We start from the raw sequence: 72,089 nt of genomic DNA, 5'->3' as shown, positions 1-72,089 counted from the left end.
TCCAGCCCCTACACCCCTCCCTATCTCTGTAACCTCCTTCAGCCCCTACACCCATCGCTATCTCTGTAACCTCCTCCAGCCCCTACACTCCCTCTCTCTGTAACCTCCTCCAGACCCTACACCCCTCCCTATCTCTGTAACCTCCTCCAGCCCCTACACCCCTCCCTACCTCTGTAACCCCCTCCAGCCCCTACACCCCTCCCTATCTCTGTAACCTCCTCCAGCCCCTACACTCCCTCTCTCTGTAACCTCCTCCAGCCCCTACACCCCTCCCTATCTCTGTAACCTCCTCCAGCCCCTACACCCCTCCCAGATCTCAGTAACCTCCACCAGCCCCTACACCCCTCCCTATCTCTGTAACCTCCTCCAGCCCCTACACCCCTCGCTATCTCTGTAACCTCCTCCAGCCCCTACACTCCTCCCTATCTCTGTAACCTCCTCCAGCCCCTACAACCCTCCCTATCTCTGTAACCTCCTCCAGCCCCACACCCTCCCTATCTCTGTAACCTCCTCCAGCCCCTACACCCCCTCCCAGATCTCTGTAACCTCCTCCAGCCCCTACACCCCTCCCAGATCTCTGTAACCTCCTCCAGCCCCTACACCCCTCGCTATCTCTGTAACCTCCTCCAGCCCCAACACCCTCCCTATCTCTGTAATCTCCTCCAGCCCCTACAACCCTCCCTATCTCTGTAACCTCCTCCAGCCCCACACCCTCCCTATCTCTGTAACCTCCTCCAGTCCCTACACCCCCTCCCTATCTCTGTAACCTCCTCCAGCCCCCTACACCCCTCGCTATCTCTGTAACCTCCTCCAGCCAGTACACCCCTCCCTATCTCTGTAACCTCCTCCAGCCCTAACACCCTCCCTATCTCAGTAACCTCCTCCAGCCCCAACACCCTCCCTATCTCTGTAACCTCCTCCAGCCCCTACACCCCTCCCTATCTCTGTAACCTCCTCCAGCCCCTACACCCCTCCCTATCTCTGTAACCTCCTTCAGCCCCTACACCCATCGCTATCTCTGTAACCTCCTCCAGCCTCTACACTCCCTCTCTCTGTAACCTCCTCCAGACCCTACACCCCTCCCTATCTCTGTAACCTCCTCCAGCCCCTACACCCCTCCCTACCTCTGTAACCCCCTCCAGCCCCTACACCCCTCCCTATCTCTGTAACCTCCTCCAACCCCTACACTCCCTCTCTCTGTAACCTCCTCCAGCCCCTACACCCCTCCCTATCTCTGTAACCTCCTCCAGCCCCTACACCCCTCCCAGATCTCAGTAACCTACACCAGCCCCTACACCCCTCGCTATCTCTGTAACCTCCTCCAGCCCCTACACCCCTCCCTATCTCTGTAACCTCCTCCAGCCCCTACAACCCTCCCTATCTCTGTAACCTCCTCCAGCCCCACACCCTCCCTATCTCTGTAACCTCCTCCAGCCCCTACACCCACTCCCAGATCTCTGTAACCTCCTCCAGCCCCTACACCCCTCCCAGATCTCTGTAACCTCCTCCAGCCCCTACACCCCTCGCTATCTCTGTAACCTCCTCCAGCCCCTACACCCTTCCCTATCTCTGTAACCTCCTCCAGCCCCTACAACCCTCCCTATCTCTGTAACCTCCTCCAGCCTCTACACCCCTCCCTATCTCTGTAACCTCGTCCAGCCACTACACCCCTCCCTATCTCAGTAACCTCCTCCAGCCCCAACACCCTCCCTATCTCTGTAAGCTCCTCCAGCCTCACACCCCTCCCTATCTTAGTAACCTCCTCTAGCCCCACACCCCTCCCTATCTCAGTAACCTCCTCCAGCCCCAACACCCTCCCTATCTCTGTAACCACCTCCAGCCCCACACCCCTCCCTATCTCAGTAACCTCCTCCAGCCCCAACACCCTCCCTATCTCTGTAACCTCCTCCAGCCCCAACACCCTCCCTATCTCAGTAACCTCCTCCAGCCCCAACACCCTCCCTATCTCTGTAACCTCCTCCAGCCCCAACACCCTCCCTATCTCTGTAACCTCCTCCAGCCCCACACCCTCCCTATATTTGTTTCCTCCTCCAGCCCCACACCCTCCCTATCTCTGTAACCTCCTCCAGCCCCTACAACCCTCCCTATCTCTGTAACCTCCTCCAGCCCCAACACCCTCCCTATCTCTGTTACCTCCTCCAGCCCCAACACCCTCCCTATCTCTGTAACCTCCTCCAGCCCCTACAACCCTCCCTATCTCTGTAACCTCCTCCAGCCCCAACACCCTCCCTATCTCTGTTACCTCCTCCAGCCCCAACACCCTCCCTATCTCTGTAACCTCCTCCAGCCCCAACATCATCCCTATCTCTGTAACCTCCTTCAGCCCCAACACCTTCCCTATCTCTGTAACCTCCTCCAGCCTCAACACCCTCCCTATCTCTGTAACCTCCTCCAGCCCCAACACCCTCCCTATTTCTGTAACCGCCTCCAGCCCCACACCTTCCCTATCTCTGTAACCTCCTCCAGCCCCAACACCCTCCCTATTTCTGTAACCTCCTCCAGTCTCAACACCCTCCCTATCTCTGTAACCTCCTCCAGCCCCAACACCCTCCCTATCTCTGTAACCTCCTCCAGCCCCACACCTTCCCTATCTCTGTAACCTCCTCCAGCCCCTACACCCCTCCCTATCTCTGTAACCTCCTCTAGCCCCACACCCTCCCTATCTCTGTAACCTCCTCCAGCCCCTACACCCCTCGCTATCTCTGTAACCTCCTCCAGCCCCAACACCCTCCCTATTTCTGTAACCTCCTCCAGCCCCAACACCCTCCCTATTTCTGTAACCTCCTCCAGCCTCAACACCCTCCCTATCTCTGTAACCTCCTCCAGCCCCAACACCCTCCCTATCTCTGTAACCTCCTCCAGCCCCACATCCTCCCTATCTCTGTAACCTCCTCCAGCCCCTACACCCCTCCCTATCTCTGTAACCTCCTCCAGCCCCACACCCTCCCTATCTCTGTAACCTCCTCCAGCCCCTACACCCCTCCCTATCTCTGTAACCTCCTCCAGCCCCACACCCTCCCTATCTCTGTAACCTCCTCCAGCCCCTACACCCCTCCCTATCTCTGTAACCTCCTCCAGCCCCACACCCTCCCTATCTCTGTAACCTCCTCCAGCCCCACACCCTCCCTATCTCTGTAACCTCCTCCAGCCCCACACCCTCCCTATCTCTGTAACCTCCTCCCGCCCCACACCCTCCCTATCTCTGTAACCTCCTCCAGCCCCTACACCCCTCCCTATCTCTGTAACCTCCTCCAGCCCCACACTCTCCCTATCTCTGTAACCTCCTCCAGCCCCACACCCTCCCTATCTCTGTAACCTCCTCCAGCCCCACACCCTCCCTATCTCTGTAACCTCCTCCAGCCCCACACCCTCCCTATCTCTGTAACCTCCTCCCGCCCCAACACCATCCAAGTCATCTAGACTATCCCAGTCTTGGTCTTTTGTCCATAACTGATTGGAATCACACCACCATTGACTGCCTGGATCCCAACCTGTGGAACTCCCTCCGCAAACCTCTCCACGTGCATTAAACCTGTGCTGATGGCCAAGCTTCAGTTACCTGTCCTTGTATCTCCTTAAGTGGTTAGGTGCCAAGTTTCGATGTTAAAACTCCCGTGAAGTTCGTCGAAAGCATTGTATAAATGTAAGCGGTTCTTGTTTTTGGTCACCTGCCAATTTGTTTTGTGTCTAACACGTCTAGCAGGCAAACCACACTGTGGTTGTGTGCATGGCCCTCTGTTGACATTTCAGTTGAATAGACTTGCATTCGAGGCATTATAAACAGACCCATCCCTCCACGAGGAAGCAACATGAAGAGTTAATTGCAGAAGGCCAAAGATGAACCCTAACCTGCACCGTGTAGCAGACGGACTGTGCGCAGAGGTAAGATTGATAACCCTGTCCAATCACACCACCAGCAACTTTAACTAAATGTGAAACCCAGCACGTGTCCAGCAGAGGGAGCTAAATGATGGAGTAAAACTGTTGTATAAACTGGAAAGGATCACTTTCAACTGGAGCTAAATAAATTTTGGGGTCAACGCTAATCGAGCGAAGAATATTGACCAAGCCAACTTGTGCTTTTCGAGGAACATCAGGGGCTCATTAGCAAGCACCAGGGCAGGTATTGCCCCAGCACAAGGAGGGAAAGAGGCTTTGCTGACAGGGGAAGCATTGAGCGCCGAATCAGCAGTGACAGCAACTGGTCAAGCAGAATGGTCTGTTCCTGAAATAAAAACAGAAAACGCTGGACAAACTCCAGAAGTCATAAGACCATAAGACATAGGAGCGGAAGTAAGGCCATTCAGCCCATCGAGTCCACCCCCCCCCCATTCAATCATGGCTGATTTCAACTCCATTTACCCGCTCTCTCTCCATAGCCCTTAATTCCTCGAGAAATCAAGAATTAATCAACTTCTGTCTTAAAGACGCTCAACGTCCCGGCCTCCACCGCCCTCTGTGGCAATGAATTCCACAGACCCATCACTCTCTGGCTGAAGAAATTTCTCCTCATCTCTGTTCTAAAGTGACTCCCTTTTATTCTAAGGCTGTGCCCCCGGGTTCTAGTCTCCCCTGCTAATGGAAACAACTTCCCTACATCCACCCTATCTAAGCCATTCATTATCTTGTAAGTTTCTATTAGATCTCCCCTCAACCTCCTAAACTCCAATGAATATAATCCCAGGATCCTCAGACGTTCATCGTATGTTAGGCCTACCATTCCTGGGATCATCCGTGTGAATCTCCGCTGGACCCGCTCCAGTGCCAGTATGTCCTTCCTGAGGTGTGGGGCCCAAAATTGCTCACAGTATTCTAAATGGGGCCTAACTAATGCTGTATAAAGCTTCAGAAGTACATCCCTGCTTTTATATTCCAAGCCTCTTGAGATAAATGACAACATTGCATTTGCTTTCTTAATTATGGACTCAACCTGCAAGTTTATCTTTAGAGAATCCTGGACTAGGACTCCCAAGTCCCTTTGCACTTCAGCATTCTGAATTTTGTCACCGTTTAGAAAATAGTCCATGCCTCTATTCTTTTTTCCAAAGTGCAAGACCTCGCACTTGCCCACGTTGAATTTCATCAGCCATTTCTTGGACCACTCTCCTAAACTGTCTAAATCTTTCTGCAGCCTCCCCACCTCCTCCACACTACCTGTCCCTCCACCTATCTTTGTATCATCGGCAAACTTAGCCAGAATGCCCCCAGTCCCGTCATCTAGATAGTTAATATATAAAGAGAACAGCTGTGGCCCCAACACTGAACCCTGCGGGACACCACTCGTCACCGGTTGCCATTCCGAAAAAGAACCTTTTATCCCAACTCTCTGCCTTCTGCCTGACAGCCAATCGTCAATCCATGTTAGTACCTTGCCTCGAATACCATGGGCCCTTATTTTACTCAGCAGTCTCCCGTGAGGCACCTTATCAAAGGCCTTTTGGAAGTCAAGATAGATAACATCCATTGGCTCTCCTTGGTCTAACCTATTTGTTATCTCTTCAAAGAACTCTAACAGGTTTGTCAGGCACGACCTCCCCTTACTAAATCCATGTTGACTTGTCATAATCCGACCCTGCACTTCCAAGAATTTAGAAATCTCATCCTAAACAATGGATTCTAGAATCTTGCCAACAACCGAGGTTAGGCTAATTGGCCTATAATTTTCCATCTTTTTCCTTGTTCCCTTCTTGAACAGGGGGGTTACAACAGCGATTTTCCAATCCTCTGGGACGTTCCCTGACTCCAGTGACTTTTGAAAGATCATAACTAACGCCTCCACTATTTCTTCAGCTATCTCCTTTAGAACTCTAGGATGTAGCCCATCTGGGCCCGGAGATTTATCAATTTTTAGAGCTCTTAGTTTCTCTAGCACTTTCTCCTTTGTGATGGCTACCATATTCAACTCTGCCCCCTGACTCTCCGGAATTGGTGGGATATTACTCATGTCTTCTACGGTGAAGACTGACACAAAGTACTTATTTAGTTCCTCAGCTATTTCCTTGTCTCCCATCACTAGATTACCAGCGTCATTTTGGAGCGGCCCAATGTCTACTTTTGCCTCCCGTTTGTTTTTAATGTATTTAAAGAAACTTTTACTATCATTCCTAATCTTACTGGCTAGCCTACCTTCATAATTGATCCTCTCTTTTCTTATTTCTCTCTTTGTTATCCTCTGTTTGTTCTTGTAGCCTTCCCAATCTTCTGACTTCCCACTACTCTTTGCCACATTATAGGCTTTCTCTTTTGCTTTGATGCATTCCCTAACTTCCTTTGTCAGCCATGGCTGCCTAATCCCCCCTCTGATAACCTTTCTTTTCTTTGGGATGAACCTCTGTACTGTGTCCTCAATTACTCCCAGAAACTCCTGCCATTGCTGTTCTACTGTCTTTCCCACTAGGCTCTGCTCCCAGTCGATTTTCGTCAGTTCCTCCCTCATGCCCCTGTAGTTACCTTTATTTAACTGTAACACCTTTACATCTGATTCTACCTTCTTTCTTTCAAATTGGAGATTGAATTCTACCATATTATGATCACTGCCTCCTAAGTGTTCCTTTCCTTTAAGATCTTTAATCAAGTCTGGCTCATTACATAACACTAAGTCCAGAATGGCCTGTTCCCTCGTGGGCTCCATCACATGCTGTTCCAAAAAGCCCTCCTGTAAACATTCAATGAATTCCCTTTCCTTGGGTCCACTGGCAGCATTATTTACCCAGTCCACCTGCATATTGAAGTCCCCCATGATCACTGTGACCTTGCCTTTCTGACACGCACTTTCTATTTCGTGGTGCATTTTGTGCCCCTGGTCCTGACCACTGTTCGGAGGCCTGTACATAACTCCCATTATGGTTTTTTATGCCTTTGTGGTTCCTCAACTCTACCCACACAGACTCCACATCATCTGACCCTATGTCGTTTAGTGCTATTGATTTAATTTCATTCCTAATTAACAAGGCAACCCCGCCCCCTCTGCCCATCTCTCTGTCTTTTCGATAGGTTGTGAATCCCTGCATGTTTAAATGCCAGTCCTGAACCCCCTGCAACCACGTCTCTGTGATGCCTACCACATCATACCTGCCAGTCACAATCTGGGCCACAAGCTCATCTACCTTGTTCCGTACACTGCGCGCATTTAAATATAGCACCTTTAATTCTCTATTGACCGTCCCTTTTTGTTTTCTTAGTGTGGTGGACCTTGGTTTACTGAGCCTTTCCATACACTGTGTCATATTTTGTGGGATGGGGACTATCGTAACCTCTCCTGAGTTCTGTCTTTTCGTGCTTTTTTGTATTCCTAAGCAGCTACGCTTCCCACTGATTACTTCACCTCTTGGTTCCCTGACTTTCCCTTCCCCCCCCAATCTCTAGTTTAAAGTCCTATTGACCACCCTATTTACTCTTTTCGCCAGAACACTGGTCCCAGCTCGGTTCAGGTGGAGACCATCCCAACGGTATAGGTCCCCCCTGTCCCATGACAAGGAACCCCTCTTTCCCCCACCAGGAAGTCTCTGTGGAGAGGAGCACGTTTCGAGCCCAATTAACTCTTATTCAGAATTGACCTGATTCTGCATCCTATAATCCACAGTTACAGAGAAAAAGCCACAAGGAAATAGAAAATCATTTTATTTCGAGCCTTTTCTTTATTAGTGAGGAATATGAGGGGTGGGAAATTAGTGGATAAAACTTGCTGGATAAACTCTAGACAGAGTTGGCAAGTCCACATTCAAATGACATCATCCCCAACAATGCGGCACTCCCTCAGTACTGACCCTCTGACAGTGCGGCGCACCCTCAGTACTGACCCTCTGACAGTGCAGCACTCCCTCAGTACTGACCCTCTGACAGTGCAGCACTCCCTCAGTCCTGACCTTCTGACAGTGCAGCACTCCCTCAGTACTGACCCTCTGACAGTGCGGCGCACCCTCAGTACTGGCCCTCTGACAGTGGAGCACTCCCTCAGTCCTGACCTTCTGACAGCGCAGCACTCCCTCAGTACTGACCCTCTGACAGTGCGGCACTCCCTCAGTACTGACCCTCTGACAGTGCGGCACTCCCTCAATACTGACCCTCTGACAGTGCGGCACTCCCTCAGTACTGACCCTCTGACAGTGCGGCACTCCCTCAGTATTGACCCTCTGACAGTGCGGCACTCCCTCAGTACTGACCCTCTGACAGTGCAGCACTCCCTCAGCACTGGCCCTCTGACAGTGCAGCACTCCCTCAGTCCTGACCTTCTGACAGTGCGGCTCTCCCTCAGCACTGACCCTCTGACAGTGCAGCACTCCCTCAGTCCTGACCTTCTGACAGTGCGGCACTCCCTCAGTACTGACCCTCTGACAGTGCAGCACTCCCTCAATCCTGACCTTCTGACAGTGCAGCACTCCCTCATTACTGACCCTCTGACAATGCGGCACTCCCTCAGTCCTGACCCTCTGACAGTGCGGCACGCCCTCTGTACTGACCCTCTGACAGTGCAGCACTCCCTCAGTCCTGACCTTCTGACAGTTCAGCACTCCCTCAGTCCTGACCCTCTGACAGTGCGGCACTCCCTCATTCCTGACCCTCTGACAGTGCGGCACTCCCTCAGTCCTGACCCTCTGACAGCGCGGCACTCCCTCAATCCTGACCCTCTGACAGTGCGGCACTCCCTCAGTACTGACCCTCTGACAGTGCGGCACTCCCTCAGTACTGACCCTCTGACAGTGCGGCACTCCCTCAGAACTGACCCTCTGACAGTGTGGCACTCCCTCAGAACTGACAATCTGACGGTGTGGCACTCCCTCAGAACTGACCCTCTGACAGTGCGGCACTCCCTCAGTATTGACCCTCTGACAGTGCGGCACTCCCTCAGTACTGACCCTCTGACAGTGCAGCACTCCCTCAGCACTGGCCCTCTGACAGTGCAGCACTCCCTCAGTCCTGACCTTCTGACAGTGCGGCTCTCCCTCAGCACTGACCCTCTGACAGTGCAGCACTCCCTCAGTCCTGACCTTCTGACAGTGCGGCACTCCCTCAGTACTGACCCTCTGACAGTGCAGCACTCCCTCAATCCTGACCTTCTGACAGTGCAGCACTCCCTCATTACTGACCCTCTGACAATGCGGCACTCCCTCAGTCCTGACCCTCTGACAGTGCGGCACGCCCTCTGTACTGACCCTCTGACAGTGCAGCACTCCCTCAGTCCTGACCTTCTGACAGTTCAGCACTCCCTCAGTCCTGACCCTCTGACAGTGCGGCACTCCCTCATTCCTGACCCTCTGACAGTGCGGCACTCCCTCAGTCCTGACCCTCTGACAGCGCGGCACTCCCTCAATCCTGACCCTCTGACAGTGCGGCACTCCCTCAGTACTGACCCTCTGACAGTGCGGCACTCCCTCAGTACTGACCCTCTGACAGTGTGGCACTCCCTCAGTACTGACCCTCTGACAGTGCGGCACTCCCTCAGAACTGACAATCTGACGGTGTGGCACTCCCTCAGAACTGACCCTCTGACAGTGCGGCACTCCCTCAGTCCTGACCCTCTGACAGTGCGGCACTCCCTCAGTACTGACCCTCTGACAGTGTGGCACTCCCTCAGTACTGACCCTCTGACAGTGCAGCACTCCCTCAGTACTGACCCTCTGACAGTGCAGCACTCCCTCAGTACTGACCCTCTGACAGTGCGGCACTCCCTCAGTACTGACCCTCTGACAGTGCGGCACTCCCTCAGAACTGACCCTCTGACAGTGTGGCACTCCCTCAGTACTGACACTCTGACAGTGCAGCACTCCCTCAGTACTGACCCTCTGACAGTGCAGCACTCCCTCAGTACTGACCCTCTGACAGTGCAGCACTCCCTCAGTACTGACCCTCTGACAGTGCAGCACTCCCTCAGTACTGACCCTCTGACAGTGCAGCACTCCCTCAGTACTGACCCTCTGACAGTGCGGCACTCCCTCAGTACTGACCCTCTGACAGTGCAGCACTCCCTCTGTACTGACCCTCTGACAGTGCGGCACTCCCTCAGTCCTGTCTCTGCAGTGTTGTTTTGGATTTTCTGCTCAAGGTTCTGGGGTTTGCTCAGTGGGTGCTAAATTACATCACTTCCTGTCTCCATCACCCCGCCTCCGTGCTGCTTCCATTGGCCGCCTCACTGGCAGTTATCGCCCTCTCCATATGAAAAAGTGATTGGACTCTTTGTTACCCGAGTGGTTGATTCTTGATTGTTGAACAGACCTTTAACTCCACAGCTGGTATCTAATAAATAAAAATGTTCAAAGAAAATTGAAACTTTTAGCCCTCCAATAACTTTTCTCCAGGTTGCAATTTGGCGAAAGGGAATTTGATCATTTTCGGTGAAGGAAATGGTGAAAAATAACGGGGCATGGCACCAGGTGAATTGCTCCTTTAGGGGGCTAGACTCAGCATGAAGGGCCAAATTGCATCTTTCTGTGTTGTCACTTGTAGTATGATTCTTTCTACGCTTCAACTGTTTCCTAGGGATGAACGTGTGAACCCCTGAGGGCTCCTGGACAATCCCCTATTGGTCATGTTCCTGGCTGAGTTGCAGAGAATAGGTTCTCCTGGGTCTGTACTCGTTGGAGTTTAGAAGGATGAGGGGGGATCTTATTGAAACTTGCAGGATACTGCGAGGCCTGGATAGGGTGGACGTGGAGAGGATGTTTCCACTTGTAGGAAAAACTAGAACCAGAGGACACAACCTCAGACTAAAGGAACGATCCTTTAAGACAGAGATGAGGAGGAATTTCTTCAGCCAGAGGGAGGTGAATCTGTGGAATTCTTTGCCGCAGAAGGCTGTGGAGGCCAAATCACTGAGTGTCTTCAAGGCAGAGATAGATAGGTTCTTGATTAATAAGGGGATCAGGGGTTATCATAGAATCATAGAATTTACAGTGCAGAAGGAGGCCTTCTGGCCCATTGAGTCTGCACCGGCCCTTGGAGAAAGCACGCTATTTCAGACCACACCTCCATCCTATCCCCGTAGCCCAGTAACCCCACCTAACCATTTTGGACACTAAGGGGCAATTTAGCATCGCCAATGCACCTAACCTGCACACCTTTGGACAGTGGGAGGAAACCGGAACACCCGGAGGAAACCCATGCAGACACGGGGAGAACGTGCAGACTCCGCACAGACAGTCACCCGAGGCCGGAATCGAACCTGGGACCCTGGCGCTGTGAAGCAACAGTGCTAACCACTGTGCCACCGTGCCGCCCGGTTATGGGGAGAAGGCTGGAGAATGGGGATGAGAAACACATCAGCCACCATTGAATGGCGGAGCAGACTCGATGGGCCGAGTGGCCGAACTCTGCTCCTATGTCTTATGGTCTTAAGGAAGGAAGGATTGTGATTGGGTGGAAAGGCCTTGCCACCATCTCCCCCTGACTCCGGTACTCCGCTCAAAACCTGTTGATCGGGAATGTGATTCCGGAGGCCCTTCGAGCAGATCCTCAGCATGGATAATACCTGCCCTTTAAGCCTGCCTGTGGGGTCGGATTAGTACAACATCTGAGGCTCGGACAGCGTCATCAGCAATTTAGAATTTTAGAGCCAATTGTCAAATATTTGATCCTGAAAACTTCAGATTGTATCTGAAAGGTTGAAAAGGCCCGAGCAGTGACATCACAGCCCCTTCTATTCATCTCCCTGCTCCCTATTAAGACAGGAGTTTACATTCCATGTATATAAAGGCGAGTTGCCATGGTTACCGTTCGCTTGTGACTGCCAAAAACTGCAGTCATTTAAGTTGGAGCCTGAGGTAGAGCGAACATCAAGGCCAATATATCACATTTCTCACAAAGCACAATGAGGTTTCATCGCATCACGCGTTGCTGCTGCATCGGCAGAGTTTTATTGTTGTGAGGGGGGGGGGGGGGGGATGCGGGAGGGGAGTCAAGCTCCCATTGAAACAAAAATGTGATTTGCCTGTCTCCTCGCCGCCCCGAAGGTGCCGCCTCGATCGCCGTGCTCCGATCTGTCTCCGCAGCCTCGGGTGCCTCACCCCTCTGCGACCCCAGCAAGTGATTGTCAGCAGACATCACGACCGGCCCAATCATGTCTCTGTCATGGGCCTATCTGTCTCTCTCAGAGACAGGCTTAGCTCGGATGAACCAACTCAGGACAGCGCCTGTCACGGCCAAGGGGCGAATCTCTGTGATCCCCGGGGGTACTGACCATTTTCCAAAGAACGTTATCCTCACGTCGCCAATGAGAGGAAAGCCGCTGGATAGGCTGTCATTTAAAAAACATCTCTTACTGTAACAAAACAATTAAAATCAACATTAGTCAAACATGAATTTTTCAAATAAATTCAAAGTATGCAATTATTTTTTTTCCCAATGATAATACGATAACAATCTTTATTGTCTTAAGTGGGCTTGGATTAACACTGCAATGAAGTTAGTGTGAAATGCCCAGGGGCCAGTCCACCTAACCTGCCTATCTTTGAATTTTGGGGGCGAGACCCATGCAGACGGGGAAAATGTGTAAACTCCGCCTGGACAGTGACCCGGGGCCGGGATCGAACCCGGGTCCTCAGTGCTGTAGGCAGCAGTGCTAGCCACTGCGCCATCGTGCCACCCAATTCAAATGTTAATTTTCAGCTGAAGAAATTCCTCCTCATCTCGGTTCCAAATAAGCAACCGTTTAGTCTGAGGTATATCAGAAGGAAAATTTGCTTCAATAGTTCAAAGATACGTTCCGGTGTAGTTCGAAGCACATGCATTACGTCCCACACAAATATGATACCCTGTGTGACCTCACATTCTTTCTACTCAACCTCCGTTCTGAAGGAACTCTTGCTTCCTGTATCGTTGCTTCGGTTCTTGAGTCGCATTCTGGGCACTGCAACTTTAGGAGCAATGCAGACGCATTGCAGAGGGTGCAGAAAAGAGTCACCAAAATGGTTCCAGGGATGAAGGAACTCCAGCTATGCGGACAGTTCGGAAATGTTGGGATTGTTTTCATTGGAAGCGAAGCCCGAGAGGAGATTTGATGGCGGTGTTCAAAGCCACGAGGGGCCTGGGCAGAGTAGATAGGGAGAGACTGTTCCCAATGGCGGAAGGATTGACAATGAGAGGGGCAAAGATTTAAGGTGATTGGTGGAAGAAGCGGGGGGGGGGGGGGAAGTGAGGGAAGAAAAGTCTGTCCTCGCAGCGAGTGGTTAAGGTCTGGAATGCACTGCCCGGGAATATGGTGGAGGCAGGGTCAACGGAAGCTTTCAAAAGGGGACAGAATCGTTATTCGAAAAGGAAAAATGAGCAGGGCTGCGGGGAGAGGGGATTAGCACGGACACATTGGGCAGAATGGCCTCATTCTTCACTGTAATCAATTCGAAGAGTTGCGAACAGCCCAGGACACTGTTAATTCTGATTCAGTCACTTTAACCTGGGGTGAGGCCAAGACAGGCTGCATATTGTGCCAATTTTAATTCTGACGTTAGTGTGATCTTCCTCATCTCTGCCTGGCATTGCCTGAGGATTCAAATGAAAATCAGTGTCTACACTTCACTGATAGGAGCATCAGAAGTGAATTATAATCTTTGCCATTGTTTCAGATGCTGTCAGGTCATCGAGGCTAATCACTTATTTTTTCCATCATGTGCAGTATCCGGCCTTCATCACATTCCTGTAGGACAAGCTTTCATATTTGTTACTAATCAGTCCCACTCTGATCAGTCAGCTCTGGAGACGGCAGTAAAAGCTCAGGTTGCTCATGAAGGCTGAGGGCAGAGAGGAAAGCAGATTGCCACTTTCGATTTCTTGTTACGACCCTGCTGTTCGGGGGCGGGGGTGGATTCGGGAGGGGGAGGGGGGTCAGTGTGCTAGATTGACAATTCCCCGACAGAAAGATAAGACTCCACCCTCTCTCTCAGCTCACCTATTGCTGAACCCCCCCCCATCCCGCGTTCCCACCCACTGACTCTTCTAACGCATTCCCGGGGGTTCATTCCCCTCCAACTATGGGAAGTTATTGTTAAATCTGCTCCCACTCCCTTTCAGGCAGCACCTTTGTAAGGTTCTTTCCTTTCTTTATTTTTGCCGTCATCATTTTTGATCCACGGACGCTTAATGGACACGTGTCTTCAAATCAAGCAGCAGAGAGAACGAGGAATTGAAAATGTACAGCGGAGAACACTGCTAGCTCTGGACAGAAAAACTCTGACTTTTCAGCACCCGCGGGGTTGGGGTGGGACTCGGTTCAATTGGTTTTCTGGTGGCAAATGAATTGGCCAAACGGCCGTGTTCTGCCTGGTAACAGGCGGCGATTGGCTCCTGCCTCAGTGCGATGGTTTCCTGAGACTTAACACAAGTAGCGTTTTGACCTGGGCACTCAGAGTCTCTCTGTCTCTCTCCCTCTCTCCGTGAATCTACAGTGAAAACCATTACAGAATGGAAACAGAACCTCGACTTGAAAGCCTGGTTTGAAGGACAGTGTTCAAGACACAGTCAGCTGAAACAAAAATTTTATCCCTTTCATTATCCCTCTTCTCCCCTCCGTGATTCTCTGTCCTGTGATGTGTGTGCGTGTGTAGAAGGTGGGCAAGTTAAAGTGGGGGAGATTAGGAATTGGATTTTAAATTTACAAAGCATTATTTGTTAATTCAATTGTGTCGTGATTCCGTGTCGAGTGGGGCTGGAAGTGACGGCGGCCTCGCCCAGGGGCTAACGCCTTCCAAATTATAACCAATCACCACGTTAAAAAAACAATTCTCTAAATTCCCTCAGTGGCTCGTTCAACAATTGCTTTAAATCTTTGTCCCTATGGTTACCGATCTTGCTGCCAGCTGAAAACGGTTTCTTCCAGTTTACTCTATAGAGACCTTTATGATTTTGAACACTTCGATTAAACAGCCTCTTAGCCTTCACCACCATAAATACAAAACCTCCACATGAGCAAAAAGGTTTGGCCAAAGATTCTTCTCCAGAAGACCAGCAATGGGCATTGAGTGAAATATGTCGCAAATCGACCTCCATTAACTGGAGTCAACTGAATATCAATCACCATCGTTGTAGTTACAATATATTCTCCTTCTTATAGTAATCACCCAACCTCGGTTTGAAAGCTGCCATTGATTTCTTTATGCATCCCTGAGCTGTGGGTATCTTTAGCAAGGCCAGCATTTATTGCCCATCCCTAATTGCCCTTGAGAAGGTGGTGGTGAGCTGCCTTCTTGAACCGCTGCAGTCTCTGTGGTGTAGGTACACCCGCAGTGCCGTTAGAGAGGGAGTTCCAAGATGTTGCCCCAGCAACAGTGAAGGAACTCTGGGAGCCACAGTATTAATATGGCTAGTCCCGTTCAGTTTCTGGTCAATGGTAACCTCCTGGATGTTGATAGTGGGGGATTCAGTGTTGGTAATGCCATTGAATGTCAAGAGGTGATGGTTAGTCACTCTTGTTGGAGATGGTTATTGCCTGACACTTAAGTGCTGCCGTCTCTGAGGGGTTATGAATGTTACACGATTATGAGCGAACATCCACACTCCTGACATTATGATGGAGGGAAGATCATTGATGAAGCAATTGAAGGCATTTGGGCTCAGGACACTACCCTGAGACATAGTCGCAACGTCTGGCCACAAGTCCACACTCCCACCATTCCCAATCATTTTCTTCGATTTCGCCTTTCGTGGCCGAGTTCCTTATCTTAAGACCATGGTTATTGGTGGATGTGAATGGCCTAATTTCTTCAGCCTTGTTTATTAATTTCATCATTTTGAATACCTTTTTCAAATCCCCTTCAGGACGTCAGTCTGCTCACTGGAGCCATTTTGTCACCTCCATCCTTGGCTACTCCAGGGCTCTTGTGGACAATGTCTAATCATCACCCTCAGAACAATTAGTGGCATCCAAATCCCGGCTGCCTGTTTTCTAATTTGCACCAAGTCCTCTTCAGCCATCACCCTTCCTATTGTAATATAAAAGCAAATTATAAAAAAACAGATGGAATGCTCTCCTTCATTGGCAGAGGTCTCAAATATAAAAGTAAGGATATAATGTTGGAATTGTATAAAACACTGGTGAGGCCACAACTGGAGTATTGTGTGCAGTTCTGGTCACCACATTACAGGAAGGACATTATTGCGCTGGGGAGAGAGCAGAGGAGGTTTACAAGGATGTTACCAGGCCTATGAGGAGAGATTGGATAGGTTGGGGTTATTTTCCTTGGATCAAAGAAGGCTGAGGGGTGACTTAATTGAGGTGCATAAAATTATGAGGACAAGAGATAGAGTGGACAGAATAAAATAGTTTCCCTTGGTGGAGAATTCTAGAACCAGGGGACAGAGATGCAGGATAAGTGGCAGAAGGTGTAGAGGGGACGTGAGGAAGAACGTTTTTACCCAGAGGGCAGCGGGAGTCTGGAATTCGCTGCCCGAGTGGGTGGTGGAGGCAGAGACCCTAAACTCTTTTAAAAAGTACCTGGATCGCCACCTTCAGTGCTGTAAATGCAGGGCTGTGGAGCGGGTGCAGGAAGGTGGGGTTAGAAAGGGCTCCTGGTGTTATATTACTCTGGTAATATATCGTTACTCTTTGCTTCATTATCCAGAATGGGCTGATGGTGTGATCATAAAGAAACCACCAATGTCTAACTTAAAGCAAAACTGATTAATTGAATAACGATTGATTAATATTGAGTTTGCACATTCCACAGAACTATAACTAGTAATCAAGTAATCTATCTAATAATCTATCTAATCTTAACTATACTGTGATCTCTCTCTCTGCTTACACTCTACTGACTAGTACCCAAGATTCCCTGAGTTCTTGGCCGGGATTCACCGATATTGTGGGCAAGAGTTGACGCCGGCGTCAACGGGTCTCCAGGCCCAGTAATTCTCCTCTTCTTCCGGGGCTAGAACGGCGGCGGAGTGCTGTGCGCTGCTCCGGCACCGAAACCCGGCCCTACACGGCCAGCGCGGGTCCGCGCATGCGCACCTCGGTCATCTCCGCGCCGGTACATGCGCGCGGTTGCCGTCTCCGCGCCGGCGCAGAGCAACAGGTCGCCGGCTGAATGGTGGGCCCGCGCAGCAGGAAGTAGGCCCCCTCCAGAACACGGCCGCCCGCCAATCGGAAGCTCCCGATCGCGGGCCTGGGCCCCGTGGAGCCCCCCACCCACCCCCCCCCCCCCCCGGAGTCAGATCCCCCCCGCCCTCCTCACCAGGACATCCACATCAGCCGTGGGTCTGGGCTCCCGCCGGGTGGTACCAGCTCTGAACCATGGCAGCGGGACTCGCTGGGGATTCGGCCCGTCGAGCGCGGAGAATCGGCGCGGGGCCTGTTTCAGCGGCCCCCGACCGGCGCCATGGCGACCACGCAGGCGCGATTGGTGCCGATTCTCCGATCACCGGAGAGAATCAGCAGCCCGGCACCGGAGAGGTGTGACGGGATTCTTGCGCGCCCCCCCCCCCCCCCCCCCCCCCCCAGCGATTCACCAACCCGGCGCGGGCTCGGAGAATCCCAGCCCTTATATTTATACTGGGAACTAGTGGTGCCCTCTAGTGGTTGTGTTACACACGGAGATGTAATACTTAACCCTTTAATTGTCTTGCATAAAAACATACCATTCCACCTGGGTGTCCTCGGGCTGGCATGGACAAGATGGGCCGAAGAGCCTCCCTGTGCTGTAATTTCTCTCTGGCTGTGTGGATGCAGGAATCTGAAACAACGCCAGAGTATTCTGGGTAAACCCGGCAGATCGGGCAGCATCTGTGGAGATGACTGTGGATGGCTCGGACTTGGAACGTCAGCTCGTTCTCTCTCCACAGAAGCTGCCCGACCTGCTGAGTTTATCCAGCATTTCCTGCTTGTACTGTACAAACGCAGTGGGTTGTTCCCTCAAGAAAGAGGTGGTCATTTCACAGTACGAAGTCTTACTACACCAGGTTAAAGTCCAACAGGTTTGTTTTGAATCACTAGCTTTCGGAGCGCTGCTCCTTCCTCAGGTGAATGAAGAGGTCTGTTCCAGAAACATATATATAGACAGATTCAAAGATGCCAAACAATGCTTGGAATGCGACCATTAGCAGGTGATTAAATCTTTACAGATCCAGAGATGGGGTAACCCCCGGTTAAAGAGGTGTGAATTGTGTCAAGCCAGGACAGTTGGTAGGATTTCGCAGGCCAGATGGTGGGGGATGAATGTAATGCGACATGAATCCCAGGTCCCGTTTCAGGCCGCACTCAAGTGTGCGGAACAGACAATTCACACCTCTTTAACCTGGGGTTACCCCATCTCTGGATCTGTAAAGATTTAATCACCTGCTAATGCTCGCATTCCAAGCATTGTCTGGCATCTTTGAATCTGTCTATATATATGTTTCTGGAACAGACCTCTTCATTCACCTGAGGAAGGAGCAGCGCTCCGAAAGCTAGTGACATCGAAACAAACCTGTTGGACTTTAACCTGGTATTGTAAGATTTTGTACTGTGCTCACCCCAGTCCAACGCCGGCATCTCCACATCATTTCACACACTGTGCTGTGGGATATATTTATTCATTCTGTGCTCGCCCATCACGGAACCTCCCGGATACAACCAAAAGGTCTCACCCTGCATTTGAAGTTTCTCTCTCAGACGTGATGCGGTGTGCACCTCAGACTGATCTCCATTTGATTTTCCTCGCTGGGATGTGGTCTTAAAAAAACCCACAGCAAATGCAGCAGCGATTTTGTTGTCTCTCCTCAAGTTTCTTTTAAAGAATTTATTTAAAATAAATCAGAACCTTGCCAAAGTAATCGCTGTAAAACGTTGAGTCGCTGACATTAATGGACCACTGCCTCATTCTTTACACAAAGTCACCGAGGAATTCTTTCTCCTTCATACATTCTTGATGTGATAATGCAAGTGGTACCGTGCCACATCATTGGGTGATTTGCTGATGACATTATCCCATCGCCCCTGTTCCGGGTATTTGAAAGCACTTTCCAATTAATTACCCGCCTGCTGCTCTTTCCCCATAGCTCCGCAAACGTTCCCACTTCCCAAATTTATTCAGTTCCCCGCCCCCCCTCCCCTCACCGCCACCCCCCCCCCCCCCCCCCCCCCCCACCTCCGAAAGGTAGGTTCGAGTCTGTCACCACCGTCTTTCCAGATCACCAAATCTCGCTGCAGAAAAATAATGGCCGTAATTCTACGACCATTCTCTGGCGGTGGGATTCACCGTCCTCGCTACCGTGGGCAGCGGGGCGGACTCGCAACGGAGAATCCGGGCTAATTTATCCTCATCTACCATCTCCCCCCCCCAACCCCTGTTTTTTTTTCTGACAATCACTTCAATCTGAGTCCTCCAGTTTCTGACCCTCCTGTCAATGGATCCAGCTTCTCCTCAGGATTTTCTCCATCCTCATTAAACCGTCCCTTCATCGCCATAAGACAATAAGACCATAAGACTCAAGAGCAGAATTAGGCCACTCGGCCCATCGAGTCTGCTCCGCCATTCGATCATGGCTGATATTTTCTCATCCCCATTCTCCTGCCTTCTCCACATAACCCCTGATCCCCTCATTAATCAAGAACCTATCTATCTCTGTCTTAAAGACACTCAGTGAATTGGCCTCCACAGCCTCGCGGCAAAGAGTTCCACAGATTCACCACCCTCTGGCTGAAAAAATTCCTCCTCCTCCCTGTTTTAAAGGATCATCCCTTTCGTCTGAAATTCTGTCCTCTGCTTCTAGTTTTTCCTACAAGTGGAAACATCCTCTCCACGCCCACTCTATCCAGGCCTCACAGTATCCTGTAAGTTTCGATAAGATCCCCCCTCATCCTTCTAAACTCCAGAGAGTACAGACCCAGAGTCCTCAACCGTTCCTCAGACGAGAAGCCCTTCGTCACCATGAGGTGAAGCCCGCCTCGCCCAAAGATGGTCAAAGTCATTACCCCCGGAGGCAATCAGACATTGAGCGAAACACATTGAAAATCAATCATTTGCTTTGTTCCTTAACTGCCGTCAGCTGAATACTGATGATTATTTCTGTAATTACAATATACAAACTATGGGGGCGATTCTCCAAAATGGAGACCAAGTGTTCGTGCCGTCGTGAATGCCGTTGTGTTTCACGGCGGCACGAAATGGGCCCGGGTCCGACCGATTCTGTCCCCCACAGGGGGCCAGCACGGCGCTGGAGTGGTTCACGCCGCTCCAGCCTCCCTTCCCGGTGGCAAATGGGCTCCGCGCCAACCTGCGCATGCGCGGGGGACTCCTTCAGCGCGCCGGCCCCGACTCAACATGGCGTCGGTGTTCAGGGGCCGGCCGCGCAACAAAGTAGGCCCGGGGGGCCCCGATTGCGGGCCAGACCCCATCGGAGGCCACCCCCCCCCACCCCCCCCCCCCCCCCCGGTGAAGGATCGCTTTTCCCCACCCCACAGGTTGCCCTCTCCGACTGTTCGCGCAGAGTTCCCACCGGCAGCGACCAGGGGCGAACGGCGCCGGCGGGACCCTGTCGTGTCCGCGTGGCCGCTCGGCCCATCCGGGCTGGCGAACCGCCGGCCCCGCCGATTCCAGCGGCCGGTGCTACGTCAAACGCGCCGGCGCAAATGCCGCCGATTCTCCGCACCTCGGAGAATCACGCGCTGGGGTCGGGGCGTCGGGGCGCGGTCGCGGCGATTCTCCGGCACGGGGCTCGGTGAATCGCCCCCTACTAAGGAGGTAATTTTAAAGGAAAACTGAAGTGTGGAAATTTTAACCCAAAACCAGGTGTGCTTGGATATGGGGGGGGGTAAAAATATTCGGAATATCAAACGCAAAGCAAACCAGCCCATTTTGTTTTGGGAATAGAGGGAAGTTGATCTATTTCGAATAGAAGGTGGGTGGCTCATTTCATTATTAGAATCAGGCTGTGTGCCTCACACTCTTTCTCCATTTTAGCTTCAGCTGGGCTGAATTGCCGGATCCTGCAGCGTGGCTTGTGGGGCAGGAGCAGCAGGGGCACATCCACCTGCCCCCTCAAGCTTATTTGTGAAACACCCCCACTATCAGCCTTCAGACATCGTCAGGAGCCTTCCCCAGAACCACAATGGCCCCAATTGCTTCTGATCTCCCCCGATCCTCCCCATTTGTGCCCCTGCCCCTCCCCTCAGTTGTATCTGTCTCCAGCCTTTCCAGTCTCACCCTCAAATTTTCCAATCTCCCCCGCCCACCCCCTCTCTTCCTCCCAGACTCTGATCTCTGTAGTCTCTATAGCCCCACTATACTGGCCTCGAATCCTTCACCCTGGACACTTGTTAAATCTGTCCAATAATCTTCCGGTTGCGGCGATAACCAGCTAAGCCGCACATTTCGGCGGCTCCAGCTCGAACGGACCTTCGGGATCTTTTAAGAGCCCCAACGGGGAATTTTTTTATGACGAAACCCGGTGTGGGGTGAGACAACAGGGAGCCCCCCCCACCTCCCGCCAACGAAAAAGAAAAATATCGGCGGCGGCGGCCAGATCGCGAAGAATCCTCGAGGACAGGGGCAGAAGGAAAAAGGAGCAAGATGGCGGCGGAGGGAGCCCAGGCGACATGGGGGCCGGACCAAGACGAATTTTTGAGACGGTGTGTGGAGCTGCTTAAGAAGGAGGTGCTGGCCCCGATGCTACAAGCAATTGAGGGACTTAAGGAGACACAAAAGACCCAGGAGATGGAGCTCCGCGTGGTGGAGCAGAAGGTGACGGACAACGAGGACGAGATCCTGGGCCTGGCGGTCAAAATGCAGACGCACGAGGCGCTCCACAAAAAGTGCATCGAAAGGATTGAAGTCCTAGAAAACAGATCACGGAGGAAGAACCTTCGGATCCTGGGTCTCCCCGAGGGAGTGGAAGGAGCTGACGAAGGGGCCCACCGGGTCCCTGCGAGGAGACCAAAGGCGGGAGAACCACCTAGGGCGACGATCGTGCGATTTCATCGCTTCAATGACAGAGAGGTGGTTCTGAGATGGGCCAAAAAGGTGCAAAGTAGTAGATGGGAGAATGCGGTGGTACGGGTGTACCAGGATTGGAGTGCGGAGGTGGCGAGAAGGAGGGCGAGTTTTAATCGAGCCAAGGAGGTGCTACACAAGAAGAAAGTGAAGTTCGGGATGTTGCAGCCGGCGCGACTGTGGGTCACGCACCAGGAGAGGCATTACTACTTCGAAACGGCGGAAGAAGCATGGACCTTCATTAAAAACGAGAAACTGGATCAGAACTGAGGGACTGATGTTGGAGGGGAAACGACAATGCTGATGTATATAGAGATGTAAATTGGGGAGGGGGGACACTGTGAAATGTGGGCGCCGGTGGGGGGGAAGAAGAAACATAGGCGGGGGATGGGGAATGGGAGTGGGGCGGCAGAGGGAGCTGCGCCACGAGGGGCGGGACGGCTCTAGAGAACACGGGGCTTATTGTTCTTGTTCCCGCGCCAGAAAGATGATGGCGGGAAGATAGGCGCAAGGTAGATGGGAGTTCCCCACACGGGGGGGGTCAAGGGGAGAGAGGGAGAAGCCGGGGTCAGTTGAAGTCAGCTGACCAGCAATATGGGGGGAGTAATCATGCTGGATGGGGATCTAGCGCGGGGGGGGGGGGGGGGGGGAGGGGGGGGGAGGGGGAGAGGGGGTAACTGGGCTGCTGCTGCAGAGATCGAAGAGGAACTGGTAAAAGAAAAGGTGGTCGGGGCGGGAATGCGCCGCCTGGGGAACGGGTGGGTGCGCGGAACCGGGACGTGGGACTGGCCTAGAGAGGGTGATGGCTAGTCGACAGGGGAGGGGGGCAGGCAGCCCCCCAGTTCGGCTGATCACGTGGAACGTGAGAGGCCTAAATGGGCCGATTAAAAGGCCTGAGTGTTCGCGCACTTGAAAGGACTGAGGGCAGACGTGGTCATGCTTCAGGAGACGCATCTGAAGGTGGCGGACCAAGTTAGGTTAAGGAAAGAATGGGTGGGACAGGTGTTCCACTCAGGGCTGGATGCAAAGAATAGAGGGGTGGCCATACTGGTGGGGAAACGGGTGTCATTCGAAGCTAGGAACATTGTAGCAGACAGCGGAGGCAGATATGTGATGGTGAGTGGCAGACTGGAGGGAATGGAGGTCGTGTTGGTTAACGTATATGACCCAAATTGGGATGATGCGGGATTTATGAAGCCGATGCTGGGACGTATCCCGGACCTGGAGGTAGGAAACCTGATAATGGGGGGGGGACTTCAACACCGTGCTGGACCCAGGGTTAGATAGATCCAGATCTAGGACCGGAAGAAGGCCGGCAGCGGCCAAGGTGCTTAGGGGGTTTATGGACCAAATGGGGGGAGTGGATCCGTTGCGATTTGCTAGGCCGATGGCCAAAGAGTTCTCCTTCTTCTCCCATGTTCACAAGGTGTATTCCCAGATAGATTTCTTTGTTTTGGGAAGGTCACTGATCTCGAGGGTGGAAGGAACTGAGTACTCAGCCATAGCTGTTTCAGATCGTGCCCCACACTGGATGGACCTGAAACTAGGAGAGGAGAGGGAGCAGTGTTCATTCTGGCGACTGGATGTGGGATTACTGGCGGATGAGGGAGTCTGTGGAAAGGTGCGGGGATGTATCGAAAGGTACCTGGAGGCCAATGACGACGGGGAGGTCCGAGTGTGAGTAGTATGGGAAGCACTAAAGGCGGTGGTCAGAGGAGAGCTGATCTCCATCAGGGCCCACAAGGGGAAAATAGAGGCCAAGGAAAGGGAAAGACTACTGGGGGAGATTTTGAGGGTAGATAAAAAATATGCGGATGCCCCGGATGAAGGATTATATAGGGAGAGGCGACGACTCCAGACGGAGTTCGACCTGTTGACCACAAGGAGGGCGGAGGCACAGTGGAGGAAGGCACAGGGGATGAGGTATGAATATGGGGAAAAGGCGAGTCGCCTGTTGGCCCATCAGCTGCGAAAGAGGACAGCGGCGAGGGAGATAGGGGGAATTAGGGATGAAATGGGAGCCACGGTGCGGAGAGCAGGGAAGATAAACGAGGTGTTTAAGACCTTTTACGAGAGACTATATAGGTCCCAACCCCCGGAGGGAAAAGAGGAGATGCGGCAGTTTTTGGACCAATTAAGGTTCCCGAGGGTGGAGGAGCAGGAGGTGGAAGGCCTGGGGGCGCCGATTGGGGTGGACGAGGTTACCAAGGGGCTGGGGAACATGCAGGCAGGGAAGGCCCCGGGACCTGACGGGTTCCCGGTGAAATTCTATAGAAAATATGTGGACTTGTTGGCCCCGCTGCTGGTAAGGACCTTTAACGAGGCCAGAGAAGGGGGGACCCTACCCCCGACAATGTTGGAGGCGACGATATCGCTAATCTTGAAGCGAGATAAAGATCCGCTGCAGTGCGGGTTCTGTAGGCCTATCTCACTGCTAAATGTGGACGCCAAGTTGCTAGCAAAGGTGCTGGCAACGAGGATAGAAGATTGTGTCCCGGGGGTGGTGCACGAAGACCAGACAGGGTTCGTAAAGGGGAGACAACTGAATGTCAACGTGCGACGGCTATTGGGGGTGATAATGATGCCCCCAGCAGAAGGGGAGGCAGAGATATTGGCGGCAATGGATGCAGAGAAGGCATTTGATAGGGTGGAGTGGGAGTATCTATGGGAGGTGCTGAGGAGGTTCGGGTTCGGGGACGGGTTTGTCAGCTGGGTTAAACTCCTCTATGGGGCCCCAATGGCAAGTGTGGTCACAGGTCGGCAAAGGTCGGAGTATTTTCGACTACACAGGGGAACAAGACAGGGATGCCCGTTGTCCCCATTACTGTTCGCGTTGGCAATTGAACCACTGGCCACAGCGCTGAGAGACTCCAGAAAATGGAGAGGGGTGATTAGAGGGGGAGAGGAACACCGAGTTTCACTCTACGCGGATGACCTACTGCTGTATGTGACGGACCCAGTGGGGGGGATGACAGAGGTCATGCAGATATTGAGAGAGTTTGGAGATTTCTCGGGATATAGGCTTAACATGGGAAAGAGTGAGCTTTTTGTGATACACCCTGGGGACCAGAGTAGAGGGATAGATGGCCTACCGCTAAGGAGAGTGGAAAGAAACTTCCGATACCTGGGGATTCAGATAGCCAGGAGCTGGGGAACCTTACACAGACTCAATCTGACTCGGTTGGTGGAACAAATGGAAGAGGATTTCAAAAGGTGGGACATGCAGCCGCTGTCACTGGCGGACAGAGTGCAGGCGATTAAGATGATGGTCCTCCCGAGGTTCCTATTTGTGTTCCAATGTCTCCCTATACTGATCACTAAGGCCTTCTTTAAAAAAATAGATAGGAGCATCACGAGCTTCGTGTGGGCAAGGAAGGCCCCGAGGGTAAGGAGGGGGTTCCTACAACGTAGCAGAGACAGAGGGGGACTGATGTTGCCGAATTTGGGCGACTACTACTGGGCCGCCAACCTGGCGATGATTCGTAAATGGATGATAGAGGGAGAGGGAGCGGCGTGGAAAAGGTTGGAGATGAAGTCCTGCAAAGGGACGAGTTTAAAAGCGCTGGTGACGGCGCCACTACCGCTCTCCCCCAAAAATTTTACCATGAACCCAGTGGTGGTGGCAACATTAAGTATCTGGGGGCAATGGAGGCGACAGAGGGGTGAGCCTCGGTGTGGTCCCCGATCAGGAACAACCATAGGTTTGCCCCAGGGAGGCTGGACGGAGGATTCCAGAGCTGGCATCGGGTAGGAATCAGGAGAGTGGGAGATTTATTTATAGACGGGACGTTTGCGAGCTTGGGAGCGCTTGAGGAAAAGTATGAGCTGCCCCGGGGAAATTTCTTTAGATATATGCAGGTGAGAGTGTTCACGAAACAACTGGCGAGGGAATTTCCGCTGCTTCCGACACAAGGGATCCAGGACAGGGTGCTTTCAGGGGTGTGGGTCGGGGAGGGCAAAGTGACAGAGATATACCGGGAGATGAGAGAAGAGGGGGAGGAGCTGGTGGGCGAACTGAAGGGAAAATGGGAAGAAGAGCTCGGGGAGGAGATTGAGGAGGGTTTGTGGGCTGATGCCCTAAGTAGGGTAAATTCCTCTTCCTCGTGTGCCAGGCTTAGCCTGATCCAATTTAAGGTGCTGCATAGAGCACACATAACGGGAGCGAGATTGAGCAGGTTCTTCGGAGTGGAGGACAAGTGTGGGAGGTGCGGGGGAAGCCCGGCGAACCACATACATATGTTTTGGTTGTGTCCGGCACTGGGGGGGTATTGGAGGGGAGTGGCGGGAGTGATCTCGAAGGTGGTGAAGGTCCGGGTCAAGCCAGGCTGGGGGTTAGCTATATTTGGAGTAGCGGATGAGCCGGGAGTGCAGGAGGCGAAAGAGGCCGATGTCGTGGCCTTTGCGTCCCTAGTAGCCCGGCGTAGGATTTTACTCATGTGGAAGGAAGCGAAACCCCCCGGACTGGAGGCCTGGATAAACGATATGGCGGGGTTCATAAAATTAGAGCAGATGAAGTTTGCGCTGAGAGGATCGGCTCAAGGGTTCACCAGACGGTGACAACCGTTCCTCGACTACCTAGCGGAACGTTAGAGGGAAGATAGATGGCCAGCAGCAGCAACTCAGGGGTGGGGGGGGGGGGGAAGAGGGGGTAAATTGTTTGGGTTTTTGGAGGGGGAGAGGGGGCGGGGGGGTAGTATTACTTTGTGTTATTTGGTTAGTTTACCATGTTAGTTAAATAATGTTATATTGCAGTTATCATGTTACCTTTTTTTTTTGATTTGTAAGGGAAAAAATTGTGTTTGAAAACTTTAATAAAATATATTAAAAAAAAAAATCTGTCCAATAATGGGTATTATCTAATGAACTTTAGCCATGTTTATTTATTTTGTTACCATTCTGGACAATTCTATTAGATTCAATGCAATACTTAAGTTTTCACTTGGCCAATCCTTTTTTAAAATAAATTTAGAGTACCCAATTCATTTTTTCCAATTAAGGGGCAATTTAGCGTGGCCAATCCACCTAATCTGCACGTCTTTGGGTTGTGGGGGTGAAACCCACGCAGACACTGGGAGAATGTGCACACTCCACATGGACAGTGACCCAGAGCCGGGATCGAACCTGGGACCTCGGCCCCGTGAGACTGCAGTGCTAACCACTGCGCCACCGTGCTGCCCTCACTTAGCCAATCCTATTAATTCAAATCTCTCATCCCTGCTCCCTAACCTAGGGTTTGAATTACGTCTGTCAACAGTTTTTAGATCTTTAATTAATACTGGGAAGGGCTGTAATGTTTGTTGTTGGGTGACTCCAGCTTCCCACCAAGCCCCCCACACCAATGTGAGGCCTACACCGATTGTGTGTGAGACCCTTGTGGTTTTAAACTAGTCTGTGCTTCCCCCGCAGAAAGAGACAGGGGCAATATCTAACCCCTGGTGCCCAACACAAACTGCTCCCTAAAGGCGTTGCATTGAGTGGTCTGGAGAAGTGTGGTTCCCCCAGCCAGAGAGTTAGAGGAAAGAGCAGGTTCTGGATTGGTTAATGATAGGCTGCGGGGAGATTGCTCAGAGCTGTGCAGCACTGAATCAATCGATGGATGGCCTGCAATAATGTCCGAAAGAGCGATTCACAGAAAATGAAATCAGATTTTCAAAAGAAAAATCAATTGCAGCGTAATGTGTGAAGCTGGGATAATTTACCCCTGCTGGACTGGAGGGAGATGGTTTTCCTCTCATCATGGCACAGTGTGTTTCGATTAACAAGTCCTGCTCGAACGTACCTAACTTAACTTTTAAAGAGATCGGTGAGGGACTACAGCACCTGCCAATAAAACATTCTCCTCGGGGGAACCTCGCCTTCCCCGAAGCTTCCCCCCTATTCCCAAAGGCAGTGAACTATTCCAGGAAACAAGGTCCTCAGACATGAGTAGACCGACAGAACTTCACCCAAATCTTCATTGTTGAGGATGTCATAATATACACCAGTATATCATGGTGCAGACACACACACTGATGGACACACAGCGGGACCAATCAACACACACAACACCGCAGCCAATCACCAGTTAGAGCACGTGCACTATAAAGACAGCAGGCATCAGAGTTCCCGCTCATTCAGGACACAGCCTCTCAGAAGAACAGAGCTTACAGCTTACAGCACGGATCTTCACCATGTGCTGAGTGCATAGACTGGTTAGGAGAGGCATAGGTCTTTAGTTTAATCTAACATCGTGTTAACCCACAGTGAAAGTATGTTCAACAGTTTCTAACTTAATAAAATAGTGTTGCACTATTTTAAGTGTTGGTGACCTGTATGTGTTCCACGGATCCAGAGCACCCAACACATCATGGTACCAGGAGTTGAGGGATATTAGAACTTCTTAGACCTACCTGCAAGTGATCTGCCTTCCACCAGCATACAGCCACCTGCAAAATGGACAGTGTCCGCCCGCCGTTGCCGCTCCGCATTACCGGTAACCATGGGGCCAACTGGAAGATATTCAAACAACGCTTCCAGCTCTACCTTGAAGCCCAGGCCGGGAGGATGCCTCGGACACCAGGAAGATCGCTCTCCTCCTATCCACGGCCGGGGAACATACCATCCACATTTTCAATTCTCTCCCCTTTGCGGATGATGAAGATAAAACAAAGTTCAAGACGGTCCTCAAGACGGTTTGACAGTCACTGCGACATCGAGGTGAATGAAAGTTTTGAGCGGTATGTATTCCAGCAGCGTTTGCAGGGTAAGGATGAACCTATCCAGTCCTTTCTCACCCACCCCCGCTTCCTTGCACAGTCCTGTAGCTACGGGCCCACCTCTGACTCCATGGTACGCGACCAGATCGTTTTCGGTGTTCAGTCGGACCCCCTACGTCAGCAGCTCCTCAAAGTAAAGCAGCTCACCCTAGCGACCGCCATCGAGACCTGCGTGCTACATGAACACGCCACTAGTCGGTATTCCCACATCCAAGCGGCTGAAACGGCGCGGCAAGGTCCCCACGAGGCGGAACGGGTCCAAGCAATCGAGCAACTCCAGGGCCTCAGCCTGGATGAGGGCGGCCATTTCGCGCGCTTTTTGCGGACTCCCGCGCTTGTGCGCACCGAACTAGGGGACGGCGATGTCGACGAACGTACTGCGCAGGCGCGCACCATGTACGACCGCACCGCGCATGCGCAGTGGCGCAGCGAACGTACTGACGCTACAATGTGTGGCAACTGTGGCTCCGCCCACTTAAAGCGGCAATGCCCTGCCAAATCCTGACGATGCCTGCGATGTGGCAAACTTGGCCACTATGCTGCTTTATGCAGATCAGCTCAGCCTGCCAACTCTCGTCGCTCCAGCCAGCCTCGCAGGAATGTCCGGGCCATTCACCCCACGGTCACCGAGTCCGATTCGGACCTGCTACCCGATATTGACACCGAGGACCCGAAGGCGCCTTTTCGAGTCGGTATCGTTACAAAAAACAGGGTGTCCCTGAAGCAAAGAATCCAGCCTCTATCGGTATACAGCATCGATCCGGACGATGAGTGGTGTGCCACCCTGACAGTCAACCGGTCCCAAATGCGATTCCGCCTGGACACTGGTACCTCCGCCAATCTCATTGCGCGGTCTGACCTCCAAAGCCTTCGTGTCAAATCAGCCATCCTCCCATCAGCCTGCCAGCTATTAGATTATAATGGCAATGCCATTGCTGCCAGCGGCTCGTGTCAGCTCGAAGTGACGCACAGGTCACGCAAAGCCATCCTTCCCTTTGAAATCGTGGGCTACTCGAAAGCCTCCCTGCATGGCGCGCAGGCATGCAAGCTGTTGAACCTAGTTCAGAAAGTCCACTCTCTCTCTCTTGCTGACGCGTCTGCCTTTCAGGACACTGACTTCAGGGCGCAGCTCGACGCCATTATCAACCAGTACCACGACGTCTTCGAGGGCATGGGCACGCTCCCGTACACCTACAAGATCTTATTAAAACCGAATGCCACGCCTGTGGTGCACGCACCTCGCAGGGTCCCAGCACCCCTTAAGGACTGCCTCAAGCAGCAGCTGCAGGACCTCCAGAACCAAGGAGTGATTTCCAAAGTCACGGAACCGACCGACTGAGTCAGTTCCACGGTGTGTGTAAAAAAGCCTTCCGGCGAATTGAGAATTTGCATTGATCCCAAGGATCTAAATCGCAATATTATGAGAGAGCACTATCCAATTCCCAAGCGCGAAGAGATCACATGTGAGATGGCTCGCGCCAAGCTCTTTACCAAACTTGACGCCTCAAAAGGATTCTGGCAAATCCAGCTCGATAAATCCAACAGGAAACTCTGCACACTTAACACCCCCTTTGGAAGATATTGTTACAACAGGATGCCGTTTGGGATCATCTCTGCATCAGAAGTGTTCCATAGGATTATGGAACAAATAATGGAAGGTATTGAAGGTGTTCGCGTCTATGTCGATTACATAATCATTTGGTCCACTACCCCGCAGGAGCATGTTAGTCGCCTCCAGCGCGTATTCAGACGTATACGTGAGCATGGCCTCCGCCTCAATAGGGCCAAATGCTCTTTTGGTCAGACGGAACTCAAGTTCCTCGGGGACCACATCTCCCAGTTGGGTGTGCAGCCCGATGCGGACAAGGTAGCTGCCATCACAGCCATGAAAACACCAGAGGACAAGAAGGCGGTCCTCGGATTTCTGGGCATGGTCAATGTTTTAGGGAAATTCATCCCGAACCTCGCCTCTCTTACCACGGCTCTCAGGAACCTGGTCAGGAAGACGACAGAGTTCCAATGGCTCCCTGCCCACGAGCGCGAATGGAGAGAACTGAAGGCAAAACTGACCACGGCCCCGGTCTTAGCTTTCTTTGATCCAGCAAAGGAGACCAACGTGATGAGGCCTCATCATGGGCCCCCGTTGCATATGCGTCACGTGCCATGACACACACGGAACAGCGCTACGCGCAGATAGAAAAGGAGTGCCTGGGCCTTCTGACCGGTGTGGTTAAGTTTCACAATTATGTCTAGGGACTTCCTCAATTCACCGTCGAGGCCGACCATCGCCCACTGGTCAATATAATACAGAAAGACTTGAACGACATGACGCCTCACCTCCAGCGTATTCTTCTCAAGCTCCGGCGATACAACTTCCAGCTGGTATACACCCCAGGCAAGGACCTCATCATTGCTGATGCTCTCTCCAGGGCAGTCAACACTCCACATGACCCAGCGGGATTTGTCTGCCAGGTTGACGCCCATGTGGCATTCGCGGCCTCCAATCTATGTGCCTCGGATGAACGCCTCGTCCAAATTCGCCGCGAGACGGCGGCTGACCCTTTGCGCCACCTAACGGACGGGTGGCTCAAGGACCAATGCCCTCAGTTCTATAATGTCAGAGATGATCGGTCGGTAGTAGACGGGGTTCTTCTAAAACTGGACCGCATTGTCATCCCACATAGCATGTGCCAGCTTGTCCTGGAACAACTACACGATGGCCACCTTGGCGTGGAAAAGTGCCACCGACGGCCCGAGAGGCAGTGTACTGGCCCGGCATTAATGAGGACACAGCCAACACAGTGCTCAACTGCCCCACTTGTCAGCGCTACCAGCCGGCCCAACCACGTGAGACCCTGCAGCCCCATGAGTTGGCCACGTCACCATGGACCAAGGTGGGCATCGACCTGTTCCACGCGCTGGGTAGAGACTATGTCCTGATCGTGGACTACTTTGTGAATTACCAGGAGGTGATACGGTTGCATGACCTCACCTCGTCTGCAGTCATTCGTGCATGTAAAGAAACCTTTGCTCGACACGGCATCTCGCTCACGGTTATGTCGGACAATGGCCCCTGCTTCGCCAGCCAAGAATGGTCCAACTTTGCTGTTGTGGAGAAGGCTCGGAGGGGCGTGGGGATGGGAGTGCTGTTGTGGCGAGGGCTCGGAGGGGCGACCCTTTGCAGGAACACTCCTCCACCCTCCCCCATTCTGCTGCTGGTTCCTTTACCCATCCCATACATTGAGGAAGACATCAAACACGGCAAAAGAGCCATTTCCAAAGTGATGGGGGCAGTAACCCATGGAGGGTCCCGCACCCAAGTGAGAAAGGATTGTCATTCTTGATCTGTCCGTGCGTGCATCCAGTACACAGATAAAGACCCCCTCCCCCATGATAAGTCGGTGTTTATGTCGGGGAATGCCACCAGGATCTTTTTTATGACCTCTGTGTCATCCCAGTTGGGAGCGTACAAGTTGACCAGGACCATTGACCATGACGTACTGGCCCCTGGGCACGTAACCGTCCTCGATGCACTAAATGCCGACCCCTTTAGTTCTTGTTCTGTAACATGAATAGTACGTCTGTCCCACCCAGCAGTCGGTCCTTCTCCCTCAGGTGTGTCTCTTGGAGGAAGACTATGTCGGCTTTCTTACTTTTCAGGTGGGTGAAGACTCTCGATATTTTCACTGCGCCGTTAAGTCCCCTGACGTTCCAGGGGGCTATCCTGAGGGTTTTTTGTCCCCCACCCCCTCCTGCGGGATCAACCATACTTACGTTGTGGACGCGCCCCCTGTACTCCGGGGTTTCCCTTTGTTTAGGGACCCTCCAAAGTGGCTGTTTTTGCATAATGCGTACGCATACGCGAACCCCAGTACAGGGTCCGTGCATCAGTCAGGAATGGTAGTCCCCCCTGATGTGCCCCTCTCCAGCATCCCTGCCTCAACCCCAGTGGCAACACCATCAGGCCAGGACAGGCAAGGAGGGTTTCTCTCTCGCTGAGATCCCGCACTGTGCGATTCCGGCCCTGTGTCTGGTGAGATACCATGAGGTGAATACCCATTCTGTGAAATTCTGATCTTCAATAATTTACAGGCAGGCTTTAGGACATGGAACCAAATAAATCAGGAAGCAATTTGAGCTCATCTCCTCTGCCAGAGCCCTCAGTTTGTTGAAAACCTCTTTTGTGAACAGTGCATACCAACTCAAAGTCCATAGAGCAGGACACCAGCCAGGTGGAGGAAGGTACTTGAGAAGGCGGCACGTTAGCACAGTGGTTAGCACAGTTGCTTCACAGCGCCAGGGTCCCAGTTTCGATTCCCCGCTGGGTCACTGTCTGTGCGGAGTCTGCACGTTCCCCCCGTGTCTGCGTGGGTTTCCTCCGGGTGCTCCGGTTTCCTCCCGCAGTCCAAAGATGTGCAGGTTAGGTGGATTGGCCCTGATAAATTGCCCTTAGTATAAAAAAAAAAGATTAGGCGAGGTTACTGGCTTACGGAGATAGGGTGGAGGTGTGGGCTTGGGTAGGGTGCTCTTTCCAAGGGCCGGTGCAGACGCGATGGGCCGAATGGCCTCCTTCTGCACTGTAAATTCTATGATTCTATGAAGCCGAGTGGTTCTCCCTGAGCTTACGTTTCAGGCGAGATGCTAGACAGTTAGAACATAGAACATACAACATAGAACATACAGTGCAGAAGGAGGCCATTCGGCCCATCGAGCCTGCACCGACCCACTTAAGCCCTCACTTCCACCCTATCCCCGTAACCCGATAATCCCTCCTAACCATTTTGGACACTAAGGACCATTTATCATGGCCAATCCACCTAACCTGCACATCTTTGGACTGTGGGAGGAAACCGGAGCACCCGGAGGAAACCCACGCACACACGGGGGGAACGTGCAGACTCTGCACAGACAGTGACCCAAGCGGGGAATCGAACCTGGGACCCTGGCGCTGTGAAGCCACAGTGCTAACCACTGTGCTGTGGACCAGGGGCTGAATGGCACATTTTTCGCAGGGATTCAGGGAGATTTCGCAGTCTGGATCAGAAATTGGCTAGCTGGAAGAAGACAAAGGGTGGTGGTTGATGGGAAATGTCCAGACTGGAGTCCAGTTACTCGTGGTGTACCACAAGGATCTGTTTTGGGGCCACTGCTGTTTGTCATTTTTATAAATGGCCTGGAGGAGGGCGTAGAAAGATGGGTGAGTAAATTTGCAGATGACACTAAAGTCGGTGGAGTTGTGGACAGTGCGGAAGGATGTTACAAGTTACAGAGGGACATAGATAAGCTGCAGAGCTGGGCTGAGAGGTGGCAAATGGAGTTTAATGCAGAAAAGTGTGAGGTGATTCATTTTGGAAGGAATAACAGGAAGACAGAGTACTGGGCTAATGGTAAGATTCTTGGCAGTGCGGATGAGCAGAGAGATCTCGGTGTCCATGTACATAGATCCCTGAAAGTTGCCACCCAGGTTGAGAGGGTTGTTAAGAAGGCGTACGGTGTGTTAGCTTTTATTGGTTGAGGGATTGAGTTTCGGAGCCATGAGGTCATGTTGCAGCTGTACAAAACTCTGGTGCGGCCGCATTTGGAGTATTGCGTGCAATTCTGGTCGCCGCATTATAGGAAAGATGTGGAAGCATTGGAAAGGGTGTAGAGGTGATTTACCAGAATGTTGCCTGGTATGGAGGGAAGAGCTTATGAGGAAAGGCTGAGGGACTTGAGGCTGATTTCGTTAGAGGGAAGAAGGTTAAGAGGTGACTTAATTGAGGCATACAAGATGATCAGAGGATTGGATAGGGTGGACAGTGAGAGCCTTTTTCCTCAGATGGTGATGTCTAGCACGAGGGGACATAGCCTTAAATTGAGGGGAGATCGATATAAGACCGATGTCAGAGGTAGGTTCTTTACTCAGAGAGTAGTAAGGTTGTGGAATGCCCTGCCTGCAACAGTAGTGGACTCGCCAACACTAAGGGCATTCAAATGGTCATTGGATAGACATATGGACGATAAGGGAATAGTGTAGATGGGCTTTAGAGTGGTTTCACAGGTCGGCGCAACATCGAGGGCCGAAGGGCCTGCACTGCGCTGTAATGTTCTATGTTCTATGTTCACAGAATCGGCACGGGTGCAGGAGGAGCCATTTTGGCCCATCATGTCTGATCCCCCTGAGGTGAATGTGTTGTTCGTGAATATTCGTGAAACCACCATGTCCAGACCAGCTTCATGAACACTCGAGACCCGGACCGCTTGCGTTAGACGATAAATTAGTTCCACTCACTATTACCTCAAACGAATGTGCTGACAGCCGTGTACCTTCCCGATCTTAAAAGGCATAATTTATTAAAGAAATATGTATAATTCATTCCAGCATTATATCAGCACTCATAAATATTAACAAGTAATAAAGTATAATTGTTTGAGTCAATGTTTACATGGATTCTGACACAACGGAATGTAAATATTCCGATAATACCTGGGCAGTCGTATAAAACCATACCCCCCCGGTGCGGTGGTGAGTGGGCTGCGGGGTGCGGTGGTGAGTGGGCTGCGGGGTGCGGTGGTGAGTGGGCTGCGGGGTGCGGTGGTGAGTGGACTGCGGGGTGCGGTGGTGAGTGGGCTGCGGGGTGCGGTGGTGAGTGGGCTGCAGGGTGCGGTGGTGAGTGGACTGCGGGGTGCGGTGGTGAGTGGGCTGCGGGGTGCGGTGGTGAGTGGGCTGCGGGGTGCGGTGGTGAGTGGGCTGCGGGGTGCGGTGGTGAGTGGGCTGCGGGGTGCGGTGGTGAGTGGGCTGCGGGGTGCGGTGGTGAGTGGGCTGCGGGGTGCGGTGGTGAGTGGGCTGCGGGGTGTGGTGGTGAGTGGGCTGCGGGGTGCGGTGGTGAGTGGGCTGCGGGGTGCGGTGGTGAGTGGGCTGCGGGGTGCGGTGGTGAGTGGGCTGCGGGGTGCGGTGGTGAGTGGGCTGCGGGGTGCGGTGGTGAGTGGGCTGCGGGGTGCGGTGGTGAGTGGGCTGCGGGGTGCGGTGGTGAGTGGGCTGCGGGGTGTGGTGGTGAGTGGGCTGCGGGGTGCGGTGGTGAGTGGGCTGCGGGGTGCGGTGGTGAGTGGGCTGCGGGGTGCGGTGGTGAGTGGGCTGCGGGGTCTGGCATTCCTCGTGCTGGATGTGACAGACCAAGCCCACTGCTCAGCCCCAGACAAACTCCATCTTTTCCACCTCGAGGGTTGGAATCCGTGTCGGAGTGAGATGTCAGGAAGGGTGGGTGAGTCCAGGGTGGAAGGTTAGAGTTAGAAAGACAAGGTCGCAACTTGGGATCGAGGGACTTCTTCCTCCAAACCCACCCCGTCAGCTGGTGGGGAACTCTCCTCTTGACTCCAGCCTCCAACGTGCATCCCTCTGCCGTTCCCTCTTCCTGTCTCTCCCCTTCTCTCTTCTATCTCCCCCCCTCCATCACTTCCCCCCTCTCTCCCATTTCTCCCTCGCTTTCCTGCACTGTAATGGGGGGAGATTCAGGAATTTAGGGGGTGGGGGAGGGGTGGTGTGGTATACGGGATTAATCCTGACTGTGTGAAATGCGAATGAAGCACAGATTGAGATTTTCCAACCCACTCCGTGTTTCCCAGCGTCGGAGGCGGATAGCTATTGGCTCCCGATGGGATCCTCCTGTGCCACCGAGGTCGATGGCGTTTTGTACGGCTGGACTGTCACTCTGCCAGGGAACCTGCCCCAGGTGCGTGGGCTTGGGCAGGACTGGAAGATCCCACCGGTAGGACTGGAAGATCCCCCCGGCAGGACAGGAAGATCCCACTGGCAGGACTGGAAGATACCACTGGCAGGACTGGAACATACCACTGGCAGGACTGGAAGCTCCCGTTGGCAGGACTGGAAGATCCCACCGGCAGGACTGGAAGATCCCCCGGCAGGACTGGAAGCTCCCACCGGCAGGACTGGAAGATCCCACCGGCAGGACTGGGAGATCCCCCGGCAGGACTGGAAGATCCCACCGGCAGGACTGGAAGATCCCACTGGCAGGACTGGAAGATCCCACTGGCAGGACTGGAAGATCCCACCGGCAGGACTGGAAGATCCCCTGGCAGGACTGGAAGCTCCCACCGGCAGGACTGGAAGATCCCACCGGCAGGACTGGAAGCTCCCACCGGCAGGACTGGAAGATCCCACCAGCAGGACTGGAAGATCCCCTGGCAGGATTGGAAGATGCCACTGACAGGATTGAAAGATCCCCCGGCAGGACTGGAAGCTCCCACCGGCAGGACTGGAAGATCCCCCGGCAGGACTGGAAGCTCCCACCGGCAGGACTGGAAGATCCCACCGGCAGGACTGGAAGATCCCCTGGCAGGATTGGAAGATGCTACTGGCAGGATTGGAAGATACCACTGGCAGGACTGGAAGATGCCACAGGCAGGACTGGAAGATCCCACTGGTAGGACTGGAAGATCCCTTGGCAGGACTGGAAGATCCCACTGGCAGGACTGGAAGATCCCACCGGCAGGACTGGAAGATCCCCCGGCAGGACTGGAAGCTCCCACCGGCAGGACTGGAAGATCCCATCGGCAGGACTGGGAGATCCCCCGGCAGGACTGGAAGATCCCACCGGCAGGACTGGAATATCCCACCGGCAGGACTGGAAGATCCCCTGGCAGGGCGGGAAGATCCCACCGGCAGGACTGGAAGATCCCCTGGCAGGACTGGAAGCTCCCACCGGCAGGACTGGAAGATCCCACCGGCAGGACTGGAAGCTGCCACCGGCAGGACTGGAAGATCCCACCGGCAGGACTGGAAGATCCCCTGGCAGGATTGGAAGATGCCACTGACAGGATTGGAAGATCCCCCGGCAGGACTGGAAGCTCCCACCGGCAGGACTGGAAGATCCCACCGGCAGGACTGGAAGATCCCCTGGCAGGATTGGAAGATGCTACTGGCAGGATTGGAAGATACCACTGGCAGGACTGGAAGATGCCACAGGCAGGACTGGAAGATCCCACTGGTAGGACTGGAAGATCCCTTGGCAGGACTGGAAGATCCCACTGGCAGGATTGGAAGATACCACTGGCAGGACTGGAAGACGCCACTGGCAGGACTGGAAGATGCCACGGCAGGACTGGAAAATCCCGCCGGCAAGACTGGAAGTTCCTCAGGCAGGACTGGAAGATCCACTGGCAGGACTGGAAACTCCCACCGGCAAGAAGGACCAAAAGATCCTGCCCATTATTATAGGAAGTGATGTAATATCTCATGATCTTGCTCTCTCTCGTGTACAACCTGCTGAGTAAGATGTAGACAGTGCAGGTGTGTTCCAGTTATCATGATCCCAGACCAGACCCCAACAGTTGCTAGGATACCGGACAGAAACCCCAATATTTTATTTAATTTGTAAGGCTGTGTGGAAAGGATACTTCATTCCAGGGGTCATTCCACGCACAAATAAGGATATAGTATACTAAAACAAACTTTATTACTAACAGTTACTAATTTGAACATCATAAATAAATTAGCTTTCAATTACCAGTCACACAAATGTTTAAAATGACAATGAAACACTAGCTTCAAACTGCTATATTTTATCTCCACTCAGGCAAATCCTATCTCAGGTCAAAATCCACTTTTAAATAAAATTAGTCAACTCAGGAATACTTGCTGTAAAGAGATGTCCTTATCCTTGGTAAGTGACTGGTAAGTAGTTTTTTTTCCATTGTCTAATTTATTTATTTTTGCTTTCGTTTTTTGGAATTGTAGTTGTATAAGTTTACCTGAGGTTTAAGACATGGCAGGAGATCCCAGACCCGTGTCATGCTCCTCGTGTGCGATGTGGGAGCTCAGGGACTCGTCCACTGTCCCTGGCTCCTTCATATGCAAGAAGTGTCTCCAGTTGCAGCTCCTGTTAGACCACTTGATGGCTCTGGAGCTGTGGATGGACTCACTTTGGAGCATCCGCGATGCTGAGGGCATCGTGGATAGCACGTTTAGCGAGTTGGTCACACCGCAGGTGAAAGTTACTGAGGGCGATAGAAAATGGGTGACCAAAAGACAGAGCAAGAGTAGGAAGGCAGTGCAGGTGTCCCCTGCGGTCATCTCCCTGCAAAACAGATATACAGCTTTGGATACTGTTGAGGGAGATGGCTCACCAGGGGAAGGCAGCAGCAGCCAGGTTCATGGCACCGTGGCTGGTTCTGCTGCGCAGCTGGGCAGGAAGATGAATGGCAGGGCTATAGTGATAGGGGACTCAATTGTAAGGGGAATAGACAGGCGGTTCTGCGTACGCAATCGAGACTCCAGGATGGTATGTTGCCTCCCTGGTGCAAGGATCAAGGATGTCTCGGAACGGCTGCAGGACGTTCTGTGGAGGGGGAGGGTGAACAGCCAGCTGTCGTGGTGCACATAGGCACCAACGATATAGGTAAAATATGGGACGAGGTCTACAAGCTGAATTCAGGGAGTTAGGAGTTAAACTAAAAAGTAGGACCTCAAAGGTAGTATTCTCAGGATTGCTACCAGTGCCACGAGCTAGTCAGAGTAGGAATGTCAGGATAGATAGGATGAATGATTGGCTCGAGAGATGGTGCAAGAGGGAGGGATTCAAATTCCAGGGGCATTGGAACCGGTTCTGGGGGAGGTGGGACCAGTACAAACCGGACGGCAGGACTGGAACCAATGTCCTGGGGGGGGGGGGGGGGTTGCTAGAGCTGTTGGGGAGGGTTTAAACTAATGTGGCAGGGGGATGGGAACCGATGCAGGAAGTTGGAAGGTAATAAAACAGGGACAGAAACAAAAGGCAGCAAGGAGGAAAGTGTAAGGCAGAGAAGCCATAGTCAAAAATCAAAAAGGGCGACAGTACAAGGTACAGTGACTGAGGGGAGCTCAGTGAATAGGACCAGTAATACTAAAAGGAATAAAACGGGAAGTAAAAACATTAATGGTAAGCGACGCGGCAGGTTGTTACATGCAGATATGGGTTCAACGACAAGGAAAATTAGGAGAAAAGAGAAGAGAAAATATAACTTAGGAGAGGTTACTGATCGAGGTGCTAAGATGCAGAACAGAGGTAAAAAAGCCAACATAAGTGTACTTTACCTGAATGCTCGTAGTATTCGGACTAAGGTAAATGAGTTGATGGTGCAAATCATCGTGAATGACTATGATTGAGTGGCCATTACTGAAACATGGTTAAAGGATGGTCACGACTGGGAGTTAAATATCCAAGGGTATCAAACTATTCGGAAGGACAGAGTGGATGGTAAGGGTAGCTCTGTTATTTAAGGATGACATCCGGGCAATAGTAAGGAATGACATCGGTGCTATGGAGGATAAGGTTGAATCCATTTGGGTGGAAATCAGGAATAGTAAGGTGAAAAAGTCACTGATAGGAGTAGTCTATAGGCCACCAAATAGTAACATTATGGTGGGGCAAGCAATAAACAAAGAAATAACGGATGCATGTAGAAATGGTACAGCAGTTATCATGGGGGATTTTAATCTACATGTCGATTGGTTTAACCAGGTCGGTCAAGGCAGCCTTGAGGAGGAGTTTATAGAATGTATCCACAATAGTTTCCTAGAACAGTATGTAATGGAACCTACGAGGGAACAAGTGGTCCTAGATCTGGTCCTGTGTAATGAGACAGGATTGATTCATGATCTCATAGTTCGGGATCCTCTCGGAAGGAGCGATCACAATATGGTGGAATTTAAAATACAGATGGAGGGTGAGAAGGTAAAATCAAACACTAGTGTTTTGTGCTAAAACAAAGGAGATTACAATGGGATGAGAGAAGAACCAGCTAAGGTAGACTGGGAGCAAAGACTTTATGGTGAAACAGTTGAGGAACAGTGGAGAACCTTCCAAGCAATTTTTCACAGTGCTCAGCAAAGGTTTATACTAACAAAAAGGAAGGACGGTAGAAAGAGGGAAAATCGACCGTGAATATCTAAGCAAATAAAGGAGAGTATCAAATTGAAGGAAAAAGAATACAAAGTGGCAAATATTAGTGGGAGACTAAAGGACTGGGAAATCTTGAGGGGGCAACAGAAAGCTACTAAAAAAGCTATAAAGAAGAGTAAAATAGATTATGAGAGTAAACTTGCTCAGAATATAAAAACAGATAGTAAAAGTTTCTACAAATATATAAAACAAAAAAGAGTGGCTAAGGTAAATATTGGTCCTTTAGAGGATGAGAAGGGAGATTTAGTAATGGGAGATGAGGAAATGGCTGAGGAACTGAACAGGTTTTTTGGGTCGGTCTTGTGAAAGACACAAATAACATGCCAGTGACTGATAGAAATGAGGCTATGACAGGTGAGGACCTTGAAAAGATTATTATCACTAAGGAGGTAGTGATGGGCAAGCTAATGGGGCTAAAGGTAGACAAGTCTCCTGGCCCTGATGGACTGCATCCCAGAGTGCTAAAAAAGATGGCATGGGAAATTGCAAATGCACGAGTGATAATTTACCCAAATTCACTAGACTCTGGGGTGGTCCCGGCAGATTGGAAATTAGTAAACATGACACCACTGTTTAAAAAAGGAGGTAGGCAGAAAGCGGGTAATTATAGGCCAGTGAGCTTAACTTCGGTAGTAGGGAAGATGCTGGAATCTATCATCAAGGAAGGAATGGATGGAAATTGTCCCATTGGGCAGACGCAGCATGGGTTCATAAAGGGCAGGTCGTGCTTAACTAATTTAGTGGAATTTTTTGAGGACATTACCAGTGCGGTATATAACGGGGAGCCAATGGATGTGGTATATCTGGATTTCCAGAAAGCCTTTGACAAGGTGCCACATAAAAGGTTGCTGCATAAGATAAAGATGCATGGCATTAAGGGTAAAGTAGTAGCATGGATAGATGATTGGTTAATTAATAGAAAGCAAAGAGTGGGGATTAATGGGTGTTTCTCTGGTTGGCAATCAGTAGCTAGTGGTGTCCCTCAGGGATCAGCGTTAGGCCCACAATTGTTCACAATTTACATAGATGATTTGGAGTTGGGGACCAAGGGCAATGTGTCCAAGTTTGCAGACGACACTAAGATGAGTGGGAAAGCAAAAAGTGCAGAGGATACTGGAAGTCTGCAGAGGGATTTGGATAGGCTAAGTGAATGGGCTAGGGTCTGGCAGATGGAATACAATGTTGACAAATGTGAGGTTATCCATTTTGGTAGGAATAACAGCAAAAGGGATTATTATTTAAATGATAAAATATTAAAACATGCGGCTGTGCAGAGAGACCTGGGTGTGCTAGTGCATGAGTCGCAAAAAGTTGGTTTACAGGTGCAACAGGTGATTAAGAAGGCAAATGGAATTTTGTCCTTCATTGTTAGAGGGATGGAGTTTAAGACTAGGGAGGTTATGCTGCAATTGTATAAGGTGTTAGTGAGGCCACACCTGGAGTATTGTGTTCAGTTTTGGTCTCCTTACTTGAGAAAGGACGTACTGGCACTGGAGGGTGTGCAGAGGAGATTCACCATGTTAATCCCAGAGCTGAAGGGGTTGGATTATGAGGAGAGGTTGAGTCGACTGGGATTGTACTCATTGGAATTTAGAAGGATGAGGGGGGATCTTATAGAAACATATAAAATTATGAAGGGAATAGATAGGATAGATGCGGGCAGGTTGTTTCCACTGGCGGGTGAAAGCAGAACTAGGGGGCATAGCCTCAAAATAAGGGGAGGTAGATTTAGGTCTGAGTTTAGGAGGAACTTCTTCACCCAAAGGGTTGTAAATTCATGGAATTCCCTGCCCAGTGAAGCAGTTGAGGTTCCTTCATTAAATGTTTTTAAGATAAAGATAGATAGTTTTTTGAAGAATAAAGGGATTAAGGGTTGTGGTGTTCGGGCCGGAAAGTGGAGCTGAGTCCACAAAAGATCAGCCATGATCCCATTGAATGGTGGAGCAGGCTCGAGGGGCCAGATGGCCGACTCCTGCTCCTAGTTCTTATGTTCTTATGTTCTTATGTCTTGGATAGAAACATAGAAATTTAGAAAATAACGGTAGGAGGCCATTCGGCCCTTCGAGCCTGCTCCGTCATTCATTATGATCATGGCTGATCATTCAACTCAACAGCCTGATCCTGCCTTCCCCCCATATCCTTTAATCCCCTTCACCCCAAGTGCTATCTCTTACTGCTTCTTGAGAACAAACAATGGTTTGGCCTGACTTACTTTCTGTGACAGGACATTCCACAGGCCGACCACTTTCTGGATGAAGAAATGTCCCCTCATCTCTGTCCTAAATGGTCTCCCCCGTATCCTCAGACTGTGACCCCTGGATCTGGACACACCCACCTTCAGGAACATCCTTCCTGCGTCTACCCTGTCCAGCCCTGTTAGAATTTTCTAGGTGTGTGTGAGATTCCCCCCTCATTCTTCTGAACTCCAGGGAATAAAATGCTAACCGACTCAACCTCTCCTCATACGTCTGTCCCGCCATCCCAGGAATCAGTCTGGTAAACCTTTGCTGCACTCCCTCTGCAGCTGGAACATCCTTCCTCAGATAAGGAGACCAAAACTGCCCACAATATTCCAAGTGTGGCCTCACCAAGGCCCTGTATAATTGCAGCAACACATCCCCGCTCCTGTACTCGAATCCTCTCGCTGTGAGGGCCAACATACCATTTGCCTTCTTTACTGCCTGCTGCCCCTGCATGCTTACCTTCAGCGACTGGTGGACGAGTACACCCAGGTCTTGTTGTACACTCCCCTCTCCTAATTTATGGCCATTCAGATAATAATCTGTCTTCTCATTTTTGCTACCAAAGTGGATAAACTCGCATTTCTCCAAATTAAACTGCATCCGCCATTCATTTGCCCACTCACTCAACTTGTCTAAATCACACTGAAGGGTCTCTGCATCCTCCTCACAGCTCACCCTCCCACCCAACTTGGTATCATCTGCAAATTTGGAGATATTACATTTTGTTCCCTCATCTAAATCATTAATATATATTGTGAATAGCTCCCAGCACCGATCCCTGCGGTACCCCACTAATCACTGCCCACCATTTGGAAAAAGACCCGTTAATTCGTACTCTTTGTTTCCTGTCTGCCAACCAGTTTTCTATCCATCTCAATACATTGTCCCTAATCCCATGTGCTTTAATTTCACACACTAATCTCTTATGTGGGACTTTGTCAAAAACCTTTTGAAAGTCCCAATATACCATATCCGCTGGCTCCCCCCTCATCAATACTACTGGTTACATCCTTGAAGAATTCCAGTAGATTTGTCAAACCTGATTTCCGCATCATAAATCCATGCTGACTCTGTCCGATCCTGCCACTATTTTCTAAGTGCTCTGCTATAAATCCTATGGTAATGGATTCCAGAATTTTTCTCCACTCCCGACGTGAGGCTCACTGCTCTGTAATTCCCTGTTTTCTCTCCACCCCCTTTTTACATAGTGGAGTTGCATTAGCCACCCTCCAACCTGCAGGAACTGTTCCAGAGTCTATAGAATCCTGGAAGATGACCATCAATGCATCCACTATTTCCAGTGCCACTTCCTTAAGCACTCTGGGATGTGGATTATCAGGCCCTGGGGATTTATCCGCCTCCGATCCCATCAATTTCCTCAATACAATTTCTCTACTATTATCAATCTCCTTCAGTTCCTCCCTCTCACTATACCCTGCATTCCCTAACATTTCTGGTATCTTATTTGTGTACTCATTTGTGAAGACAGAATCAAAGTATGCATTTAGTTGCTTAAAATTATAACGAAAGGGATAAAAGTCTTTTTTGAGGCGTTCACTACAGCCCCATTCATTCAGTTTCTCTGTAGGTTCAGAACTACAGCAGCTCACAGCAGCGAGAGACAGAGAGACAGAGACAGAGAGATAGAGAGATAGAACAGAGAGAGAAAGGCAGAGAGACAGGACAGAGAGAAAAAGAGATATATATATATATAGAGAGAGAGACAGAGAGAGAGAGAGACAGAGAGATAGAGAGAGAGAGATAATTAGAGAGAGAGAGACAGAGTTAGAGAGAGAGACAAAGAGAGAAACAGAGAGACATTGCACAACAGGATCACACAGATAGCAAATCAATACTTTTGGGGGTTCTGATCTCTCTGTATGATATATTTCTACAGATTAACTTGAGTCTCTGCGCATGTGGCACTTGACATCTGAATACTGCCGATTTGAACATTGTGGAATTAGCTTGACGGGCTGAATCTCTTGCACCTGTTCCTGTGTTCAATATGGCTGTTTCAGAAACCACTCATTTCTCACTGGAGGAGATAGGAAGTGACACAAATTAAAATTGGGGTTTAGGTGTTGGAGGATGTGAGCTTTGTTTTTTTCTACATCATTGGGGTTGAATGAGATTTGAGATGGTGGGTGTTGGACTTGAAATTTACATTAATCTTTCCTATTGCAGACAGGAGAGAGGGGCAAGACTGAACGCCTTTATTCTCTTGTCATCTGCCTGTAAGAAGATGCATTTTGCTTATTCCTTTTTCATTGTGACTCACGGGAAGCTCTCAGAAGTTAAATTCAAAATTTAATTTATTCACACATTCAGACCTGGGGGAGTGATCACAACTTCATATACGCACACTTTACAGCTATGAACAATTTAGCCTTAAAAAGAACCACAGAAGTGGATATCATTTTACATGATTTCCAGAGTCCAGAAAGTCCAAATCCAGAGGGCGTTTCTGCATGGAGATTTGGTCTGCTGGGCAGGTGATGGCCAAAAATGTCCAGAGAAACAGGCTTCGAAGAGGCTCAGACTTGTAGCTGACTACTTGGTTAGCCTGGAGTCCTGCGGGGTTGTGGTGTTTGCAGATCGGAGCTAAATCAACAGACTGACTAGCTTCTGAGTTCGCAACTGAATATAGAGATTTGAAAATGGTGACTCGAGTCATGTGATTTGCTGCCGCCACAATGATTTTGAAGGGATGTTTGTCTGGTGTCTGTATTTGGATTTTGTTTGGTGGTTTATATTGTCCCCGCCATTAGCGTCTGAAAGAGTAATTATCCATATCGATACCTTTGTTCCAGGTAGCCATTGATTAGAATTTCCCAGCTCCCCCCTCCACCCTGCCAAAGTCAATGACAATTTGCTTGACTCGTCTGTGCAGTCACCAGACAACTCTCACACATTCTAACTACTCTGAGTAAAGAAATCTCTGCTGATTTTCCTATCGGCTTTATTAGTAACTATCCTGTACATATGCAATTATGGCCTCAGACTCCGTTAGAGGGGTAAGCTTTTAAAGATGCAAATGATATCAACTTCCTTTCAATCATTCTTTTTTTAAAAAAATGTTCCACGGCAGCTCCAGGTGTGAGATTCCATGAGTAACATGTCAGGGCATGTCCCCAGCACAATCCATGGACTGCCTGAGTGGTCATCTTACAATTCCAGACATCAGGTGACTTGTGGCAGCCATCTTGTGGTTCAGCAAAGTACATTTTTGAATGAGCAAAAGAAATTAAAGTTTGATGTGCATAGTTTCTGATTCATTTCATGTCTTAGGGACATGTCATTGCTTTGTATTGTGTATGAGGTTCAACACATATGATTGATCAGGTTAAGATCGATCTTCACTCCATGCTGAAGTTTACGCTCGACAGAATGATTGACCTTGACTTGACATTGGCTTATGTGGACAAATTTGAAGGTGAAGATGTGGGGATAGAGACAGAAAGCTCTGTGAGAGACAAACATTATCCTCTGGTTTCTTTAGATGTGCAGATTCTTTAACTTCTGCTCATTAAGTTATTCATAGGATTTACAGTGCAGAAGGAGGCCATTTGGCCCATCGACTCTGCACCGACTCTTGGAAAGAGCAACTCCACCCAACACTCAGGGCGATTTTGGACACTAAGGGCAATTTATCATGGCCAATCCACCTAACCTGCACATCTTTGGACTGTGGGAGGAAACCGGAGCACCCGGAGGAAACCCACGCAGACACGGGAAGAACGTGCAGACTCCGCACAGACAGTGACCCAAGCCGGGAATCGAACCTGGGACGTTGGAACTGTGAAGCAATTGTGCTATCCACAATGCTACCGTGCTACCGTATTGCTAATCAACTCTGCTTTCTGCAACATTTGAAATTCCTCTTTGTTCACTTTGTCAACTTGGCAAACTTGCTTGAGTGGGTAATTTTTCAGAGGCCATAAAACAGGAATACAGCTATCTGTTACTACTGAAGCCTCTTAATTGAGAATGTCTGGGATTGAAATAGTCTCATTTATCATTAATCAGAAGCCATCTGTAGCTGTTCGGCTACCTTGGGGATCGATAGGTATTTGAGAAACCTGTTCCACTGCTGGCCATGGTCCCACTGCATTACGTGCAACTTAGACAAACCACTAAGACACAAGTCTGGGATTACCTACCTGTGACAGATGTTACCCGAACACAGGCTTCTATGAACCACATGGAGGGGCAGGGCAAAACCAAACAACTTCATTTAGACATACTTTCCTGGACAATTCTCATTTGCAGCAGCCCCTGTTCGTGGATGGGCACTAGCGAAAGAGGGAGACAGGCATTTGTACAGGGGAAAAAAGAAAGGGGCAAGGGTTTGTTCAGAGGCACCAGTGAGAATGAGAGCCAAGACTGAGTGAGGAGAAAATAAATGAGTGTAATTAAAGTCTGGGGAATATGAGGGAGAGTGGGAAGGTGGGGGGTGGGGGGGGGGGGGGGGGGGGATGTGTGTGTGGAAATGGAAGCATTGTTGGAAATTTGAAACAGAGCAAAAAATGCAAAACTAGAGGGCAAACCCTCAAAATAAGGGGGAGCAGATTTAGGACTGAGTTGAGGAGGAACTTCTTTACTCTGTGGAATCCCCTTCAGTACAGGAGGAGGCCATTTGGCCCATCGAGTCTGCACCGACCCTCTGAAAGACCACCCTATCCAGGCCCATTCCCCCACCCTATCCCTGTAACCCCACCTAACCTTTGGACACCAAGGGACAATATATAATGGCCAATCCACCTAACCTGCACATCTTTGGACTGTGGGAGGAAACCGGAGCACCTGGAGGAAACCCACGCACACACGGGGAGAACGTGCAAACTCCACAGGGTCCACGTTACATCAATCTTGCTTTCCAAGTCACTGAAGTCGATGGGGTTGGGTTGAAGTTAAGATTTTCATTCTGCAATCTAACCGATCTTTTGTCTGATTTCCCTTTGAAACTGCAGCAGCTGCAATGCCGGCTCCGCAACCCATTCCCTACTCTCCGGACAAAATTATTCTCTTGTCCGGTATTTCTAATGTCCAAAGCTTGCTGTCCATTGATAATTAGGCCCCAGAAACAGCAGAGGGATCAGTCGCCCTCCGGATGGGCATCCTGAATCACATCCCATTGGGCTTCCGTTTGGGATTTCCCCCGGAACAGGATGTGTCAGCAGAGGGGTTGAAATGTGAAAATGTTCCGTTGCGAACTCCCGAAACTCCACGGGGAAAGTAAAGGGGATTGAAAGTGAACACGGAGGTTAATGGGGAACAAAAACCATCTCGAACCCTCTATAAACTTTACCATTGACTTAAACACCCTTGCATAGTGATGAATGTGCTTTGTTTAACTGTTGCTGGTTAAAACACCCATTCCATTGGGTAATAAGTTTGCTTTGCTGCTGCTATGGGAACCACGTTTACTCTTGACAAAGAAGAGCCTTGACTTGACTTTTTCAATTGCAGCAGGAAGTGGGGAAGGCTGATAGAAAGATATAGTTTGTTGACGCCCTTGGTGGTGTTTCAGAGAAGTCATTGCGTGCTGTACAGAGGCCCCTGGCATGAAGGGGTTTAGCTGCTCAGTATCTGATGCTCCATCGCAGTTGGATGGGAAGTTTGTTGTGACTGGCTTGGGATTATTCGGACGATTTGGGATTTCCAAAGCATCGCACAGAATTGGTGACATGCGCTGGACAGAGATGGGGGCTCCCAGTGGGAGAATTTGGCCAATTCCGTCCACTGTGCTGATGGGCAACACTTCATAAAGATGTCAGTCACACTCATGGGATGAAAAAAGCAGCCATTGGCTCCGATTGAGATACCAACTCTGAAAGGCACCAGGCTATCTGTTCACCATCCTGAGAACTGGATGGTCAGAAATAAACCCTTTCTGCCCAATGCCAGCAGCTGGGGGGGGAATAGACAGAGAACATACAGTGCAGAAGGAGGCCATTCGGCCCATCCAGTCTGCACCGACCCACTTAAGCCCTCACTTCCACCCTATCCCTGTAACCCAATAACCCCATCTAACTATTTTGGACACTAAAGGCAATTTATCTTGGCCAATCCACCTAACCTGCACGTCTTTGGACAGTGGGAGGAAACCGGAGCACTCGGAGGAAACCCGCGCAGACACAGGGACAGCGTGCAGACTCCGCACAGACAGTGACCCAAGCAGGAATCGAACCTGGGTCCTGGTGCCGTGAAACCACCGTGCTAACCACTGTGCTACCGTGCTGCCCCTAATGTGACTGGTCTAAAGACCTTGGGTGGGATTCTCCCCTACCCGGCAGGACGGGCGGTCCTGGCGCCGCGGAGTGGCGTGGCCCACTCCGGCGTCGGGCCCCCTAGAAGGTGCGGAATCCTCCGCACCTTCAGGGGCTAGGCCGGTGCTGGTGGGATTGGCGGCGCGCCAACTGGCGCGGAAGGGTCTTGGCTCCGCGTCAATCGGCGCAGAAGGGCTTCCGCCGGCCAGCGAGAGTTGGCACATGCGCGGGAGCGGCAGCATGTGTTGGCGTCACCCCAGTGCATGCGCGGGGGGGGGGGGGGTTCGTCTCTGCACCGGCCATGACGGAGGTCCACAGCAGCCAGTGCGGAGGGAAAGAGTGCCCCCCCGGCACAGGCCCGCCCGCTGATCGGTGGGCCCCGATCGCGGGCCAGGCCACTGTGGGGGCACCCCCTGGGGCCAGATCCCCCCGCGACCCCCCCCCCGAGGACCCCGGAGGCCACCCGCAGAGCCAGCTGCCGCCGGTAAGTACCTGGTCTAATTTACGCCGGCGGGACCGGCCTAAAACGGGCGGCCGTTCGGCCCATCGCGGGCCGGAGAATCGCCGGGGGGGGGGGGGGCCGTTGCTAGCGGCCGCCGACCGGAGCGGCGCGATTCCTGCTCCCGCCAAAACCCCGGCGCCGGAGAATTCGGCAGCCGGCGGGGGCGGGATCACGCTGCCCCCCGGCGATTCTCCGGCCCGGTGGGGGGGCGGAGAATCCCACCCCTTATGGTCTTATGTTGCGATGAACATCTCGCGATATCGAGGAATTATCAGAAAGAAGAGTATTAACCTATACAGAGTGTCGGACCCGCTGATACAAGCAACCGAGAAGCAGATTAACCAGTCCTACAGCTCTTTCCCATTGGTGGGATCTTCCTCTGTTTATCCTGGCGGATGACACAACCAGCACCAGATCCAGGAAATCCCAACAAAGCAGCCACGAAAACATAAATATTGAAATAGGATTGAGTTGCTGATGACAGGGGCTTGAGATTCAGAATATACCAGGTCCCAAATTCAGGATTTGAGCACCGTTTCGATTCAGCCGCGAGCAGACCCGATGGACCGATTGGCCTCTTCTGCACTGTCAGAATTCTACGGACTCTATGAACACAAACGCCACGCGGGTTACACCCCTCCCGGTCCTGGGAGGCACTCACATCGATGTATTGCGAGAGTTTGAGGTTAGACAGAGTCTGGAGGGTTGAAGCAAGGGAGCCGAGACTAACATTCCATTCAGCCGCTTTGACTGAGAGAGAGGTTCCGAGAGTGAGCGACCTGACATTAGAAGAGGTCAAACGTGCCTGAGTCTAAACTGGATGGAAATGTCAAAGTGAAGGAACAATAAGAAAAAAATGGTTTTCTTCTGAAGAGAACAAATACCATTGTTTAATACAATACACGGGATAAAATGTCACAAAGCCTCAGGACTGATTCCGGGCTCCGTTAGATTCGCTGTTGGTTCCTGATATTATTGAAGGAGCCTTGAATAATATTGCATCAAATTCTTCTCACAGGTAACTGGATTACAGCCTCCATTGATAGAGGGAGAGAGGGAGGGAGGGAGAGAGAGAAAGGCAGGGAGAGAGAGAGAGGGGGGGGGGGGAAGAAGAGAGAAAGGGAGGGAGGAAGAGATAGACAGCGGGGGAGAGTGAGTGAGAGAGCAAAAGAGGAGCGAGGGGGAGACAGAGAGGATGGGAGGGCGAGAGAGAGAGAAAAGGAGGAGAGAGAAAGGGAGGGAAAAGGAGAAAGAGCGAAAGAGAGTGAGGTAGAGGGAGAGAGTGAGGGAGAGAGAGAGAGGGGAGGGCGCGAGAGAGGGCAAAAGAGAAGGAGAGGGAGGGAGATAGCGAGAGAGATAGAGGAAGAGAGAGGGAGGGAGAGGGAGAGAGAGAGAGTGAGGATGGGGAGGGAGAGAGAGGGGGAGAGAACGAGAAGCATTGAGTTTGGTGCCCTAACATCTCAGAGATTTTGGGAATGTTGAAAGCTCATTCAGTACAACCTCTCCGCCAGCTCTTCGGCGATGGAAAGGAAGGTCAGTAATTGAAGCCCCCACAATGGGCTCTTTCAGGTTAAAATGTTTTTTTACACCATTTCACCCCCCCCACATCTATGTACCTCCATTTACCCCCCAACTGATCTTCCCAAGTACAGGTGTCTTCCACCAATACGACCCCCCCACTCATGCTCCCCGCTTTAGGCATGAATTTTTAATTGTCCCTCATGCAAGCTGCACCTCTGAAATTATAACTAGACCAATCCAAATTGACTCCCCTATTCAAGAAAGGAGGGAGACAGAAAGCAAGAAGCTACAGGCCGGCTAGCTTAGCGTCTGAAATAGGAAATGAACTGGAATTTATTATGGAGGAGGTTACAGTGGGGCACTTAGAAAATCTCAGTGAAATTGGGGAGAGTCACCATGGTGTTGTGAAAGGGAAATCAAGTTTGACTAATTTATTGAGGAAGTAACAAACAACATGGATAAAGGGGAACATGTGCTGGACTAGGATTTCCAGAAGGCATTTGACAAGGTGCCACATCAAAGATTACTATGCAAAGATTGAGCTTGTGGCTTTGGGGCTAACATATTAGCATGGACAGGAGATTAGAAAAGGAGAGGAGGCATAAATGGGTTATTTTCTGGTTGGCAGGATGTGGTGAGTGATGTGCCACCCGGATCAGCGCTGGGACCTCAACTGTTTACAAATGATATCAATAGCTTTGGTGGCATTGTCACTGGACTAGTAATCAGGAGACCCAGGGTGATTCTCTGGGGGCCCAGGGTCGAATCTCACCACGGCAGATGTCTAATGATGACCATGAAACCATTGTCGATTTGTTGTGTCCTTTAGAGAAGGAAATCTGCCGTCCTTACCCGGTCTGGCCTACATGTGACTCCAGACCCACGGCGACGTGCTCGACACTTAACTGCCCCTCAGGGATGGGCAATAAATGCCGGTCCCGCCAGCGACACCCACATCCCATGGGCGAGTAAGGAAAAAAGTGAATAGGCAAAGATTTGGCAGATAATGTTAGAGCTTGTCCACTTCGGCAAGAAGAATAAAAAAGCGTTTAAATGTGTTTTAGTGTTTAAATAGAGAGGGGTTGCAGAGGGATCTGGTACATGAGGTTCCGCTGACTGATTCCTGGGATGAGCGAGTTATCTAATGAGGACAGAATGGGCCTGTGTCCACTGGAGATCAGAAGATTGAGTGGTATTCTTCTGGAATTGAACGGTTCTGAGAGACTCCTGAGGTCCGAATCTCTGGGACTCTTTTTCCCCAAGGGAGTGGCGGAGGCAGGATCATTGGATGTTTTTAAGACAGAGGTGGATAGATTCTAGGGGAGCCAAGGTTATCAGGGGTCAGGCGTGGAGGGGAGTCAAGGCCACAATCAGATCAGCATGGGCATATTGAGTGGCGGAACAGACACACAGACACATGTAATGTTCTTGGTATGCATGAATGGCGAGGTCTTTGTAGTTGAAGTGCTCAGAGAACATGCGGCTTTGTAAATGAACAAAACTGTTTATTAATTAACTAAAACACGAAAGGGTTTCTATGATGTTTACTGAGATTAGAGTTGGATGTGATGGCTAGATACAAACAACTATGATTAACTATTATTAATCACTGTTGACTCAGGAGCTGCTCGATCTGTGACTGTAGTCTGTGCCCAGTTGTGTCTTTGTGCTGTCCAGGTTCTGTGTCTGACATGTGGGTGTCTTCCAGTGATGTCCTCCTGTCGCCACACCACCTGTGGTCGGATGCTAGAATACATCCTGTCTCCCATGTGGGTGTCTTCCTGTGACGTCCTACTGTCACCACACCACCTGTGGTCGGATGCTAGAATACATCCTGTCTCCCATGTGGGTGTCTTCCAGTGACTTCCTCCTGTAGCCATACCACGTGTGGTTGGATGCTAGAATTGTAATCTATGCATGCAGGCACTAATGTTTATATACAGTTTGGTTATTATGTTATATACACAAATGATATTCCACATATTATTACAACACACACACACACACATGCACTGAATACGTTATATATTCTTGGAATTTGAATACGTTTTTTAAAAGCCTCACTAATGAGAGGTTTTAATACCTAACTAAAGTCATCAGCACAGGGCGGCAAATCCCAGTGCCAGAATTGTGTTTCCCCCAAAGTGCCAACTTTGCCTCTCTCATTTGGTCCGTCTTCTGTCTCTCTCACCACGGGAACTTATAAAAAGCTTTTATTTTCCGTTGTTATTGTTTTACAGGAACACAGAGCTGAGCGAGCCTTTGCGCTGTACGTTTGGAACTTAGACAGCAACGAATTGAGACGACATTTACTGACGTAACGATGGTCACCACAATCTCGATGCAATCTAAGTGTCCACAACACACTTTAGGACCCCGTGCATTTGCTGTTTAAGACAGGCCTCATGGATCGATTTTATTTTATTTTTAAAGGAGACATTTTTTAATTTAAAAAATAAATTTAGAGTACCCAATTCATTTTTTCCAATTAAGGGGCAATTTAGCGAGGCCAATCCACCTGCCCTGCACATCTTTGGGTTGTGGGGGCGAAACCCACGCAGACACGGGGAGAATGTGCAAACTCCACACGGACAGTGACCCAGAGCCGGGATCGAACCTGGGACCTCGGCGCCGTGATGCAGCAGTGCTAACCACTGCGCCACTGTGCTGCCCGATGGATTGATGGTACTTCTATTGACGTAACGAGTTTAGACAGTGATTGATAGGCACTGCATCCCAGATCTACAAAACTCACTCAAGTGGTAGATTAATAGGATCAATGATTTGATTTGACGAACAAAAGCTTGACTCTGTTGATGCAACTTGCAGCTCACGGGCTGTGGGTTCAATGCCCGAGGCCAGGACTTGGAGCTCAGAATCTGAGTTGATATTTCATTCTGGTCCCCTGTGAATGTTTTGTGGATGGAGATGGTGTTGCTTCGATGGGATGTTAAACAACGGCTTTGGGGTATGTGTGTGTGTGGGGGGGGGGGGGGGGGGGAACAAACTTCCAAGCTATTAATTTTGTGGAAATGATTTGAGATATTTTTTTTATTTAATGTGATAAATGCAGCTCTGGCCCTTTAATAGAAGAACAGAAATTTTTTCAGGCACGGGAAAGGATGAGCAAAGCCCACCCACTCCTCTTTCCCATCTCATACAGAGGGCAGTAGAGCGGAGCTTCTGACTGGCTGTTGCGGGGGGAATTTGCATACCTCCGTTGTGGTCACCCTAACTTGAAGGTGTACCTGAGTAAGAGATCCTAGCTGTTCAAGTGAAGACAAGCACCCAGCAGAGGGCAAGTAGAGCAGAGCTGCTGATTGGCTGTTGTGGGGGGAATTTGCATACCTCCGTTGTGGTCACCCTAACTTGAACAAGAGACCCTAGCTGTTCAAGTGAAGACAAGCGTTCACCAGAGGGCAGTAGGGCGGAGCTGCTGATTGGCTGGTGTGGGGGAAATTTGCATACCTCCATTGTGGTCACCCTAACTTGAAGGTGGTTTGTGGAGGAGCTGTTGTCAAGTGACACTTAAACCCGAAACACTCCTTCAGTGTTTCCCTCCCTACCCTCTCCTCTAACCAAAAAAAACAACCACTGTAAAGATCAAGAGGAAAGCTCGAGGGCAGGTAGAAGTAGAAAGAAGTTGGACCGTGATGTCACAGCCTTCAGGTAAGGGATTGGCTGGTGACTGGTAAGTAGTTATTCTTTTATTTTCCCTCAGGTGTTATCGTGCGGGGCACAGAGTTTGCTGAGTGAGTGCTTGCTGAGAAGGGGAGTGAATAACAGGTAAGCTCTTTCTTTTTCTTTTTTTATCAAGAGAGGATGGCAGGGAAGGTAGTGCAATGTTCCTCCTGCAGAATGTTTGAGGTGAGGGACGCCGTCAGTGTCCCTGCTGATTTCATCTGTGGGAAGTGCACCCATCTCCAGCTCCTCAGAAACCGCGTTAGGGAACTGGAGCTGGAGCTGGGTGAACGTCGGATCATTCGGGAGGCAGAGGTGGTCATAGATAGAAGCTTCAGGGATGTAGTTACTCTGAAGAATAAAGATAGATGGGTGACAGTGAGAGGGGCTGGGAGGAAGCAGTCAGTACAGGGATCCCCTGTGGTCATTCCCCTTAGTAACAAGTCTACCGTTTTGGATACTGATGGGGGGTGGGGACCTACCAGGGGTAAGCCATGGGGTACAGGTCTCTGGCACAGAGTCTGTCCCTGTTGCTCCGAAGGGAAGGGGGGAGAGGAGTAGAGCATTAGTCATTGGAGACTCCATAGTTAGGGGGATAGATAGGAGATTCTGAGGGAACGAGAGAGACTCGCGGTTGGTGTGTTGCCTCCCAGGTGCCAGGTGTGTGATGTCTCAGATCATGTGTTTGGGATCCTTAAGGGGGAGCAGCCCCAAGTTGTGGTCCACATAGGTACCAACGACATAGGTAGGAAAAGGGATAGGGATGTAAGACAGGAATTCAGGGAGCTAGGGTGGAAACTTACATCTAGGACAAACAGAGTTATTATCTCTGGGTTGTTACCCGTGCCACGTGATAGCGAGACGAGGAAAAGGGAGAGAGAGGAGTTGAACACGTGGCTACAGGGATGGTGCAGGAGGGAGGGTTCCAGACTTCTGGATAATTGGGGCTCATTCTGGGGTCGGTGGGACCTCTACAAACGGGATGTTCTACACCTGAACCAGAGGGGTACCAATATCCTGGGGGGGGGGGGGGGGAAATTTGCTAATGCTCTTCGGGAGGGTTTAAACTAGTTCAGCGGGGGCTTGGGAACCTGAATTGTAGCTCCAGTATACAGGAGGTTGAGAGTAGTGAGGTCATGAGTAAGGTTTCAAAGTTGCAGGAGTGTACCGGCAGGCAGGAAGGTGGTTTAAAGTGTGTCTTCTTCAATGCCAGGAGCATCCGGAATAAGGTGGGTGAACTTGCGGCATGGGTTGGTACCTGGGACTTCGATGTTGTGGCCATTTCGGAGACATGGATAGAGCAGGGACAGGAATGGTTGTTGCAGGTGCCAGGGTTTAGATATTTCAGTAAGCTCAGGGAAGGTGGTAAAAGAGGGGGACGGGTGGCATTGTTAGTCAAGGACAGTATTACGGTGGCAGAAAGGACGTTTGATGAGGACTCGTCCACTGAGGTAGTATGGGCTGAGGTTAGAAACAGGAAAGGAGAGGTCACCCTGTTAGGGGTTTTCTATAGGCCTCCAAAAAGTTCCAGAGATGTAGAGGACAGGATTGCAAAGATGATTCTGGATAGGAGCGAAAGCAACAGGGTAGTTGTTATGGGGGACTTTAACTTTCCAAATATTGACTGGAAACGCTATAGTTCGAGTACTTTAAATGGGTCCGCTTTTGTCCAATGTGTGCAGGAGGGTTTCCTGACACAGTATGTAGATAGGCCAACGAGGGGCGAGGCCATATTGGATTTGGTAATGAACCAGGACAGGTGTTAGATTTGGAGGTAGGTGAGCACTTTGGTGATAGTGACCACAATTCGATTACGTTTACTTTAGTGATGGACTGGGATAGATATATACCGCAGGGCAAGAGTTATATCTGGGGGAAAGGCAATTATGATGCGATGAGGCAAGGCTTACGATGCATCGGATGGAGAGGAAAACTGCAGGGGATGGGCACAATGGAAATGTGGAGCTTGTTCAAGGAACAGCTACTGCGTGTCCTTGATAAGTATGTACCTGTTAGGCAGGGAGGAAGTGGTCGAGCAAGGGAACCGTGGTTTACTAAAGCAGTCAAAACACTTGTCAAGAGGAAGAAGGAGGCTTATGTAAAGATGAGACATGAAGGTTCAGTTAGGGCGTTCGAGAGTTACACGTTAGCTAGGAAGGACCTAAAGAGAGAGCTAAGAAGAGCCAGGAGGGGACATGAGAAGTCTTTGGCAGGTAGGGTCAAGGATAACCCTGAAGCTTTCTATATTTATGTCAGGAATAAAAGAATGACTAGGGTAAGAGCAGGGCCAGTCAAGGACAGTAGTGGGAAGTTGTACTTGGAGTCCGAGGAGATAGGAGAGGTGCTAAATGAATATTTTTCATCAGTATTCACACAGGAAAAAGACAATGTTGTCGAGGAGAATACTGAGATTCAGGCTACTAGACTAGAAGGGCTTGAGGTTCATAAGGAGGAAGTGTTAGCAATTCTGGAAAGTGTGAAAATAGATAAGTCCCCAGGGCCGGATGGGATTTATCCTAGGATTCTCTGGGAAGCTAGGGAGGAGATTGCTGAGCCTTTGGCTTTGATCTTTAAGTCATCTTTGTCTACAGGAATAGTCCCAGAAGACTGGAGGATAGCAAATGTTGTCCCCTTGTTCAAGAAGGGGAGTAGAGACAACCCCGGTAACTGTAGACCAGTGAGCCTTACTTCTGTTGTGGGCAAAATCTTGGAAAGGTTTATAAGAGATAGGGTGTATAATTATCTGGAAAGGAATAATTTGATTAGGGATAGTCAACACGGTTTTGTGAAGGGTGGGTCGTGCCTCACAAGCCTTATTCAGTTCTTTGAGAAGGTGACCAAACAGGTGGATGAGGGTAAAGCAGTTGATGTGGTGTATATGGATTTCAGTAAAGTGTTTGATAACGTTCCCCACGGTGGGCTACTGCAGAAAATACGGAGGCATGGGATTCAGGGTGATTTCGCAGTTTGGATCAGAAATTGGCTAGCTGGAAGAAGACAAAGGGTGATGGTTGATGGGAAATGTTCAGACTGGAGTCCAGTTACTCGTGGTGTACCACAAGGATCTGTTTTGGGGCCACTGCTGTTTGTCATTTTTATAAATGACCTGGAGGAGGGCGTAGAAGGATGGGTGAGTAAATTTGTAGATGACACTAAAGTCGGTGGAGTTGTGGGCAGTGCGGAAGGATGTTACATGTTACAGAGGGACATAGATAAGCTGCAGCGCTGGGCTGAGAGGTGGCAAATGGAGTTTAATGCAGAAAAGTGTGAGGTGATTCATTTTGGAAGGAATAACAGGAAGACAGAGTACTGGGCTAATGGTAATATTCTTGGCAGTGTGGATGAGCAGAGAGATCTCGTTGTCCATGTACGTAGATCTCTGAAAGTTGCCACCCAGGTTGAGAGGGTTGTTAAGAAGACGTACGGTGTGTTAGCTTTTATTGGTAGAGGGATTGAGTTTCGGAGCCATGAGGTCATGTTGCAGCTGTTCAAAACTCTGGTGCGGCCGCATTTGGAGTATTGCGTGCAATTCTGGTCGCCGCATTATAGGAAGGATGTGGAAGCATTGGAAAGGGTGCAGAGGAGATTTACCAGAATGTTGCCTGGTATGGAGGGAAGATCTTATGAGGAAAGGCTGAGGGACTTGAGGCTGTTTTCGTTAGAGGGAAGAAGGTTAAGAGGTGACTTAATTGAGGCATACAAGATGTTCAGAGGATTGGATAGGGTGGACAATGAGAGCCTATTCCCTCGGATGGTGATGTCTAGCACGAGGGGACATAGTTTTAAATTGAGGGGAGATAGATACCGGACAGATGTCAGAGGTAGGTTCTTTACTCAGAGAGTAGTAAGGGCGTGGAATGCCCTGCCTGCAACAGTAGTGGACTCGCCAACACTAAGGGCATTCAGATGGTCATTGGATAGACATATGGACGATAAGGGAATAGTGTAGATGGGCTTTAGAGTGGTTTCACAGGTCGGCGCAACATCGAGGACCGAAGGGCCTGTAGTGCGCTGTAACGTTCTATGTTCTATGTTCATACATTCATCTGCCCTCCAAAAACACCTCCGCCAGTCTTGTCGTACCATATATCTCTACCATCCGCTGCGGCTTCAGTATTAGTCCCATTTCTTATTGTTCAGGCTGTATGTTCAGTTATCACTCCCAGGACAGGTACAGCACGGGGCTAGATACAGAGAAAAGCTCCCTCTACACTGTCCCCATCAAATACTCCCAGGACAGGTACAGCACGGGGCTAGATACAGAGAAAAGCTCCCTCTACACTGTCCCCATCAAACACTCCCAGGACAGGTACAGCACAGGGTTAGATACAGAGTAAAGCTCCCTCTACACTGTCCCCATGAAACACTCCCAGGACAGGTACAGCACGGGGTTAGATACAGAGTAAAGCACCATCTACACTGTTCCCATCAAACACTCCCAGGACAGGTACAGCGTGGGGTTAGATACAGAGTAAAGCTTCCTCTACACTGTCCCCATCAAACACTCCCAGGACAGGTACAGCGCGGGGTTAGATACAGAGAAAAGCTCCCTCTACACTGTCCCCATCAAACACTCCCAGGACAGATACAGCACGGGGTTAGATACAGAGTAAAGCTCGCTCTACACTGTCCCCATCAAACACTCCCAGGACAGGTACAGCGCGGGGTTAGATACAGAGTAAAGGTCCCTCTACACTGTCCCCATCAAACACTCCCAGGACAGGTACAGCGCGGGGTTAGATACAGAGTAAAGCTCCCTCTACACTGTCCCCATCAAACACTCCCAGGACAGGTACAGCACGGGGTTAGATACAGGCTAAAGCTCCCGCTACACTGTCCCCATCAAACACTCCCAGGACAGGTACAGCACGTGGTTAGATACAGAGTAAAGCTCCCTCTACACAGTCCCCATCAAACACTCCCAGGACAAGTACAGCACGGGGTTAGATACAGAGTAAAGCTTCCTCTACACTGTCCCCATCAAACACTCCCAGGACAGGTACAGCACGGGGTTAGATACAGAGTAAAGCTCCCTCTACACTGTCCCCATCAAACACTCCCAGGACAGGTACAGCACGGGGTTAGATACAGAGTAAAGCTCCCTCTACAGTCTTCCCGTCAAACACTCCCAGGACAGGTACAGCACGGGGTTAGATACAGAGTAAAGCTTCCTCTACACTGTCCCCATCAAACACTCCCAGGACAGGTACAGCACGGGGTTAGATACAGAGTAAAGCTTCCTCTACACTGTCCGTATAGAGGCGGAATTTTCCACAAAAGTGACAAAGTGTTGTTATCAGTGAGAAAACCGCTTGATGGTGATCAGCCCCGTTGTTCGGATCCTGGCTGCAATTTCCAGGCACTTTATAATTTTTTTTCCAGATGACAAACTTTGCGCCTGCACAGCGAAGTGTCTAATTCACTAGCCCAGGGGTTGTCCGAGCATTTCAATGAGGGGATGTGGTGGTGTAGCGAGATTGTCACTGGGCTAGTAATCCAGGGACCCAGGGTACTCTGGGGTCCCAGGTTCAACTCCCACCACTGCAGATTGTGAAATTTGAGATGCTTTATCGATTAAATGTGATAACTGCAGCTCTGCCTTTTAATAGAAGATTAGAACTGTTTTCAGGCACGGGAAAGGATGAGCAAAGCCCACCCGTTCAATAAAAATCTGGAACTAAAAGTCTAAAAATGACCATGAAACCATTGTCGATTGTTGTAAAAACCCATCTGATTCACTAATGTCCTTTAGGGAGGGAAATCTGCCGTCCTTACCCGGTCTGGCCCACGTGTGACTCCAGGCCGGCAGCAAAGTGGTTGACTGTTAAATGTCCCTCAGGGGCAATTAGGAATGGGTAATAAATGCTGGCACAGCCTGCATCATCCATATCCCATTAATGAATTAAAAAGAACCACATTTACACGGCTACTCAGCATGGGTGTCAGCGAGGAGAGGGCCCTCAGCTGTTTGCTGGTTGCCGTGGAGGAAGGAAGTGAATGATCTACTCCAGTGAGACAGGGTAAATGCTCTCTGTCTCCTCTCTGCACTCCACCCTTCCGTCACCCCCCGAATGTTGCCTCGATCCCACATGCTGCCACCTCGTAGGGCCTCAGGACCCGGCTCCTCCCAGCATCCTCAAACTCGCCCCCCCTCCACCCCCCCAGGCTCTCCTCATCCGAACCCCTCCCTGCTTCGGTGCGGCGCCCACACAAACCAGGTGTCATAGACCTCTAACCGGCCAGGCGTCCAGCTCACATTATCCCAATTTGTGTTCCTGGCGGAGAACAGCATCTTCAGGTGGCCGATGCAACGTTCACCACAGACCAGGTCACACTGTGAGCCTGGTTGTATCGGGGTTTTGCTGTAGTCTCTGGCCTCTGCACTGACATCATCAGCCAAAATGTTCCCCTTCGAGCCACCCCTGCAGCCTGGGGTCACCCTCAGAAATGCCGAGGATCTGCGATTGCCGAGGATGTAGCGATCACACACGCTCCCCCGGAAAGGTGCACTCACGTTCAGGATTCACATCCAGCGTTCGCACACCAGCTGCACGCTGAGGGAGTGGAACCCCTCCCTGTTTAGGCAACTCCCTCAAGCCAGAGGGTGCTGGGAGCAACATGTGTGCAGTCACCCGCCCCCCCTGTGGCAGACCAGCTATGGTACCGAATCCCGTGCCCCTCTCCTCGTGGTGGGCCTGGTCCAGCTGGAAATGAATAAATCCCAAAGCTGCTGCATAGACTGCATCCGTGTCCTCACAGACCTAGAAACAGCCGACCCCACACCTTGCTCGACGGCTAACGCTGACTCACAGATCAGGGGCCCTCCCCTCTCCATTGTATGACTGACTCAGGCCTCTGGCCTCGCCCAATCAGAGCCGCCTTGGCCTCCCGTCTGGTTCCAGCCTCGCTTATTCTCGATATCACTGGGGGTTCTGACAGGGGTTTATGTGCCGGCACACCCCTAATGGACAGGGTCAACTGGACGGTGATGTCCGCCTTGTGGACTGATGGATCCTCACTGGAAGTCGCTGGAGTCTGGCGAGTCCAGTGCCCCTCGATCCCGTGTATCCTAACGTTTAGCTTTGAGCCCTGAGTATTCATCCCATTCCTTGACTTTGAGACTGTGGACAGCTGACATTGTTGCTGGTTAACTTCTGATGGCCGATTAGTTTGATACACCTCTGTCTCAGGAATGTTCGATTTTGCAATTGCTCTCTGCTTTCGGGATAGGGCAAAGGTCACAGGTTGCTTCATTCCGAGATCTCATTGTTGCCAGGCCTCTGCAGTTAGGACTCCTGGTCAGTCGCTCCACAGGCTCTTCCACCGCTCAGCTGGACATTGTGTCACATCCACCCAGCCCATTAGGACTGTGCCCCTGAGTCTCATCGCACCCCACCCCCTGCCCCATGTGGTCCGCCGCTGCCCCATACCCCCTAAGACAGCCCTCTGACAACTTTTAAACAACACAGGCAGCAGACTTCAGAACCACCCACCCCAGCTGCAGTCCCCACTCCGGAAATCCCCAAGGCCCCCCCTCCCTCCCCGACATCCCTGAGCGCCCCCCGCTCCCGCCACTCTGGATCCGCCCAGTGGGCTCTGTCCCCGAGGACTCCCGGGTGCTCAGTGGAGACAGTGATGCTCTCCTCCTTCCTCCCTCTCGGAGACCATGGTGCCTGGCTCCCGTTTTTTCAAAGCAGTGGTAACCCGTGCCAACGTGACATCACTACCTGGTGGGTGGGAAGATGCAACGAGGACTGAAGAAGTGATGTTAACCACGCTAATTATAATATAATGGATTCAAATTCATGCAAATCAGATTCAAGCCCTTCCTGGGTGTGAACCTGATCGCGTCATCGGGGCAGGCCCTGGAAGATTGCATTCCGAAATATTGCTGCCGCAAATCCAGTTTTTAGTCTCTCGCGAGAATTAGCGGCCATTAAAGGATTCGGCCCAGCGCCCAGAGTAAAGCTCCCACTGCACCATCCCCATCAACCAGACTTCCTGCGTTGTAATTTCCATCGAATTTGACGAAATAGGGCGGCACTGCGGCGCAGTGGTTAGCACTGCTGCCTCACGGCGCCGAGGACCCGGGTTCGATCCCGGCCCCGGGTCACTGTCCGTGTGGAGTTTCCACATTCTCCCCCGTGTCTGCGTGGGTCTCGCCCCCACAACCCAAAGATGTGCAGGGTAGGTGGATTGGCCGCGCTAAATTGCCCCTTAATCGGAAAAAAATAATTGGGTACTCTAAATTTATGTAAAAAAAAAAATAATATGGCGTAATATCACCTGATAGCCATGATAATGACAGTCCAGTGCCTGTGAACCAGATTAAATGACTATTACGCTGGCAAATCTACCTCTGTGAAGAGAAAATTCATCACTTTGCGCTGTGACCTTGGACTGTGCATGTTTCGATTAGTAGGAGTGTGGAAATAACCTGCTGTTGAAGATTAATCCATTTCTTCATGCTGAGTATCGGTGGTTATTCGGAGCTGCACTCACACAGACGATATATTCTGTGCTGGGGATCAAGGTTTGTTTGGATCCTGTGGATACACAACTGAAAGTTAATTGTTCCATCAACAGCCTGCCTCTCAAAGGCTGCCAGAGTCATGTTCTATTTCTGTTCATTTGACCAAAAATGCGCCAATTTTATGAGACGCTTTCCTGGGTTTTATCGACATTCAATCAGAACTGATAATTTCGAACCCCGGGCAAGGTGAAAAGTTTCAGAGAGAGAGAGATGGGACAGGCGTGGAGCAGGCACTGGTTGTTCGCCAGTTGATGCCTTTACAACGAAGCTGATTGATATCTGTTGCGACGAGGACATTGTGGGACTGAGACAAATTAACAGCTCTGGCTGATTCTTAAGGGGAGGGAGGAAAAAGGAATTAGAAATCCCTCCAATGGAACTGCAAAGGTCAAGAAAAACTCAAATAAAACTTTTATTAGATTCATTTACGGGATGTGGGCGTCGCTGGTTAGGCCAGCATTTATTGCCCATCCCTAATTGCCCTTCAGAAGATGGTGGGTGAGCCGCCTTCTTGAACCGCTGCAGTCCCCGAGGTGTAGGTACACCCACTGTGCTGTTAGGGAGGGAGTTCCAGGATGTTGCCCCAGCGAGAGTGAAGGAACGGCCGATATATTTCCAAGTCGAGGTGGTGAGTGACTTGGAGGGGAACCTCCAGGTGGTGGGGTTCCCAGGTATCTGCTGTTCTTGTCCTTCTAGATGGTAGAGGTCGTGGGTTTGGAAGGTGCTGCCTAAGGAACCTTGGTGAGTTCCTGCAGTGCATCTTGTAGATGGTACACATGGCTGCCACTGTTCGTCGGTGGTGGAGGGAGTGAATGTTTGTGGAAGGGGAGCAATCAAGCAGGGCTGCTTTGTCCTGGATGGTGTTGAGCTTCTTGAGAGTTGTTGGAGCTGCGCTCATCCAGGCAAGTGGGGAGTATTCCATCACACTCCTGACTTGTGCCTTGTAGACGGTGGACAGGCTTTGGGGAACAAGGAGGTGAGTTACTTAAACAAAGAACAAAGAAAATTTCAGCACAGGAACAGGCCCTTCGGCCCTCCCAGCCTGCGCCGATCCAGATCCTTTATCTAAACCTGTCGCCTATTTTCCAAGGATCTACTTCCCTCTGTTCCCCGCCCGTTCATATATCTGTCTAGATGCATCTCAAATGATTCTATCATGCCCGTCTCTACCACCTCCGCTGGCAAAGCGTTCCAGGCACCCACCACCCTCTGCGTAAAAAACTTGTCATAGGATTCATGGCCTTTGACCTGCCCCGGTAGCTACAGTATTAATGTGGCTGGGTCCAGTTCAGTTTCTGATCAATGGTAACCCCCAGGATGTTGATTGTGGGGGATTCAGCGATGGTGATGCCATCTTCCTTTGTGCCGGGTATTAATCCACCCAGCTGAGAGTTTTCCCCCTGATTCCCATTGACTCCAGTTTAGCTCGGGCTCCTTGATTCCATACTCGGTGAAATGCTGCCTTGATGTCGAGGGCAGTCACTCTCACCTCACCTCTGGCATTCAGCTCTTTTGTCCATGTTTGAACCAAGGCTGTGAAGAGATCAGGAACAGAGTGACCCTGGCGGAACCCAAACTGAGCGTCCGTGAGCAGGTTATTGCTGAGCAAGTGCCGCTCGATAGCACTGTTGATGACTCCTTCCTTCACTTTGCTGATGGTGAAGAGAAGACTGATAGGGCGGTAATTGGCTGGGTTGGATTTGTCCTGTTTCTTGTACACAGGACTGTAGAATCCGCTAAAGCAGAACGCATTGTCCAAGCAGATAGGAAGCAACGGTTAGGTTGGGCTCCCCAACCCCCGAAGGGTCTCTCTCCCTGGCCCGCACCCAGGTTGGGGTATTCTAACCCCCTGTTGAGGGGATGCCCACCCCCTTGTTACCAGTGGAGTTCATATTGAGTGGAGGTCACGGGGAATCAGATGGTCCTGATGCAGTGACCTTCATGAGGGTTACAACGAGGACACACCTGGACAATTGTCCACATTGCCGGGTAGATGCCAGTGTTGTAGCTGTACTGGAACAGCTTGGCTAGGAGTGCGGCAAGTTCTGGAGCACAAGCCTTCAGTATTATTGCCAGAATGTTATAAGGACCCATAACCTTTGTAGCATCCAGTGCCTCCAGCCGTTTCTTTATATTTCGTGGAGTGAATTGTAATGACTGAAAACTGACATCTGTAATGCTGGGGACCTGTGGAGGAGACCGAGATGGATCACTTGGTTGAAGATTGTTGTGAATGCGTCTGCCTTTTCTTTTGTACAGATGTGCTGGGCTCCTCCATTATTGAGGATGTGGGTATTTGTGCTGAAGGTTTGTGAGAGGATGTTCAATGTGAACCTGATGTGGGGCAGGGTTTGGTTTGCCTCAGCATTTATCTTTGAATAATCTGCCAAAAGTGACTTCCCAATGCCGAATAGTAAGGGTATAACACCAAACTAAAACTGCCTGAATCTTCCCCCTTCTGCCCGCTCCCCCATGTTCATTTGACAGATGGAGTTGGTTAACCATGCCCTGTGGCCGTGTGATTGGATTATCCTCAGTCCAAACAAGGGGCTGTTAAATTATAAGCTTCCTGTCCACTTTCCTGACAGCCTCACAGTGTTCCCCTGGGGGGGGGGGGGGGGGGTCCCCCAGTCTGTTTCGGCCTCTACGCTGTAACTGCAACAGAATAAGATCTTCACCACTTCGTAAACCTTGTCCATCCTAAAAGACAACAAGATTCGTACCATCAACTGTAGCATTCAGGCTAAAAGAATGAGTCAAATTTACTGACAAACACGCTAATTATTCAGAAGGGAAAGGATATCAATAATAAAGATAAACAATGAAAATCTGCAGAATTGTGAAATCAGAAATGTGAACAGAGAATGTTGGAAATGCCCAGCAGGTGTGATTGTGCTGTGTTTCCCTGTTACACGTACAATGCCTTTATTCCTGTTCCTATGTTTCTGATGCTTCACTTCAAATCTTCAAAGGCTGACAACATTGTTTAGTTGCGTATTTTATGAATGCGGCTGAACAAGGCGCCTGCCCCCCTGTATCGCTGCACAGGGCACTGAACATCCACAGGCTGTTGCTCAGGAATAGCTCGTTCCTTTGTTGGAAGAATTGCTGGTGAATCTCAAGGTTTGATCCACGCTGTAAATCTACAAGTTGAATACGTTGCAGCCTCTCCAGTCCAGTATCTATTAGTCAGAAATACTGGTCACCCAGAGTTTTCCGGAGCAGAACCCAAGCAACGCGATAACTCATCTATTCTTCCAACAAAGGAGTGGCCATGGGACCTTTTACACCCACTTTACAGAGGAAATGTTGCCTCTCTGATTAATTGTCTTATCAGAAAGAATTCCGACAGTGCAGCACTCCCTCAGTACTGACCCTCTGACAGTGCAGCACTCCCTCAGTAATGACCCTCTGACAGTGCAGCACTCCCTCAGTACTGACCCTCTGACAGTGCGGCACCCCCTCAGCACTGACCCTCTGACAGTGCGGCACTCCCTCAGTACTGACCTCTGACAGTGCAGCACTCCCTCAGTACTGACCCTCTGACAGTGCAGCACTCCCTCAGTTCTGACCCTCTGACAGTGCGGCACCCTTTCAGTACTGACCCTCTGACAGTGCAGCACTCCCTCAGTACTGACCCTCTGACAGTGCGGCACCCCCTCAGTACTGACCCTCTGACAGTGCAGCACTCCCTCAGCATTGACCCTCTGACAGTGCGGCACTCCCCCAGTACTGACCCTCTGACAGTGCAGCACTCCCTCAGTACTGACCCTCTGACAGTGCGGCACTCCCTCAGTACTGACCCTCTGACAGTGCGGCACTCCCTCAGTACTGACCCTCTGACAGTGCGGCACTCCCTCAGTATTGACACTCTGACAGTGCAGCACTCCCTCAGCATTGACCCTCTGACAGTGCAGCACTCCCTCAGTACAGACCCTCTGACAGTGCAGCACTCCCTCAGTACTGACCCTCTGACAGTGCGGCACTCCCTCAGTGCTGACCCTCTGACAGTGCGGCACTCCCTCAGTACTGACCCTCTGACAGTGCAGCACTCCCTCAGTACTGACCCTCTGACAGTGCAGCACTGCCTCAGTACTGACCCTCTGACAGTGCGGCACTCCCTCAGTACTGACCCTCTGACGGTGCAGCACTCCCTCAGTACTGACCCTCTGACAGTGCAGCACTCCCTCAGTACTGACCCACTGACAGTGCAGCACTCCCTCAGTACTGACCCACTGACAGTGCAGCACTCCCTCAGTACTGACCCTCTGACAGTGCGGCACTGCCTCAGTACTAACCCACTGACAGTGCGGCGCTCCTTCAGTACTGACCCTCTGACAGTGCGGCACTCCCTCAGTACTAACCCTCTGACACTGCAGCACACCCTCAGCACTGACCCTCTGACAGTGCAACACTCCCTCAGTACTGACCCTCTGACAGTGCAGCACTCCCTCAGTACTGACCCTCTGACAGTGCAGCACTCCCTCAGTACTGACCCTCTGACAGTGCAGCACTCCCTCAGTACTGACCCTCTGACAGTGCGGCACCCCCTCAGTACTGACCCTCTGACAGTGCGGCACCCCCTCAGTACTGACCCTCTGACAGTGTGGCACTCCCTCAGTACTGACCTCTGACAGTGCAGCACTCCCTCAGTACTGACCCTCTGACAGTGCGGCACCCCCTCAGCACTGACCCTCTGACAGTGCGGCACTCCCTCAGTACTGACCTCTGACAGTGCAGCACTCCCTCAGTACTGACCCTCTGACAGTGCAGCACTCCCTCAGTACTGACCCTCTGACAGTGCGGCACCCTCTCAGTACTGACCCTCTGACAGTGCAGCACTCCCTCAGTACTGACCCTCTGACAGTGCGGCACCCCCTCAGTACTGACCCTCTGACAGTGCAGCACTCCCTCAGCATTGACCCTCTGACAGTGCGGCACTCCCCCAGTACTGACCCTCTGACAGTGCAGCACTCCCTCAGTACTGACCCTCTGAAAGTGCGGCACTCCCTCAGTACTGACCCTCTGACAGTGCGGCACTCCCTCAGTACTGACCCTCTGACAGTGCGGCACTCCCTCAGTACTGACCCTCTGACAGTGCGGCACTCCCTCAGTATTGACACTCTGACAGTGCAGCACTCCCTCAGCATTGACCCTCTGACAGTGCAGCACTCCCTCAGTACTGACCCTCTGACAGTGCAGCACTCCCTCAGTACTGACCCTCTGACAGTGCGGCACTCCCTCAGTACTGACCCTCTGACAGTGCAGCACTCCCTCAGTACTGACCCTCTGACAGTGCAGCACTGCCTCAGTACTGACCCTCTGACAGTGCGGCACTCCCTCAGTACTGACCCTCTGACGGTGCAGCACTCCCTCAGTACTGACCCTCTGACAGTGCAGCACTCCCTCAGTACTGACCCACTGACAGTGCAGCACTCCCTCAGTACTGACCCACTGACAGTGCAGCACTCCCTCAGTACTGACCCTCTGACAGTGCGGCACTGCCTCAGTACTAACCCACTGACAGTGCGGCGCTCCTTCATTACTGACCCTCTGACAGTGCGGCACTCCCTCAGTACTAACCCTCTGACACTGCAGCACACCCTCAGCACTGACCCTCTGACAGTGCAACACTCCCTCAGTACTGACCCTCTGACAGTGCAGCACTCCCTCAGTACTGACCCTCTGACAGTGCAGCACTCCCTCAGTACTGACCCTCTGACAGTGCAGCACTCCCTCAGTACTGACCCTCTGACAGTGCGGCACCCCCTCAGTACTGACCCTCTGACAGTGCGGCACCCCCTCAGTACTGACCCTCTGACAGTGTGGCACTCCCTCAGTACTGACCTCTGACAGTGCAGCACTCCCTCAGTACTGACCCTCTGACAGTGCGGCACCCCCTCAGCACTGACCCTCTGACAGTGCGGCACTCCCTCAGTACTGACCTCTGACAGTGCAGCACTCCCTCAGTACTGACCCTCTGACAGTGCAGCACTCCCTCAGTACTGACCCTCTGACAGTGCGGCACCCTCTCAGTACTGACCCTCTGACAGTGCGGCACTCCCTCAGTACTGACCCTCTGACAGTGCGGCACTCCCTCAGTATTGACACTCTGACAGTGCAGCACTCCCTCAGCATTGACCCTCTGACAGTGCAGCACTCCCTCAGTACTGACCCTCTGACAGTGCAGCACTCCCTCAGTACTGACCCTCTGACAGTGCGGCACTCCCTCAGTGCTGACCCTCTGACAGTGCGGCACTCCCTCAGTACTGACCCTCTGACAGTGCAGCACTCCCTCAGTACTGACCCTCTGACAGTGCAGCACTGCCTCAGTACTGACCCTCTGACAGTGCGGCACTCCCTCAGTACTGACCCTCTGACGGTGCAGCACTCCCTCAGTACTGACCCTCTGACAGTGCAGCACTCCCTCAGTACTGACCCACTGACAGTGCAGCACTCCCTCAGTACTGACCCACTGACAGTGCAGCACTCCCTCAGTACTGACCCTCTGACAGTGCGGCACTGCCTCAGTACTAACCCACTGACAGTGCGGCGCTCCTTCAGTACTGACCCTCTGACAGTGCGGCACTCCCTCAGTACTAACCCTCTGACACTGCAGCACACCCTCAGCACTGACCCTCTGACAGTGCAACACTCCCTCAGTACTGACCCTCTGACAGTGCAGCACTCCCTCAGTACTGACCCTCTGACAGTGCAGCACTCCCTCAATACTTACCCACTGACAGTGCGGCACTCCCTCAGTACTAACCCTCTGACACTGCAGCACACCCTCAGTACTGACCCTCTGACAGTGCAGGACTCCCTCAGTACTGACCCTCTGACAGTGCAGCACTCCCTCAGTACTGGCCCTCTGACAGTGCGGCACTCCCTCAGTACTGACCCTCTGACAGTGCGGCACTCCCTCAGTACTGACCCTCTGACAGTGCGGCACTCCCTCAGCACTGACCCTCTGACAGTGCAGCACACCCTCAGTACTGACCGTCTGACAGTGCGGCACTCCCTCAATACTGACCCTCTGACAGTGCAGCACTCCCTCAGTACTGACCCTCTGACAGTGCAGCACTCCCTCAGCACTGACCCTCTGACAGTGCGGCACTCCCTCAGTACTGACCCTCTGACAGTGCAGCACTCCCTCAGTATGGACCTTCTGACAGTGCAGCAGTCCCTCAGTACTGACCCTCTGACAGTGCAGCACTCCCTCAGTACTGACCCTCTGACAGTGCAGCAGTCCCTCAGTACTGACCCTCTGACAGTGCAGCACTCCCTCAGTACTGACCCTCTGACAGTGCAGCACTCCCTCAGCACTGACCCTCTGACAGTGCAGCACACCCTCAGTACTGACCACCTGACAGTGCGGCACTCCCTCAGTACTGACCCTCTGACAGTGCAGCACTCCCTCAGTACTGACCCTTTGACAGTGCAGCACTCCCTCAGCACTGACCCTCTGACAGTGCGGCACTCCCTCAGTACTGACCCTCTGACAGTGCAGCACTCCCTCAGTATGGACCCTCTGACAGTGCAGCACTCCCTCAGTACTGACCCTCTGACAGTGCAGCACTCCCTCAGTACTGACCCTCTGACTGTGCGGCACTCCCTCAGTACTGACCCTCTGACAGTGCAGCACTCCCTCAGTACTGACCCTCTGACAGTGCGGCACTCCCTCAGTACTGACCCTCTGACAGTGCGGCACTCCCTCAGTACTGACCCTCTGACAGTGCGGCACTCCCTCAGTACTGACCCTCTGACAGTGTGGCACTCCCTCAGTACTGACCCTCTGACAGTGCGGCACTCCCTCAGTACTGACCCTCTGACAGTGCGGCACTCCCTCAGTACTGACCCTCTGACAGTTACGGACTGAGGTTCAGTTACTGACTAAAGTCTTTGGTTCTGGTGAAGGACCAAAGTTACATTTGAAACCGATAACAAACTTGGCATCTACAGGAACAGAGAGCAAGGAAAATCCAGGCGAAAGACGGGAGGAACGGGTGAAGCGGAGGTGAACGCGAGATGACAACGGCAGTGAAACCCGTCCGGGAGAAGCAAGCGACAACACCAATACCAGCCCCATTCGAGTATCGCCCTCTGTAATTTAATCTCCAGCACCCAAATGTATATCTACCTCCCCAGTTCCCCCCCCCCTCTTCACAAACAGATGCCTACTTATGTGTTGTAAATAATATTGCCAATTGTACAGAGTTGCTGCTGCTAAGCTGGTGCGTAATACCTTACCAGTTATTTTATTTTATTTTTTATTTCTCCATTATTATTATTTTTTTTTGTCGTATGTTTGTGTGTGCCCTTCTCTTCTATATATATATATATTTGTTATTCTGTGTCCATAACGGTAAATATACTTTGTTCAAAAACCCAATAAAAAACATTTATAAAAGAAAAAGTGACCGGTGAAGCTCCCAGTGGCATATCAGTTTCTTCCCAATCCTTATTCCTGGAGATATTTCTTGTCTTGTCTTCCTGCAATTTCATCACTGTCTAAACGTCTCTGTGAAATGTGCCTTGTTTCGCTGCACCTTGCTGCAAATTCCCTGACCATGGTTTGGTTTGCTCATTGTTGCTGAAGCACTTTATTGTTCGCGACGCCGCACTTTCAGCTGGAGAACCTGAACTCGAATCCAACACAGTGTGAAGATGGATGTTATTTTGAAAACAGTTTTGTGTGATTCTGTGAAGAAGGCTGCGTGTGTCAATGATTTAAT

Source organism: Scyliorhinus torazame, chromosome 25 (assembly GCF_047496885.1).
Source record: "Scyliorhinus torazame isolate Kashiwa2021f chromosome 25, sScyTor2.1, whole genome shotgun sequence".
Taxonomy (NCBI): Eukaryota; Metazoa; Chordata; class Chondrichthyes; order Carcharhiniformes; family Scyliorhinidae; genus Scyliorhinus; species Scyliorhinus torazame.
The sequence above is the reverse complement of the archived record's forward strand: the minus strand, read 5'-3'. Positions refer to the sequence as shown.